The sequence below is a fragment of the Arachis stenosperma genome, chromosome 4, assembly GCF_014773155.1.
Source record: "Arachis stenosperma cultivar V10309 chromosome 4, arast.V10309.gnm1.PFL2, whole genome shotgun sequence".
Lineage (NCBI taxonomy): Eukaryota > Viridiplantae > Streptophyta > Magnoliopsida > Fabales > Fabaceae > Arachis > Arachis stenosperma.
In genome coordinates this window covers 41517596-41589684 of record NC_080380.1, presented here as the reverse complement: position 1 = coordinate 41589684, position 72089 = coordinate 41517596, and the positions used below count along the sequence as shown (strand labels likewise).

At 38.7% G+C, this 72089-nt stretch overlaps 3 non-coding genes across 3 annotated transcripts; 1 reads left to right on the top strand and 2 right to left on the bottom strand.

The window, feature by feature from the left end:
• Positions 1-20346: 20346 nt before the first annotated feature.
• LOC130978830 (small nucleolar RNA R71) lies at positions 20347-20454 on the top strand. The gene has a single exon (XR_009086442.1). It is a non-coding gene; the product is annotated as a small nucleolar RNA R71 (small nucleolar RNA).
• A 31400-nt stretch (positions 20455-51854) lies between these two features.
• On the bottom strand, positions 51855-51962 carry LOC130977528 (small nucleolar RNA R71). Its single transcript, XR_009085217.1, has one exon. It is a non-coding gene; the product is annotated as a small nucleolar RNA R71 (small nucleolar RNA).
• A 9831-nt stretch (positions 51963-61793) lies between these two features.
• LOC130977712 (small nucleolar RNA R71) lies at positions 61794-61897 on the bottom strand. Its single transcript, XR_009085392.1, has one exon. It is a non-coding gene; the product is annotated as a small nucleolar RNA R71 (small nucleolar RNA).
• Positions 61898-72089: the final 10192 nt, after the last annotated feature.

The window sequence follows — 72089 nt, the reverse complement described above, 5'->3', positions numbered from 1 at the left end:
TGTCGTTTTTCAAAATATGGCCATTGACGCGCATGCGTCACCCAAATTTTTGGCAATGTGCGTTTAGAACAGAGAGTTGTGCATCCGCGAGGCTACACTCGCGCCAATAGCACAAATTAGGTCACGCGTGCGCGTGCCCACGTGTCCGCGTCACCTGAACTTATCACCCTCCACGCGATCGCGTGCTCCACGCGTCCGCGTCACATGTGACGCACAGCTTATCCAGATCAGCCCGGTTATCTTATCTTTTCTTCCCAATCCTAATTTTTTTCTTCTCACTTCTTATTTATTTCTTCTCCCTTCTTTCCTCTTTATTCTTTCTTACTTTTTACTTTCTTCCCTCTTCTTTTTCACATCCATTATCAAGGTTCTTTTCTTTTCTTCTTTCCCTTTTTACCTTTCATTATTTTTTATTTTTATTTATGTTTTCTTCTTCTTTTCTTTTTACTTTCATTATCTATGTTTTCTTTTTCTTTCTTTCTTTTTGCATTATTTTTATTGGTGTTAGAAATTTATTTGGGTAATTGTTTTCTCCTATATAATTGCTTGTGGATTAATTAGGAATTGTTTGACAATTATTAATTATTTTTAGGGTCACTTGCATGTTCAAATTTAATACTTTCAATCACACATTTACCATGCATACTACGTGTTTGTGAAAAAGCCCGTATGACATTATGAATTTGTACTTACTCTATTCTCCTACTCTAATGCCTGTTTTTCACAAAACCCTTTCATTATTTTAATAATTAAATATAATTGTCAATACAAACAGATTGTTAGTTTGAAAGAGTTGATAATCAAACTTGGACATTTAATGCTTGATCTATGCTACTCATGCCTTTGCCAGCATGCCAATAAACATCTTGTATCTAATTGCCATAACATGCACTTGCTATATTTCCATTGATGAACTTATCACATGTAGTCGCGACCATGTGTTAACGACATCCTTCTTTACCGTGCATTGATTATCACTTGTCCCATCCTCTTCCTTGCTCTAACCCTTAGTTTTAAAGTTACTTACTTTTTTCCTTTTCAGGATGGCCACCAAGAAGGGTAAAGAGAAAGCTACTCCCAAACCACCGGCAAGGAAAGGAACATAAAGAGCACCAGCTGAGGAACCATAACCCCCATTCACTTGCACATCTTAGCATGCACTGAGGACAGTGCAATCTTTAAGTGTGGGGAGGTCGATACCGACTTTCGTGGGTTAGTACCTTTCTGTTTCAACACCAATGTTTAAATTTTTTTTGTTAAATTAGTTATTGCATTTGCATGTTTGTTTGATTTTGTGCATATTTTACCAACTACTTGGTTGAAGTAATATTTTCTTTTTCAAGAAACTTTCTATAGTATTTCACTAATTTGAATAAAATTTTTGCACAAAACTTATTTGAAGAAATTTTATTTTGGAACATGGTTTAGAGCTCGAACACACAAAACCAGTGAGATTTTGAGCCTATTTTATTGGTTGTATTTTATCAACCAATATATTTTATTTTTGGTGTGTGTTTCTCTCTCTAAAATTGTGATCTTTGTCTTGCTTGATTCTATATTTCCATTATTTAATGTATGCATGCACTTATGTGATTGAGGCCTTGTTTCATTAAGCTTACATACCCATATGGCCTTAACCTTTCATTATCCTTTGCAAACCAATTTGAGTCTATTTTATCCCTTTTATTCTTTACTTAGCACATCATTAACTCTAAGCAAAAAATAATAATGTCCTTAATTTGAATCCTTGGTTAGCTTAGACTAGTGAGAGTGCTTATGATTTAAGTGTGGGAAAATTGGGTTTGAAAACATTTGGTTTGAGAATTGAGTATGTTAGAATCTTCTGAAAATATGAACAAGAATGTTGACGACATGTTTATGCATTCAATACTTTAATCATATGCATTGAAAAAGAAAAAGAAAAAAAGAAAAAAGAAAAAAGAAAAAAATAGAAAAAAGAAAAAAGAAAAAAAAGAAAAAAGAAAAAAAGAAAAAATAAAATAAAATATATTTATTAAGAAAAGAAAAATAGAAAAAAAGAAAAAAGAATATAGAGAAAAAAGAAAAGAAAAAGAGCAAAAAAATAAAAAGGGGACAAAATGCCCCCAAAGTAAATGGTGAAAGTAATGCATATGAGTTGTACTCAAATTCGGATGCATGAATATGTGGAAAACATGGTTAATGGATAGTTAGGTTTTATATTATGATTATATGGATTGTCCTAAGTTAAGTGGGAAGTTTAGGTTAATTAAGGATTCATATTTCAGTCCACTTGACCAAATACAATCCTACCTTGACCTTGACCCCATTACAACCCTCAAAAGACCTCTTGATTTGTGTATTGGAGCATTAAATTTTTGTTGATTGTTAGATGAGGAGCAAGCCTTAGAAAGCAAGATTAGTAGAGAATTGAGAGAATCGAACCATAAAACACTTAAGTAATTAGAGTGTATACACTTCCGGTGAAGGTTCGAAGCTCAATTCCCTGTTCCCGGCTTTCATGAGCTATTTTCTTTTGCAAGTTTACATGTACCTTATTTTAAGATTTGAATTAGTGAGGTCCAGTTCATATTTCTTCCTGAAGGATTTGTTTACTTTTCACCAAGTAGGTAGAAGCATTTTTGCATGTAGTTGCATTCATACAGATAGGATTGCATTTCATACATTCTACCATTCCTCTTCACTCTTATAGCTTCTCTTGAGCTTAGCATGAGGACATGCTAATGTTGAAGTGTGGGGAGATTTGATGCACCACTATTTCGTGGTACATCTTGTGCTTAATTGAGTGGATTTTATCCACTAATCTCACACTTATTCATATAATTCGCATGTTTTACATTTTTCTTCCTGATTCTGTGCTTTGATTGAGAACATGCTTCTTTGGCCTTAAATTTGCTATGATTAAATCCCCTCTTATTACCATTCGATGCCGTGATATGTGTGTTAAGTGTTTTTAGAGATTACAGGGCAGGGGAATGGCGTAGAGAATGGAGAGGAAGCTTGCAAAAATGGAAGAAACACAAGAAACCAAGGAGATGACTGGTGGACGAAATTGTGATCACTTGTTCTTTTATACTTTAAGGATGTTTACTCTTAGGGCACTGTTTATTTTCTTTATTTGAATTCACAACTCCGTTCAACTAACCAGCAAGTGTACTGGGTCGTCCAAGTAATAACCTTACGTGAGTAAGGGTCGAATCCACAGAGATTGTTGGTATGAAGCAAGCTATGGTCACCTTGCAAATCTCAGTTAGGCAGATTAAAATTGGATTTATGGGTTTAAATCTAATTAATAAAATAAAAAGGAAATACAGAATAAAAAGGATAGAAACACTTATGTAGATTCATTGGTGAGAATTTCAGATAAGTGCATGGAGATGCTGTATGGCTCACGGACGTCTGCCTTCCCACTGCTTCTACTCAATCCTTCTTACTCCTTTCCATGGCAAGATTTGTATAGGGGTTCACCATCAGCTGTGGCTACTTTCATCCTCTCGGGGAAATATCCTATGCGGCTGTCACTCGCACAGCTAACCAGTCTGGAGGCATCACCCATGGTTGATGGCTACATCCCATCCTCGCAGTGAAAGCTAATGCTCACGCACTCTGTCACAGTACGGCCAATCACTGGTTGGTTCCCGCTCCTACTGGAATAGAATCCCTTGATTCTTTTGCGTCTGTCACTAACGCCCGGCAGGTTACAGGTTTGAAGCACGTCACAGTCATTCATTACCGGAATCCTACTCGGAATACCACAGACAAGGTGAGACTTTCCGAATTCCCAGGATCCTACTCGGAATACCACAGACAAGGTGAGACTTTCCGGATCCTCATAAATGCCGCCATCTATCTAGCCTATACCACGAAGATTCTGTTGGGGAATCTAAGAGATATACATTCAAGCTCTGTTGCATGTAGAACGGAAGTGGTTGTCAATCACGCGCGTTCATAAGTGAGAATGATAATGAGGGTTATTTACTCATCACCTTCATCATGTTCTTGGGTGCGAATGAATATCTTGGAATGAGAATAAAAGAGGAATTGAATAAGAGAAAATGGAATTTCATTAATACTTGAGGTACAGCAGAGCTCCACACCCTTAATCTATGGTGTGCAGAAACTCCACTGTTGAAAATACATAAGCAAAGGGTCCAGGCATGGCCGAATGGCCAGCCCCCTAAAACGTGATCACAGGATTCAAAATACAATCCAGGATGTCTAATACAATAGATAGATGTCCTATATATACTAGACTAGCTACTAGGGTTTACATGAGTAAGTAATTGATGCATAAATCCACTTCCGGGGCCCACTTGGTGTATGTTTGGGCTGAGCTTGTTCAATCCACGAGCTGAGGCTTCTCTTGGAGTTGAACTCCGAGTTATGACGTGTTTTGGGCGTTCAACTCCGGATCATGACGTTTTTCTGGCGTTTAACTCCAGACAGCAGCATGTACTTGGCGTTCAACGCCAAGTTACGTCGTCATTCTTCGAATAAAGTATGGACTATTATATATTGCTGGAAAGCCCTGGATGTCTACTTTCCAACGCCGTTGAGAGCGCGCCATTTAGAGTTCTGTAGCTCCAGAAAATCCATTTCGAGTGCAGGGAGGTCAGAATCCAACAACATCAGCAGTCCTTTTGTCAGCCTTTTTCAGAGTTTTGCTCAAATCCCTCAATTTCAGTCAGAATTTACCTAAAATCACAGAAAAATACACAAACTCATAGTAAAGTCCAGAAATGTGAATTTAACATAAAAACTAAGGAAAACATCCCTAAAAGTAGCTTAAACTTACTAAAAACTACCTAAAAACAATGCCAAAAAGCGTATAAATTATCCGCTCATCAATGACCAATGAACACCGACGTGGACGCATGGTTCACGCGACCACGCGAAATGGTGAAAATCGCAATGACGCATTCGCGTGCCTAACGCAAACGCGCGGATGACGTGTACGCGTGGCAAGGAAAACGATGAATGACGCGCACGCGTGGATGACGTGTACACGTGACATGCGCGATGTGCAAAATTAACAGAAATCACTGGGGGCAATTTTTGGGCTGTTTTTGACCCACATTTCGGCCCAGAAAAAACAGATTAGAGGCTATAAAGTGGAGGAATGCATCCATTCAGATTAGATGTAGTTTCTAGAGAGAGAGGCTCTCTCCTCTCTCCTCTCTCTTAGGATTTAGGATTTAGGATTTCTATTAGTTTTAGGATTATTCTTCTTCATTCCAGGATCAATGTTTCTTTACTTTGGTTTCTCGTCTATATTTATTTATTCTATTACTTTGATTCATGAATTCTCATGTTTAATTTGATTTCTCTATTTAATGAAATTTGAGGTATTTCATATTTATGATTTTAATTTAGCTTTTTACATTCTTAGCTTGTGTTGAGTAATTAAAGACACTTGAGTTATCAAATTCCTTGTTGATTGAAAATTAGAATTCTTTGCTGATTGATTTGGATTCCCCTAACTCTAGTCTTTTCTTAGGAATTGACTAGGACCTGAGGAATTAAATTAATTTATCCACTTAACATACCTTCATCGTTAGAGGTTGACCAAGTGAGAGCAAAAGCCAATTCTCATCACAATTGATAAGGATAACTAGGATATGACTTCCAATTCTCATACCTTGCCAAGAGTTTTTATTGTTATTATTTATTTTTCCTGCAATTTATTTTTCCTGTTCAACTTTTCAAAATCCCAAAAATATTGTTTTCCATAACCAATAATAAATCATACTTCCCTGTAATTCCTTGAGAAGACGACCCGAGGTTTGAATACTTCGGTTATAAATTTTATTGGGTTTTGTTACTTATGACAACCAAACTTTTGTACGAAAGGATTCTCTGCTGGTTTAGAAACTATACTTACAACGCGATTATATTCTTGTGAATTTCTTTACTGATAGAAATCCAACCGTCAGTATTCCGAGTAGGATCTGGGATGGGATGACTGTGATGAGCTTCAAACTCGTGATTGTTGGGCGCAGTGACAATGTGCAAAAGAATAAATGTATTCTATTCCGACACGATCGAGAACCGACAGCTGATTAGCCATGCGAGAAACCGTAGAGGACATGTTTTCACTGAGAGGACGGATGGTAGCCATTGACAACGGTGATCCACCAACATACAGCTTGCCATGGAAGGGAGAATGCATGATTGGATGAGGATAATAGGAAAGCAGAGGTTTAGAGGCAACAAAGCATCTCCAAATGCTTATCTGAAATTCCCACCAAGGAACTACATAAGTAACTGTATTTTATTTTCTATTTTATTTATCTTTTAATTATCAACACCTCATAACCATTTGAATATGCCTGACTGAGATTTACAAGATGACCATAGCTTGCTTTAAGCCGTCAATCTCCGTGGGATCGACCCTTACTCACGTAAGGTATTACTTGGACGACCCCACCTCACTCTCCCTCTTCTTCACACTTTTCCATAACACTATTCCCCAACACACACCTACCTCACCATTCAAATTCAAACCATTCCCCTTCCAAACCCACCCATTCTCCACACGATTACCCTTTCTCCCTTACCCTATAAATAACCCTCCGTACCACCTTCCATTTCACACATCTCTAACACTTCACCCCCTTGGCCGAATTCCTACACACCTCCATCTCCTCTATTTCTTCTTCTTCTCCTTCCTTCTTTCTTCTTTTGCTCGAGGACGAGCAAACCTTTTAAGTAAGGTATGGGAAAAAGCATTGCTTTTCGTTTTTCCATAACCATTAATGGCACCTGATGAGCGGATAATTTATACGCTTTTGGCATTGTTTTTAGTATGTTTTTAGTATGTTTTTAGTATGTTTTAGTTAGTTTTTATTATATTTTTATTAGTTTTTATTTAAAATTCACTTTTCTGGACTTTACTATGATTTTGTGTGTTTTTCTGTGATTTCAGGTATTTTCTGGCTGAAATTGAGGGACCTGAGCAAAAATCTGATTCAGAGGCTGAAAAGGACTATAGATGCTGTTGGATTCTGACCTCCCTGCACTCGAAGTGAATTTTCTGGAGCTACAGAAGCCCAATTGGCGCGCTCTCAATTGCGTTGGAAAGTAGACATCCTGGGCTTTCTATCAATATATAATAGTTTATACTTTGCCCCAGATTTGATGGCCCAAACTGGCGTTCCAAATCAGCTCAAAACTGCCCGGCGTTAAACGCCGGAATTGGCACAAGAATGGGAGTTAAACGCCCAAACTGGTACAAAAGCTGGCGTTTAACTCCAAGAGAAGTCTCTACACGAAAAAACTTCAATGCTCAGCCCAAGCACACACCAAGTGGGCCCGGAAGTGGATTTTTATGTCATTTACTCATTTCTGTAAACCCTAGGCTACTAGTTCTCTACAAATAGGACCTTTTACTATTGTATTCTCATCTTTGGATCATTTTAGATCTTTTGATCATCTTTGGACGCCTAGTTCTTAGATCATTGGGAGGCTGGCCATTCGGCCATACCTAGACCTTGTTCTTATGTATTTTCAACGGTGGAGTTTCTACACACCATAGATTAAGGTGTGGAGCTCTATTGTACCTCGAGTATTAATGCAATTACTATTGTTCTTCTATTCAATTCAGCTTGTTCTTGTTCTAAGATATCACTTGTTCCTCAACTTGATGAATGTGATGATCCGTGACACTCATCATCATTCTCACCTATGAACTTGTGCCTGACAACCACCTCCGTTCTACCTTAGATTGAGTGGATATCTCTTGGATCCCTTAATCGGAATCTTCGTGGTATAAGCTAGAATTGATGGCGGCATTCAAAAGAATCCGGAAGGTCTAAACCTTGTCCGTGGTATTCTCAGTAGGATTCAATGATTGAATGACTGTGACGAGCTTCAAACTCCTGAAGGTTGGGCGTTAGTGACAGACGCAAAAGAATCAATGGATTCTATTCCAACCTGATTGAGAATCGACAGATGATTAGCCGTGCCGTGACAGGGTGCGTTGAACATTTTCACTGAGAGGACGGGATTGTAGCCACTAACAACGGTGATGCCCAACATACAGCTTGCCATGGAAAGGAGTAAGAAGGATTGGATGAAGACAGTAGGAAAGCAGAGAGATGGAAGGGACAAAGCATCTCCATACGCTTATCTGAAATTCTCACCAATGAATTACATAAGTATCTCTATCTTTATGCTTTATTCGTATATCATCCATAACCATTTGAATCTGCCTAACTAAGATTTACAAGGTGACCATAGCTTGCTTCATACCAACAATCTCCGTGGGATCGACCCTTACTCGCGTAAGGTTTATTACTTGGAAGACCCAGTGCACTTGCTGGTTAGTTGTGCGAAGTTGTGAAATTATGTTTAGACCATGGTATTGAGCACCAAGTTTTTAGAGCCATTACCGGGGACTGTTTGAGTTGTGAAAAGAATGAATCACGATTTCGTGCACCAAGTTTTTGGCGCCGTTGCCGGGGATTGTTTGAGTTTGGACAACTGACGGTTCATCTTGTTGCTTAGATTAGGTATTTTTCTTTAGAGTTCTTAAGAATGAATTCTAGTGTTTCAAGGTGATGTTCTTATCATCACCAAAGCTGATTGATCCTCATCAATTTAGCTCTTGAATGCAATGTCCTGCTGAAGCTTGGCTAGCCATTTCTAATTCCTTTAGACTGAAGCTTTAGACTAACATTGCATGATTCCTCGAATTCTCATTAAGAATTTTGATATCTTTATTTTCTTTTCCACTTAATTTTCGAAAAATCCAAAAAAATTACAAAATCATAAAAATCAAAAATATTTTATGTTTCTTGTTGAGTCTAGTGTCTCATTTTAAGTTTGGTGTCAACTGCATGTTTCTGTTCTTCTTGTTCATGCATGTGTCTTCATTGATCTTCAAGATGTTCTTGATGATTTCCTTGTTCTGATCTTTAAATTCTCTTGTCTTGAGTGTTTTGTTGTTTCTCATATGCATTCTCATTTTGCTAGTGTCAATAGTATACAAACTTCTAAGTTTGGTGTCTTGCATGCATTGTTATTTGATTTTAGTTGCATTTTGATTATTCCTCATCATTAAAAATTCAAAAATATTTTTAATTTGTGTCTTTTCAAGTCAATAATACAGAGAATTGAAGATTCAGAACATACAGCAGAGGAATTACACAGAAAAAGCTGGGCGTTCAAAACGCCCAGTGAAGAAGGAAAACTAGCGTTTAAACGCCAGCCAGGGTGCCTGGCTGGGCGTTTAACCCCAAAAGGGGTGAGTTTTGGGCGTTAAACGCCAGAATGTATACCATTCTGGGCGTTTAACGTCAGGATGGCACAAGAGGGAGGATTCTGTTTTTTAATTCAAATTTTTTTCAAGTTTTCAAAAGTTTTCAAAATCAAATCTTTTTCAAATCAAATCTTTTCAATCATATATTTTCAAAATCAATTTCTTTCCATTTTCAAAAATACTTGCTATCAATTAATGATTTGATTCAACATTTCAAGTATGTTGCCTTTTCTGTTGAGAAAGGTTTAATGTTTGAATCATATCTTTTCTTATTAGCCAAGTCATTAATTTTCAAAATCAAATCTTTTTAAAATGTTTTTCAAATCATATCTTCTCAATCATATCTTTTTAAGATCATAACTTTTGAATCATATCTTTTTAATCACATTTTTTTTCAAAATAGTTTTTCAATAATATCTTTTTAATCTCTAATTTCAAAATCTTTTTCAAAAATCAGTTGATTTCTTTTCTACTCTTAGTTTTCGAAAATCAATCAGTATTTTTCAAAATGATTTTAAAATCTGTTACTTCTTTTCAAAAATTTCTTCCCCTCTTCTCACATCCTTCTATTTATAGACTAACACTCCTCCTCAATGAACAATTCGAACTCCATCTCTTTTGATAAGTTCGAATTCTTCTACCTCTCTTTTTATTTTTCTTTTCCTCTGACACCTCAAGGAATCTCTATACTGTGACATAGAGGATTCCATATTTTCTTGTTCTCTTCTCTTTCATATGAGCAGGAGCAAAGACAAAAGCATTCTTGTTGAGGCTGACCCTGAACCTGAAAGGACCTTGAAGCGAAAGCTAAGAGAAGCTAAGGCACAACTCTCTGTAGAGGACCTAACAGAAATCTTCAAAGAAGAACCCATGGCAGCCGAAAACAACAACAATGCCAACAATGCAAGGAAGGTGCTGGGTGACTTTACTGCACCTACTCCCGACTTCTATGGGAGAAGCATCTCTATCCCTGCCATTGGAGCAAACAACTTTGAGCTTAAGCCTCAATTAGTTTCTCTAATGCAATAGAATTGCAAGTTCCATGGACTTCCATTGGAAGATCCTCATCAATTTTTAGCTGAATTCTTGCAAATCTGTGACACTGTCAAGACCAATAGGGTTGACCCTGAAATCTACAGACTTATGCTATTCCCTTTTGTTGTAAGAGACAGAGCTAGGATATGGTTGGACTCACAACCTAAAGAAAGCCTGAACTCTAATTCTTTTTCTTCTACTCTCTTCTTTCTTCTTTTGCTCGAGGACGAGCAAAACTTCTAAGTTTGGTATGGTAAAAGCATTGCTTTTTGTTTTTCCATAACCATTTATGGCACCTAAGGCCGGAGAAACCTCTAGAAAGAGGAAAGGGAAGGCAAAAGCTTCCACCTCCGAGTCATGGGAGATGGAGAGATTCATCTCAAGGGTGCATCAAGACCACTTCTATGAAGTTGTGGCCATGAAGAAGGTGATCCCCGAGGCCCCTTTCAAACTCAAAAAGAGTGAATATCCAGAGATCCGACATGAGATTCGAAGAAGAGGTTGGGAAGTTCTTACCAACCCCATTCAACAAGTCGGAATCTTAATGGTTCAAGAGTTCTATGCCAATGCATGGATCACCAAGAATCATGATCAAAGTGTGAACCCGGACCCAAAGAATTGGCTTACATTGGTTCGGGGGAAATACTTAGATTTTAGTCCGGAAAATGTAAGGTTGGCATTCAACTTGCCCATGATGCAAGGAGATGAACACCCTTACACTAGAAGGGTCAACTTTGATCAAAGGTTGGACCAAGTCCTCATAGACATTTGTGAAGAGGGCGCTCAATGGAAGAGAGATTCAAGAGGGAAGCCGGTTCAACTGAGAAGGCATGACCTCAAGCCCGTGGCTAGGGGATGGTTGGAGTTTATCCAACGCTCAATCATTCCCACTAGCAACCGGTCCGAAGTTACTATAGACTGGGCTATCATGATTCATAGCATCATGATTGGAGAGGAAGTAGAAGTTCATGAGGTCATATCCCAAGAACTTTATAAGGTGGCAGACAAGTCCTCTACCTTGGCAAGGTTAGCCTTCCCTCATCTCATTTGTCACCTCTGTTATTCGGTTGGAGTTGACATAGAGGGAGACATCCTCATTGATGAGGACAAGCCCATCACTAAGAAAAGGATGGAGCAAACAAGAGATCCCACTCATCATGAAATCCCTGAGATACCTCAAGGGATGCACTTTCCTCCACAAAACTATTGGGAGCAAATCAACACCTCCCTAGGAGAATTGAGTTCCAACATGGGACAACTAAGGGTGGAGCACCAAGAACATTCCATCCCCCTCCATGAAATTAGAGAAGATCAAAGAATCATGAGAGAGGAACAACAAAGGCAAGGAAGAGACATTGAGGAGCTCAAGCACTCCATAAGATCTTCAAGAGGAAGAACAAGCCGCCATCACTAAGGTGGACCCGTTCTTTAATTTTCTTGTTCTTTATTTTCTTGTTTTTCGAATTTTCATGCTTATGTTTATCTATGTTTATGTCTTATGATCATTAGTGTCTTAGTGTCTATGCCTTAAAGTTATGAATGTCCTATGAATCCATCACCTTTCTTAAATAAAAAATGTTCTTAATTGAAAAAGAGAAGAATTGCATGAATTCTGAATTTTATAACAGATTACTTATTTTGATGTGGTGGCAATACTTTTGTTTCTTGAATGTATGCTTAAACAGTGCATATGTCTTTTGAATTTGTTGTTCATGAATGTTGGCTCTTGAAAGAATGATGAAAAAGGAGACATGTTACTGAGGATCTGAAAAATCATAAAAATGATTCTTGAAGCAAGAAAAAGCAGTGAATATTCAAAAAAAAAGAGAAAAGAGAAAACAAAAAAAAGAAAAAAATAATGAAGTTGTGATCAAAGGCAAAAAGAGTGTGCTTAAGAACCCTGGATACCTCTAATTGGGGACTCTAGCAAAGCTGAGTCACAATCTGAAAAGGTTCACCCAATTATGTGTCTGTGGCATGTATGTATCCGGTGGTAATACTGGAAGACAGAGTGCTTTGGGCCACGGCCAAGACTCATAAAGTAGCTGTGTTCAAGAATCATCATACTTAACTAGGAGAATCAATAACACTATCTGGATTCTGAGTTCCTATAGAAGCCAATCATTCTGAAATTCAAAGGATAGAGTGAGATGCCAAAACTATTCAGAGGCAAAAAGCTAAAAGCCCCGCTCATCTAATTAATACTGATCTTCATAGATGTTTTTGGAATTCATTGCATATTCTCTTCTTTTTATCTTATTTGATTTTCAGTTGACTGGGGACAAGCAACAATTTAAGTTTGGTGTTGTGATGAGCGGATAATTTATACGCTTTTGGCATTGTTTTTAGTATGTTTTTAGTATGTTTTAGTTAGTTTTTATTATATTTTTATTAGTTTTTATTTAAAATTCACTTTTCTGGAATTTACTATGAGTTTGTGTGTTTTTCTGTGATTTCAAGTATTTTCTGGCTGAAATTGAGGGACCTGAGCAAAAATCTGATTCAGAGGCTGAAAAGGACTGTAGATGCTGTTGGATTCTGACCTCCCTGCACTCGAAGTAGATTTTCTGGACCTACAGAAGCCCAATTGGTGCGCTCTCAATTGCGTTGGAAAGAAGACATCCTGGGCTTTCCAGCAATGTATAATAGTTCATACTTTACTCGCGATTTGATGGCCCAAACCGGCGTTCCAAATCAGCTCAAAACTGCCCGGCGTTAAACGCCGGAACTGGCACAAGAATGGGAGTTAAATGCCCAAACTGGCACAAAAGCTGGCGTTTAACTCCAAGAGAAGTCTCTACATGAAAAAGCTTCAATGCTCAGCCCAAGCACATACCAAGTGGGCCCGGAAGTGGATTTTTATGTCATTTACTCATTTCTGTAAACCCTAAGCTACTAGTTCTCTACAAATAGGACCTTTTACTATTGTATTCTCATCTTTGGATCATTTTAGATCTTTTGATCATCTTTGGATGCCTAGTTCTTAGATCATTGGGAGGCTGGCCATTTGGCCATGCCTAGACCTTGTTCTTATGTATTTTCAACGGTGGAGTTTCTACACACTATAGATTAAGGTGTGGAGCTCTGCTGTACCTCGAGTATTAATGCAATTACTATTGTTCTTCTATTCAATTCAGCTTGTTCTTGTTCTAAGATATCACTTGTTCCTCAACTTGATGAATGTGATGATCCGTGACACTCATCATCATTCTCACCTATGAACGTGTGCCTGACAACCACCTCTGTTCTACCTTAGATTGAGTGGATATCTCTTGGATCCCTTAATCGGAATTTTCGTGGTATAAGCTAGAATTGATGGCGGCATTCAAGAGAATCCGGAAGGTCTAAACCTTGTCCGTGGTATTCTGAGTAGGATTCAATGATTGAATGACTGTGACGAGCTTCAAACTCCTGAAGGCTGGGCGTTAGTGACAGACGCAAAAGAATCAATAGATTCTATTCCAACCTGATTGAGAACCGATAGATGATTAGCCGTGCCGTGACAGGGTGCGTTGAACATTTTCACTGAGAGGACGGGATTGTAGCCACTGACAGCGGTGATGCCTAATATACAGCTTGCCATGGAAAGGAGTAAGAAGGATTGGATGAAGACAGTAGGAAAGCAGAGAGACGGAAGGGACAAAGCATCTCCATGCGCTTATCTGAAATTCTCACCAATGAATTACATAAGTATCTCTATCTTTATGCTTAATTCGTATATCATCCATAACCATTTGAATCTGTCTGACTAAGATTTACAAGGTGACCATAGCTTGCTTCATACCAACAATCTCCGTGGGATCGACCCTTACTCGCGTAAGGTTTATTACTTGGAAGACCCAGTGCACTTGCTGGTTAGTTGTGCGAAGTTGTGAAATTATGTTTAGACCATGGTATTGAGCACCAAGTTTTTGGAGCCATTACCGGGGACTGTTTGAGTTGTGAAAAGAATGAATCACAATTTCGTGCACCAGCACCTAAGGCCGAAGAAACCTCTAGGAAGAGGAAAAGGGAAGGTAGTTGCTTCCAACTCCGAGTCATGAGAGATGGAGAGATTCATCTTAAAAGCCCATCACTAAAAAGAGGATGGAGCAAACAAGAGAGCCCACTCATGGACCTCAACAAGGGCATGAGAAATTCCCTAATCAAGAAATCCCCGAGATACCTCAAGGGATACATTTTCCTCCACACAACTATTGGGAGCAACTAAGGATAGGAGCACCAAAAGCACTAAAGATGGAGCACCAAGAGCACTCCATTATCCTCCATGAAATAAGAAAGGACCAAAGAGCCATGAGGGAGGAGCAACAAAGGCAAGGAAGAGACATTGAGGAGCTTAAGCACTCCATATGATCTTCAAGAGGAAGAACTAGATCTTCAAGAGGAAGAACTAGCCGCCATCACTAAGGTGGACCCGTTCTTTAATTTCCTTGTTATTTGTTTTTCTATTTTTCGTTCCTTATGCTTTATGTTTTGTCTATGTTTGTGTCTTTATTACATGATCATTAGTGTCTAGTGTCTATGTGATAGGCAAAATTGTGATTTTTGATAATGGCATTCATGTTCGTTCTCTCCCTGGTAATGGCTCCAAAAACTTGGTGCATGATACCATGGTCCAAACATAACTTCACAACTTCGCATAACTAACAAGCAAGTGCACTGGGTCGTCCAAGTAATAAACCTTACGTGAGTACTCCCACGGAGATTGTTGGTATGAAGCAAGCTATGGTCATCTTGTAAATCTCAGTTAGGCGGATAATAAGTGATTATGGAGTTTTCGAATAATAATCATAAATAAACAGAAAATAAAGATAGAAATACTTATGTAAATCATTAGTGGAAATTTCAGATAGGCGTATGAAGATGTTGTGCTCCTTTTGAATCTCTGCTTTTCTACTGCCTTCATCCAATCCTTTTTACTCCTTTCCATGGCAAGCTGTTTGTAGGGCATCACCGTTGTCAATGGCTACATCCCATCCTCTCAGTGAAAAAGGTCCAAATGCTCTGTCACGGCACGGCTAATCATCTGTCGGTTCTCGATCATGTCGGAATAGAGTCCCTTTATTCTTTTGCGTTTTGTCATCACGCCCAACAATCGCGAGTTTGAAGCTCGTCACAGTCATTCAATCCCTGAATCCTACTTGGATTACCACATACAAGGTTTAGACTTTCCGGATTCTCATGAATGCCGCCATCAATTCTAGCTTATACAACGAAGATTCTGATTAAGGAATCCAAAAGATATGCGCCCGGTCTAAGGTAGGACGGAGGTGGTTGTCAGTCACGCGTTCATAGGTGAGAATACTGATGAGTGTCACGGATCATAACATTCATCATGGTGAAGTACAACGAATATCTTAGAACAGGAATAAACTGAATTGAATAGAAAATAGTAGTAATTGCATTAAAACTTAAGGTACAGCAGAGCTCCACACCCTTAATCTATGGTGTGTAGAAACTCCACCGTTAAAAATACATAAGTGATGAAGGTCCAGGCATCGCCGAATGGCCAGCCCCTAAAACATGATCACAGGATCAAAAATACAATCCAGGATGTCTAATACAATAATAAAATGTCCTATTTATACTAGACTAGCTACTAGGGTTTACAGAAATAGGAAATTAATGCATAAATCCACTTCTGGGGCCCACTTGATGTGTACTTGGGCTGAGCTTGAGCTTTACACGTGCAGAGGCTTCTTTTGGAGTTGAACGCCAATGTTGTAACGTGTTTTTGGCGTTCAACTCTGGTTCGTGACGTGTTTTTAGCGTTTGACTCCAGAATGAAGCATGAAACTGGCGTTGAGCACCAGTTTACGTCATCTAATCTTGAATAAAGTATGAACTATTATATATTTCTAGAAAGCTCTGGATGTCTACTTTCCAACGCCATTAAGAGCGCGCCATTTGGAGTTCTGTAGCTTTAGAAAATCCATTTCGAGTGTAGAGAGGTCAGAATCCAACAGCATCAGCAGTCCTTTGTCAGCATTTTATCAGAGTTTTGCTCAGGTCCCTCAATTTCAACCAGAAATTACCTGAAATCACAAAAAAACACACAAACTCATAGTAAAGCCCATAAATGTGAATTTTACATAAAAACTAATGAAAACATCCCTAAAAGTAGCTAGATCCTACTAAAAACTACCTAAAAACAATGCCAAAAAGCGTATAAATTATCCGCTCATCACAACACCAAACTTAAATTGTTGCTTGTCCCCAAGCAACTAAAAATTAAATAGGATAAAAAGAAGAGAATATACTATAAATCCTAAAATATCAATGAATATTAGTTCTAATTAGATGAGCGGGACTTGTAGCTTTTTGCTTCTGAACAATTTTGGCATCTCACTTTATCCTGTGAAGTTTAGAATGATTGGCATCTATAGGAACTCAGAGTTTCAGATAGTGTTATTGATTCTCCTAGTTAAGTATGTTGATTCTTGAACACAGCTACTTTTATGAGTCTTGGCCATGGCCCTAAGTATTTTGTTTTCCAGTATTACCACCAGATACATAAATGCCATAGACACATAACTGGGTGAACCTTTTCAGATTGTGACTCAGCTTTGCTAAAGTCCCCAGTTAGAGGTGTCCAGAGTTCTTAAGCACACTCTTTTTGCTTTGGATCACGACTTTAACCACTCAGTCTCAAGCTTTTCACTTGGACCTGCATGCCACAAGCACATGGTTAGGGACAGCTTGATTTAGCCACTTAGGCCTGGATTTTATTTCATTGGGCCCTCCTATCCATTGATGCTCAAAGCCTTGGATCCTTTTCACCCTTACCTTTTGGTTTTAAGGGCTATTGGCTTTTTCTGCTTGCTTTTCTTTTTCTTTCTATTTATTTTATTTTTTTTCGCCACTTTTTTTTTGCAAGCTTTTGCTATTCACTGCTTTTTCTTGCTTCAAGAATCAAATTCATGATTTTTCAGATTATCATTAACATTTCTCTTTGTTCATCATTCTTTCAAGAGCCAACAATTTTAACATTCATAAACAACAAGATCAAAAATATGCACTGTTTAAGCATTCATTCAGAAAACAGAAAGTATTGTCACCACATCAATATAATTAAACTAATTTCAAGGATGAATTCGAAATTAATGTACTTCTTGTTCTTTTGAATTAGGAACATTTTTCATTTAAGAGAGGTGAAGGATTCATGGAATTATTAATAGCCTTAAGACATAGTTACTACATACTAATGATCATGTAATAAAGACACAAACATAGACAAACATGAAGCATAAAAATAGAAAAACAGAGAAATAAGAACAAGGAATGAGTCCACCTTAGTGAGGGTGGCGCCTTCTTGAAGGACCAATGGTGCTTTTTGAGCTCCTCTATGTCTCTTCCTTGCCTCTGTTGCTTGATCCCTAGTGATTTTGGTGCTCCTATCCTTAGTTGCTCCCAATAATTATGTGGAGGAAAATGTATCCCTTGAGGTATCTCAGGGATTTCTTGATGAGGGAATTCCTCATGCTCTCTTGATATGTAGTCAAATGCTTTACTACTGAGCTATGGACCTTTGAGATGAATCTCTCCATCTCCCATGACTCAGAGGTGGAAGCTTTTATCTTCCCTTTTCTCTTTTTTTTGTTGAGGTTTCTTTGGCGTTAGGTGCCATCAATGGTTATGGAAAAACAAAAAAAAGCTATGCTTTTACCACACCAAACTTAGAATGTTGCTCACCCTCGAGGAAAATAAGAAAGAATGGAAGAAGAAGAAGATATTGAGGAGAGGGAGAGATGGGTATGTGTCGGCCATATGGGTGGGATTGGGTGGGAAAGGATGGATGGATGTGAGTGGTCAAGAGGTGATGGGGAAGAGAGATTGAGGTGATTGGTGAAGAAGAGAGAAGGTGAGTTGAGGTAGGTGAGGATCCTGTGGGGTCCACAGATCTTGAGGTGTCAAGGATTTTTCATCCCTGCACCAATGAGGCATGTAAAACACTCTCTGCATGCAATCCTGGCGTTCAACGCCAGATTGATGCTTGTTTCTGGCGTTGAACACCAGCTTCATGCTTGTTTTGGGCGTTCAACGCCCATTTGTAGCATGTTACTGGCGTTGAACGCCAATCCATGCTTGTTTCTGGCGTTCAGTGCCAGCTCTCCTCAGGGTGTATTCCTGGCATTTGAACGCCAGGATGCTGCTTGTTTCTGGCGTTCAACGCCAGCCAGATGTTCCTTACTGGCGTTTAAACGCCAGTAAGTCCTTCTTCCAGGGTGTGCTGTTTCTTCTGCTGTTTTTTATTCTGTTTTTAATTTTAGTATTTATTTTATGACTGCACATGATCATGAACCTAATAAAACATAAAAGAATAATAAAAGAAAAATAAAATTAGATAAATAAAAATTGGGTTGCCTCCCAATAAGCGCTCCTTTAATGTCACTAGCTTGACAGTGGACTCTCATGGAGCCTCACAGGTGATCAGGTCAATGTTGTAGCCTCCCAACACCAAACTTAGAGTTTGATTGTGGGGGCTCTGTTTGACTCTATACTGAGAGAAGCTTTTCATGCTTTCCTCTCCATTGTTAAAGAAGAACACCCTTGGATCTTAAACACAAGGTAGTCCCCATTCAATTGAAGGACTAATTCTCCTCTGTTAACATCTATCATAGCTCCTACTGTGCCTAGGAAAGGTCTTCCAAGGATGATGTATTCATCCTCCTCCTTCCTAGTGTCTAAGATTATAAAATCAGCAGGGATGTAAAGGCCTTCAACCTTTACCAACACGTCCTTTACCAATCCATAAGCTTGTCTTACTGACTTGTCTGCCATTTGTAATGAGAATATGGCAGGCAGTACCTCAATAATCCCCAGCTTCTCTATTACAGAGAGTGGCATAAGATTTATGCCTGACCCTAGGTCACACAGAGCCTTCTCAAAGGTCATGGTGCCTATGGTACAGGGTATTAAGAATTTGCTAGGATCTTGTCTCTTTTGAGGTAAAGTTTGCTGAACCCATGTATCTAGTTCACTAATGAGCAAGGGAGGTTCACCTTCCCAAGCCTCATTACCAAACAACTTGGCATTTCAGCTTCATGATGGCTTCTATATATTGAGCAACTTGCTCTCCAGTTACATCTTCATCCTCTTCAGAGGAAGAATAGTCTTCAGAACTCATGAATGGCAGAAGGAGGTTTAATGGGATCTCTATGGTCTCTATATGACCTTCAGATCCCTTTGGGTCCTCAATAGGGGGCTCCTTCTTGCTTGAGAGACGTCCCATGAGGTCTTTCTCATTGGGATTCACGTCCTCTCCTTCCTCCCTAGGTTTGGCCATGTTGATTATATCAATGGCCTTGCACTCTCTTTTTGGATTTTCTTCAGTGTTGCTTGGGAGAGTACTTGGAGGAGTTTCAGTGATTTTCTTACTCAGCTGGCCCACTTGTACCTCCAAATTTCTAATGGAGGACCTTGTTTCACTCATGAAACTTAAAGTGGCCTTACACAGATCAGAGACTAAGTTTACTAAATTAGAGGTGCTCTGCTCAGAATTCTCTGTCTGTTGCTGAGAAGATGATGGATAAGGCTTGCTATTGCCGAGTCTATTTTTTCCACCATTATTAAAGCCTTGTTGAGGCTTTTGTTGATCCTTCCATGAGAAGTTTGGATGATTTCTCCATGAAGAATTATAGGTGTTTCCATAAAGTTCACCCATATAATTTACCTCTGCTATCGCAGGGTTCTCAGGATCATAAGCTTCTTCTTCAGAAGATGCCTCTTTAGTACTGTTGGATGCATTTCGCCATCCATTCAGACTTTGAGAAATCATGTTGACTTGCTGAGTCAACATTTTGTTCTGAGCCAATATGGAATTCAGAGTATCAATTTCAAGAACTCCCTTCCTCTGAGGCGTCCAATTATTCACGTAATTCCTCTCAGAAGTGTACATACATGAACTGGTTATTTGCAACCATGTCAATAAGTTCTTGAGCTTCTACAGGCGTTTTCTTTAGGTGAATGGATCCACCTGCAGAATGTTCCAATGACATCTTGGAGAACTCAGATAGACCATAATAGAATATATCCAGAATGGTCCACTCTGAAAGCATGTCAGAAGGACACCTTTTGGTCATTTGTTTGTATCTTTCCCAAGCTTCATAGAGGGATTCACCATCTTTTTGTTTAAAAGTCTGAACATCCACTCTAAGCTTGCTCAGCTTTTGAGGAGGAAAGAACTTAGCCAAGAAGGTCGTGACTAGCTTATCCCAAGAATTCAGGCTATCTTTAGGTTGTGAGTCCAACCATGTTTTAGCTCTGTCTCTTATAGCAAAAGGGAAAAGCATGAGCCTGTAGACTTGATGAGAGAACTTTTGCGTGGTCTAAAATTCAGAATAAATTCCCGTTGCAAGTATAGCTTCTAAACCAACAAAAGTCCTTTCATACAAACGTTTTGGTTGTCACAAGTAACAAACCCCTTTAAAATTGATAACCGAGTATTTAAACCTCGGGTCGTCTTCTCAAGGAATTGCAGGGAGGTATGCTCTTATTATTGGTTATGAGTTTGTAAATTGGGGTTTTGGAGTTTGGACAATGGACACAGTTATATTTAAATGACAAGTAAAATAAATTAACAATAATAAAATTTCTTGGCAAGGTATAAGAACTGGAAGTCCTATCCTAGTTATCCTTATCAATTGTGATGAGAATTGGATTTTTCTCCCACTTTGTTAACCTCTAACTATGAAGGTAAGTTAAGTGGATGAATTAATTCGAATACTCAAGTCCCAGTCTTTCCTTGGGAAAAGTTAGAGTTATTGGATCTCAAATCAATTCTTGAAGAATTCCAATTTTCAGTCAACAATGAGTTTGACAACTCCAGAGTTACCAATTAATCAACCAAAGCCAAAAGGGAATAAAATCTAAATTAAATTAAAAGCATCAATAACATAAATAGAAGAAGGCAATCAAACTACGTTTAAACATAAATTCAAATTTAGCATGAAAGAGTTCATAAATTGAATTGGAAAAATAAATAAAAGGAATTATAAACCTGGAACTCAGAAGATGAAATTCTAATCCTAATGTAAATCCTAATCCTAATCCTAATCCTAAGAGAGAGGAGAGAACATCTCTCTCTAAAAACTACATCTAAAACTAAAATTATGAATTATGAGAGCATGATCATGAAAGGATGCATTCCCCCACTTTATAGCCTCTAATTTGTGTTTTTCGGGCTGAAAACTGGGTCAAAAATAGCCTAGAAATCGCCCCCTGCGTATTCTGGTACGTTCAGGTCGCAGGCAAGTGATGCGGAAGCGTCGCTCACGCGGCCGCGCGGATTGAAGTTCGCAGATGCGACGCGTTCGCATGGATCACGCGTTCGCGTCACCTAGCGTCAGAGCAACTATGGCATATTATATATCAAATCGAAGCCCCGGACGTTAGCTTTCCAACGCAACTAGAACCGCGTCGTTTGGACCTCTGTAGCTAAAGTTATAGCTGTTTGAGTGTGAAGAGGTCAGGTTAGACAGCTTAGCAGTTTCTCCAACTTCTTGTATTCCTTCCATTTTTGCATTCTTCCTTTCTATCCTCTGAGCCATTCCTGCCCTATAATATCTGAAAACACTTAACACACATATCAAGGCATCTAATGGTAATAAGAGAGGATTAAACATAGGGAACTTAAGGCCAAAGAAGCATGTTTTCAATCAAAGCACATAATTAGGAAGGCAAATGTAAAACCATGCAAATAGTATGAATAAGTGGGTAAAGAGTTGATAAAATCCACTCAATTAAGCACAAGATAAACCATAAAATAGTGGTTTATCAACCTCTCCACACTTAAACAATAGCATGTCCTCATGCTAAGCTCAAGAGAAACTATAAAGATGAAGAGGAATGGTAGGATGTATGAAATGCAACCTACCTATATGAATGCAACTACATGCAAAAATGTTTTTACCTACTTGGTTAAAAATAAATAAGTTCTCCAAGACAAACATAAATCAGATTTCACTAATCAAATCATATAAAATAAAGACAAGTAAACTTGTAAGAGATAGCTCATGAAATCAGGGAACATAGAATTAAGCACTGAACCCTCACTGGTAGTGTATATCACTCTAATCTCTCTAGTGTATAGGGTAATCACTCTACTCTTCTCTGGTCATGCTTTCTAAAACTTTGTTCTTCATCTAATCAATCAACAAATATTTAGCATACCAATGCAAACATCATGAGGTCTTTTCAGGGTTGTAATGGGGCTGAGGTAAAGGTAAGGGTATATATAAGGCTAAGTGAGCTAGTAAAGTGAATCCTTGAGTAGTCTAAGATCTCACTTAACATATACATATTTTATAAAATTTAAAATTCTTTACCTAAGTACCCAAATTTTTTCCACTTTTGTATTACATGCTCATGTATCAAACTTATTTTTGAATTTTGTCCCATGTGCATTGCTTTATTTTGCATTTGGGGAATTCTTTTGTATCCCTTTTATTTAAATACTGAATTTTTTTTATATGCACATGGTAATTTAATTACCTTGATTTCACATGAGCATGCTTCCCAAATTTTTTTTATTTTGAAATATCTTTATTCTTTTCAACTTTCTACCTTGTTTCTATCATCCATGTTCCCATAAGGTTTTCCCACACTTAAACAATTACATAATTTCTATCTTAAGCTAACCAAGGATTCAACTTGGGATTTTTATTTTGTTTTTCTGCTTAAGGCTAGTAATGTGGTTATAAAACAAGGGGGAATTTAAAAGCTCAAGGGGGTTAACAAGGGTGACGTAGAAGGTAGGCTTTATTTGGGATAAGTGAGCTAAAATCAAATAATGGCCTCAATCATATGCAAGCATGTAAATATACTAAACAATGGACATACAGAATGGAACAAAGCAAAGATTACAATCATATAGAAGAAAACACACAAGAATAAAATATTATGGTTAAATAATGTAACCGTACAATTAAGTTCAAAATCTCACAGGTTGTGTGTTCTTTGGCTCAAAAACCATGTTCCAAATACAACTTCAAACAAATTTAACACATAAATTTTTTTTTCAATTTAAATTAGTGAAATACTATAAAAATTTCTTGAAAAGAAAATATTACTTCAACCAAGTAGTAACTAAATGCATAAAATCAAACAAACATGCAATCAAATATGCAAATGCAATAATGAATAAACAAAGAAAATAAAACAATGGTGTTGAAAAGAAAAAAATAGCTAACCCACAGAGATCGGTATCGACCTCCCCACACTTAAAGATTGCACCGTCCTCGGTGCATGCTAAGATATACAAGTGGACGGGTTGCTTCAACTGGGGCTCATTTTATTCCTTTCCTTGCCGGTGATTTGGGAGTAGCTTTCTCTATACCCTTCTTGGTGGCCATCCTGAAAAGGGAAAAAGAAAGTAATTTTTAGAGCGAAGGGTTAGAGCAAGGAAGAGAGCGGGAAAGGTGGTAATCAATGCACAATAAAGAAGAATGACGTTAACACACGCTCATGAGTACATGTGAAAAGTCATCAATGGAAAATAGCTAGTGCATATGATAACAAGTGAATGGAAGGTGTTTATTGGCATGCTGACAAAGGCATGAGTAGCATAGATCAAGCATTCAATGTCCAAGTTAGATTACCAAGTCTTTCAAACTAACAACATGTTTGTAATAACAATTATATTTAATTAATAAAATATAAAAAGGGTTTTGTGAAAAGCAAGCATTTATAGTAGTAGATTTAAAGAAATCTTAAAAATAGTGCACAATGCCATACGGGCGTTTTCACAAACACATAGCATGCATGGTAAATAAGCTATTTGAAAGTATTAAATTGAACATGCAAGCAACCCTTTAAAAAGTAATATATAATTGTCAAATAATCCACAAAAATATAGAGAAAACAATAACCCAAATAAAATTCCAACACCAATAAAAATAATGCAATGAATGAAAGTATGCAATTAAGTAAAAGAAAATAAAAGATAAGAAGAATGAGAAGGGAAAGAAGGGAAGAAGAAGTAAGTAAGAAAGGAGGGAGGAAAAATTAGGATTGGGGAAGAAAAGATAAAATATTTTGGCATATTAGATTAAGCTGTGCGATGCTGGCGACGCAGTCGCGTGGGTGACGCGGCCGCGTGGTGCGCAATAAGGTCAGGCGACGCGGACGCGTGGTCACGCGATCGCGTCACTTGATTTGTGCTAGTGGCGCGAGTGCAGCCTCGCATTCGCACAACTCTCTGTTTGAATTGTATTTTGCCAAAAATCTGGGTGACGCGGTCGCGTGGGTGACGCGATCGCGTGGATGGCCATTTTTGAAGGAGGACGCGGCCGCGTGGGGCACGCGTTCGCGTGGGAGGGCTTGGGCTTCTAGCACGAGTCCAGCCCAATTCCAGCACAACTTTCGACCATGCACCTTTTTGACGTCGATTTTCATGGCACGCGGCCGCGTGGGTGACGCGGTCGCATGGGAGGCCAAAGTTCCACATGACGCGGTCGCGTGGGGTCAAATTATGCTAAAGGCGCGCCTCTAGCCATGCTCTCGCGTGACTCTCTGTTCAATTCTTTTCTACCCAACGCACTAGTGACGCGGACGCGTTAGCGACGCTGCCGCGTCGCGTGCGGGTTTCCCCTTTTTTTATGCAATATGCAGAATGCAATGCTTAAGATGAATGCTATGCATGATTCTAGGTTCAATAAAATTTCAAAAACAAACAAAACATACTAGAATTAAAACTGAAAATGGACGTTCATACCATGGTGGGTTGTCTCCCACCTAGCACTTTTAGTTAAAATCCTTAAGTTGGACATTTGGTGAGCTCCTTGTCATGGTGGCTTATGCGTGTATTGATCCAGGAATCTCCACCAATGTTTGCAATTCCAATATCCTCCGGGATCCCAAATCTTGTTTCTACACCCGTCTTCAAGTTGATTATCATGATTCCATCCGGGTGGTTCAGCTTTAGAATTCTCACTGAAGCGTCCAAACAACTTCCTAGACCCATTCAATTGAGCTCTATACCAATCTTTGCGTTTAAATTTTGAACTTCCAACCATAATGAACCTTACAGGACAATTCTTACCACTGACCATCTTCCTCTTACTCTCAATGCCACAAAGAGCTCTAAGTTGACCATCCGTCTCTAGTAGCCCATATTCAAGTGGGGTTAGAAAGCTAAGGGATATGAATTTTACTCACTTGAATGTTGTGAAGGATGATGGAAACTTAGGGGGAGGGGTCTCCAATAACTTTGGCAAGGTGATTTCAAGCTCCACTCCCTTATGCTCTTTGACAACTTCCACGTCTTTGCAAACTTCTTTGATTTCAACCTCTTCCTCTTGGTAGCTTTCTTCTAATTCAAACTCTTCTTCATTGCGCACCAAGGGCATGGGAGGTTGTGCCTCTTCTTCTTGAATCTCCATCTCTTGATTAACCTCTTCCAAGTCTTCTATTATGACATGCCTTGGAGGTTTTACACCCTCCTCAACATCAATTTCAAATACCTTGGAAGGAGTCTTTATGACTTGAATTTCTCCTGGAGATTCTGCATCCCCTAAGTCTTCAACCACTTCTTCCTCTTTAATAATTCCGGCTTCCTCCACTTGTTCCAGTACAAATTCATGCTCCTTATTGTCCACTAGAGTTTCTAATGTCTCCTGCATGCTACGTTCTTCATTAGATTGTCCACATGAAGCCATGAGGGTTCCTTGAGTGTTCGAACGTCGGGAAGCTAATTGATATATTGCTTGCTCTAATTGATGAAGGGTTGCATAAAATTGATCTACTGTTTTCGGGAAATGATCCCTTGACTCTTGTTCCTCCTTGATGATTACCTTTCCGTGACAACTCTCTTCAATTACTCCTTCATCTTCAAGGGTCTCTCCTACCTTCATCTTTAGTGCCTCTTCTAGCTCCTTATGAAGTATGGATTCGCGAAGATGATCCTCTCTCTCTCTTGTTCCATATCAATAGCATCATTGGGATCATCTTGCTCTTGGATTGATGGATGTGGGTGCTCTTCCATGGATGGTGGTGATGGGATGGGCGGATCATTATGTGGTTGAAAAGGAAGTGCACTAGAGCTTGAGGGTTGATTGTTGAAGGTATTTGGTGGTCCGATTCGGGCGGCGAGAGCTTGTATAGTAGAGTTTAGATTGGTAAATGCTTTCTCCATGGAGGTTTGGGGTGGATAGGAAGGTTCATTTGTTGGGAGAAGGGGTTCATGGTAGGAAGGTGGTTCATCTTGATAATGGTAAGGAGATAGTGTGTATTGAGGTGGTGGTTCTGTGTATAGTTCATTTGGCTCATAAGGTGGTTGGTATGGTGGGTACGGGTTAGGATCGTATGAGGGTGTTTGGTGGTAAGGGGCTCGTGAGTATAGTGGTCCAAAGCTATATTGAGGAGGGGGTTCATAGGCGTATGGAGGTGGTTGTTGCCATGAGGGTTGATTAAATCCTTGTGGCTCTTCCCATCTTTGATTGTTCCAACCTTGATGCTTGTTCCCATTATAATCTCCTCTTCCTGCAACATAGTTATAACCAGACTCATAGCCAAAGGGGTGAGAGTTCATAGTAGTAGAAGAAAATAAAAACAAAAACTAAAAAAAATATTTTGAAAAAGATAAGATTTTGAAAAAGATATGATAGGATTTAGAAAAAAAAATATGATTTTTGAAAAAAGGATAAGGTAAGATTTTGAAAAAAATATAAATTTTTTTTTTGAAAAATATTTACAATAACTAATAATAAGGTACACGTTTGCGATTCCCTGGCAACGGCGCCATTTTGATGAGAGAACTTTTGCGTGGCCTAAAATTCAGAATAAATTCTCGTTGCAAGTATAGCTTCTAAACCAACAAAAGTCCTTTCATACAAACGTGTTGGTTGTCACAAGTAACAAACCCCTTTAAAATTGATAACCAAGTATTTAAACCTCGGGTCGTCTTCTCAAGGAATTGCAGGGAGGTATGTTCTTATTATTGGTTATGAGTTTGTAAATTGGGGTTTTGGAGTTTGGGCAATGGGCACAAGTATATTTAAATGACAAGTAAAATAAATTAACAATAATAAAATTTCTTGGCAAGGTATAAGAACTGGAAGTCCTATCCTAGTTATCCTTATCAATTGTGATGAGAATTGGATTTTTCTCCCACTTTGTTAACCTCTAACTATGAAGGTAAGTTAAGTGGATGAATTAATTCGAATCCTCAAGTCCCATTCTTTCCTTGGGAAAAGTTAGAGTTATTGGATCTCGAATCGATTCTTGAAGAATTCCAATTTTCAGTCAACAATGGGTTTGACAACTCAAGAGTTACCAATTAATCAACCAAAGCCAAAAGGGAATAAAATCTAAATTAAATTAAAAGCATCAATAACATAAATAGAAGAAGGCAATCAAACTACGTTTAAACATAAATTCAAATTTAGCATGAAAGAGTTCATAAATTGAATTGGAAAAATAAATAAAAGGAATAATAAACCTGGAACTCAGAAGATGAAATCCTAATCCTAATGTAAATCCTAATCCTAATCCTAATCCTAAGAGAGAGGAGAGAACCTCTCTCTCTAAAAACCACATCTAAAACTAAAATTATAAATTATGAGAGCATGATCATGAATGGAAGCATTCTCCCACTTTATAGGCTCTAATCTATGTTTTTTGGGCCAAAAAGTGGGTCAAAAATAGCCCAGAAATCGCCCCCTGCGTATTCTGGTACGTTCAGGTCGCGGGCAAGTGACGCGAAGGCGTCGACCACGCGGCCGCGCGGATTGAAGTTCGCAGATGCGACGCATCCGCGTGGATCACGCGTTCGCGTCATCTAGCATCAGAGCAACTATGGCATATTATATATCAAATCGAAGCCCCGGACGTTAGCTTTCCAACGCAACTGGAACCGCGTCGTTTGGACCTCTGTAGCTAAAGTTATAGCTGTTTGAGTGCGAAGATGTCAGGCTGGACAGCTTAGCAGTTTCTCCAACTTCTTATATTCCTTCCATTTTTGCATTCTTCCTTTCCATCCTCTGAGCCATTCCTGCCCTATAATATCTGAAAACACTTAACACACATATCAAGGCATCTAATGGTAATAAGAGAGGATTAAACATAGGGAACTTAAGGCCAAAGAAGCATGTTTTCAATCAAAGCACATAATTAGGAAGGCAAATGTAAAACCATGCAAATAGTATGAATAAGTGGGTAAAGAGTTGATAAAATCCACTCAATTAAGCACAAGATAAACCATAAAATAGTGGTTTATCAAGACTTCAGGATCTACTCCATTAATCTTAGCAGTCTCACAAATCTGTTAGAACTCAGTTAAAAACTGGTAGGGATCTTCTGATGGAAGTCCATGGAACTTGCAGTTCTGTTGCAGTAGAGCAAATAGTTGAGGTTTCAGCTCAAAATTGTTTGCTCCAATGGCAGGGATTGAGATGCTTCTTCCATCAAATTCGGAAGTAGGTGTAGTATAGTCACTAAGCATCCTCCTTGCATTATTATTTTCGCCTGCCATCTCCTCTTCCTTTTCAAAAATTTGTATAAGGTTGTCTCTGGGTTGTTGTAATTTAGCTTCTCTTAGTTTCCTCTTCAGAGTCCTTTCAGGTTCAGGATCTGCTTCAACAAGAATATTCTTGTCCTTGCTCCTGCTCATATGAAAAAGAAGGGAACAAAAAATAATAATAGGGATCCTCTTTATCACAGTAGAAAGATTCCTTTATGTTAGTAGAAGAAAAAAGGAATAGAAAAAGGAAAAGGTAAGAATCCAAACACAAGGGTGAAGATAGGTTCGGATTCTTGAGATGAAGAGAAGTGTTAGTAAATAAATAAATAAATAGAAGAAGATGAGGGGGAGAGAATTCAAAAATTAATTTTGAAAAAAGGGTTAGTGATGTTCGAAAATTAAGAGAAGAAATAAAATTAAAATTAAAATTTAAAACAATTAGTTAATTAAAAGAATTTTTGAAAAAGAGGGAGGTAATTTTCGAAAATTAGAGAGCTAAAATTAGTTAGGTGGTTTTGAAAAAGATAAGATATAGTTAAACAAACAAAGAGTCAACTAGTTAGTTGAAAAAGATTTGAAATTTAATTTTGAAAAGATAAGATGTTGGAAGATAGAAGGGATATTTTGAAATCAAATTTTTGAAAAAGATATGATTTAAAAAGATATGATAAAAAGATTTGATTAAAAAGATATGGTTGAAAAAGATTTAATTTTAAAAATTAAAATTGATTACTTGACTAACAAGAAACTAAAAGATATGATTCTAGAATTTAAAGATTGAACCTTTCGTAACAAGAAAGTAACAAACTTCAAATTTTTGAATCATTCACATTAATTGTTAGTAAAGTTTTCGAAATTTTGAAATGTAATTAAGAAAAAGATTTTGAAAAATATTTTAAAAATTTTCAAAAATTAATAAGAAAAACGAAAAAGATTTGACTTTTGAAAAAGTTTTGAAAAGATAAGATTTTTAAAATTGAAAATTTGACTTGACTTACAAAAAACAACTAATTTTAAAAATTTTTGACTAAGTCAACTCAAATTTTCAAAATTTTGAGAGAAATAAGAAAAAGATATTTTTTATTTTTGAATTTTTAATGATGAGAAAGAAAAACACAAAAATGACCAAAAACATGAAAATTTTTGGATCAAAACCAATGATGCATGCAAGAACACTATGAATATCAAGATGAACACCAAGAACACTTTGAAGATCATGATGAACATCAAGAACATATTTTGAAAAATTTTTTATGCAAAGAAAACATGCAAGACACCAAACTTAGAAATCTTTGATGCTTAGACACTATGAATGCAAAAATGCACATGAAAAACATCATACAACACAAAACAAGAAAATTTAAAGATCAAACAAGAAGACTTACCAAGAACAACTTGAAGATCATGAAGAACACTATGAATGCATGAATTTTAGAAAAATGCAAGAACAAGATGAATATGCAATTGACACCAAACATAAAACATGGCACAAGACTCAAACAAGAATCACAAAATATTTTTTGTTTTTATGATTTTATGATTTTTTTGTATTTTCTTTTATTTTTTTCGAAAAATATATAGGAAAAAGAAAATAAGAAATTCAAAATTTTTAATAAGAATTCCAGGAATCTTTCAATGTTAACCTAAAGCTCCAATCCAAGGGTTGGACATGGCTTAATAGCCAGCCAGCTTTAGGATATAAATCAGGCATGCAACAGCTGATACTTCATCCAATTCCATATACATGCCTTTTATGTTGACAAGTGGAAGCCTCACTCCAAAAGAATTTGGATATGGCTTTACAGCCAGCCAAGCTTCAACATGTTACCATGAAACTCTAGAATTCATTCTTAAAAATTTAGAATAATTTTCAAAAAAAAAGGAAAAAAAATTTTGAAGATAAAACAAAAAGAAAATTACCTAATCTAAGCAACAAGATGAACCATCAGTTGTCCAAACTCGAACAATCCCCGGCAACAGCGCCAAAAACTTGATAGGCAAAATTGTGATTTCCGATAATGGTATTCATGTTCGTTCTCTCCCTGGTAATGGCTCCAAAAACTTGGTGCATGATATCATGGTCCAAACATAACTTCACAAATTCGCATAACTAACCAGCAAGTGCACTGGGTCATCCAAGTAATAACCTTACGTAAGTAAGGGTCGAACCCACGAAGATTGTTGGTATGAAGCAAACTATGGTCATCTTGTAAATCTCAGTTAGGCGGATAATAAATGATTATGGAGTTTTCGAATAATAATAATAAATAAACAGAAAATAAAGATAGAAATACTTATGTAAATCATTAGTGGGAATTTCAGATAGGCGTATGAAGATGTTGTGCTCCTTTTGAATCTCTACTTTCCTACTGCCTTCATCCAATCCTTTTTACTCCTTTCCATGGCAAGCTGTATGTAGGGCATCACCGTTGTCAATGGCTACATCTCATCCTCTCAGTGAAAAAGGTCCAAATGCTCTGTCACGGCACAGCTAATCATCTGTCGGTTCTCGATCATGTCGGAATAGAGTCCCTTTATTCTTTTGCATTTGTCATCACGCCCAACAATCGCGAGTTTGAAGCTCGTCACAGTCATTCAATCCCTGAATCCTACTCGGATTACCACATACAAGGTTTAGACTTTCCGGATTCTTATGAATGCCGCCATCAATTCTAGCTTATACCACGAAGATTCTGATTAAGGAATCCAAAAGATATACGCCCGGTCTAAGGTAGAACGGAGGTGGTTGTCAGTCACGCGTTCATAGGTGAGAATACTGATGAGTGTCACGGATCATCACATTCATCATGGTGAAGTGCAATGAATATCTTAGAACAGGAATAAACTTAATTGAATAGAAAATAGTAGTAATTGCATTAAAACTTGAGGTACAGTAGAGCTCCACACCCTTAATCTATGGTGTGTAGAAACTCCACCGTTGAAAATACATAAGTGATGAAGGTCCAGGCATGGCCGAATGGCCAGCCCCCAAAACATGATCACAGGATCAAAAATACAATCCAGGATGTCTAATACAATAATAAAATGTCCTATTTATACTAGACTAGCTATTAGGGTTTACAGAAATAGGTAATTAATGCATAAGTCCACTTCCAGGGCCCACTTGGTGTGTGCTTGGGCTGAGCTTGAGCTTTACACGTGCAGAGGCTTCTTTTGGAGTTGAACGCCAATGTTGTAACGTGTTTTTGGCGTTCAACTCTGGTTCGTGACGTGTTTCTAGCGTTTGACTCCAGAATGTAGCATGGAACTGTCATTGAGCACCAGTTTACGTCATCTAATCTCGAATAAAGTATGAACTATTAAATATTGCTGGAAAGCTCTGGATGTCTACTTTTTAACGCCGTTAAGAGCGTGCCATTTGGAGTTCTGTAGCTCCAGAAAATCCATTTCAAGTGCAGAGAGGTCAGAATCCAACAGTATCAGCAGTCCTTTGTCAGCCTTTTATTAGAGTTTTGCTCAGGTCCCTCAATTTCAGCCAGAAATTACCTGAAATCACAGAAAAATACACAAACTCATAGTAAAAACTATCTAAAAACAATGCCAAAAAGCATATAAATTATCCGCTCATCACTATGCCTTGAAGTTATGAAAGTCCCATAAATCCTTCACCTTTCTTAAATGAAAATTGTTTCTAATCGCAAAATAACAAGAAGTACATGAATTTTGAATTCTATCTTGAAATTAGTTTAATTATTTTGATGTGGTGGCAATACTTTTTGTTTTCTAAATGAATGCTTGAACAGTGCATATTTTTTATAATGAAGTTTATGAATGTTAAAATTGTTGGCTCTTGAAAGAATAATAAAAAAAGAGAAATGTTATTGATAATCTGAAAAATCATAAAATTGATTCTTGAAGCAAGTAAAAGCAGTGAAAAATACAAAGCTTGCAAAAAAGAAAAAAAGAGAAAAAAATGGTGAAAAATAAAGAAAAAAAAAAGAAAGAAAAAGAAAAAGCCAATAACCCTTTAAACCAAAAGGCAAGAGTAAAAAGGATCCAAGGCTTTGAGCATCAGTGGATAGGAGGGCCCAAAGGAATAAAATCCCGGCCTAAGCGGCTAAATCAAGCAGTCCCTAACCATGTGCTTTTGTCATGAAGGTCCAAGTGAAAAGCTTGAGACTGAGTGGTTAAAGTCGTGATCCAAAGCAAAAAGAGTGTGATTAAGAACTCTGGACACCTCTAACTGGGGACTCTAGCAAAGCTGAGTCACAATCCGAAAAGGTTCACCCAGTTATGTGTCTGTGGCATTTATGTATCCGGTGGTAATACTGGAAAACAAGATGCTTAGGGTCACGGCCAAGACTCATAAGTAGCTGTGTTCAAGAATCAACATACTGAACTAGGAGAATCAATAACACTATCTTAATTCTGAGTTTCTATAGATGCCAATCATTCTGAATTTCAAAGGATGAAGTGAGATGCCAAAACTGTTCAGAAGTAAAAAGTTACTAGTCCCGCTCATCTAATTAGAACTAACCTTCATTGATATTTTGGGATTTATTGTATATTCTCTTATTTTTATCCTATTTTGTTTTCAGTTGCTTGGGAACAAGCAACAATTTAAGTTTGGTGTTGTGATGAGCGGATAATTTATACGCTTTTTGGCATTGTTTTTAGGTAGTTAGTAGTATGTTTTAGTTACTTTTTAGTATATTTTTATTAGTTTTTTATGCAAAATTCACATTTTTGGACTTTACTATGAGTTTGTGTGTTTTTCTATGATTTCAGGTATTTTCTGGCTGAAATTGAGGGACCTGAACAAAAACCTGATTCAGAGGCTGAGAAAGGACTACAAATGCTATTGGATTCTAACCTCCCTGAACTCGAAGTGGATTTTCTGGAGCTACCAAAATCCAATTGGGGCGCTCTCAATTGTGTTGAAAAGTAGACATCTTGGGCTTTTTAGCAATGTATAATAGTCCATATTTTGCCCGAGATTTGATGGTCCAAACTGGCGTCCAAACGCCCACCAGAGACCTTTTTCTGGCGTAAAACGCCAGAACTAGCACCAAAGCTGGAGTTAAACGCCCAAACTGGCACCAAAACTGGCGTTCAAACTCCAAGAAAAGCCTATGCACGTGAAAGCTTCAAAGCTCAGCCCAAACACACACCAAGTGGGCCCCAGAAGTGGATTTCTGCACTATCTACTTATTTTCTGTAAACCTAGTTTACTAGTTTAGTATAAATAGCACTTTTTACTATTGTGTTCACATCTTTGGACCACTTTTTGATCCTTTGATCAGGTCTTTGAACCCTATTTCGATTGTATTATGCCATTGGGGAGGCTAGCCATTCGGCCATGCCTAGACCTTGTTCTTATGTATTTTTCAACGGTGGAGTTTCTACACCTCACATATTAAGGTGAGGAGCTCTGCTATTCCTCAAGTATTAATGCAAGTACTATTGTTTTTCCTTCAATTCATGCCTACTTCTCCTCCAAGATATACTCTTATACTTAATTCAATTAAGTCAGAATGAAGGGATGATCCGTGACAATCACCCAATCTTCATTACTCGCTTAGCCAAGATCCGCGTGCCTGACAACCACAAAGCAGTCTACATGATGTTCAACATAGTCATCGGACGACAGCTGGAGTATACTCTCTTTGATCTTTGACCCACAGATCTGAATCACCTCTCCTGACAACAGAGTATTCGAATCCGTGACATTAGAACCTTCGTGGTATAAGCTAGAATCAATTGGCAACATTCTTGAGATCCGGAAAGTCTAAACCTTGTCTTTGGTATTTCGAGTAAGATCTGGGATGGGATGACTGTGACGAGCTTCAAACTCGTGACTGTTGGGCGCAGTGACAGTGTGCAAAAGAATAAATGTATTATATTCCGACACGATCGAGAACCGACAGCTGATTAGTCGTGCGGGAAACCGTAGAGGACATGTTTTCACTGAGAGGATGGATGGTAGCCATTGACAACGGCGATCCACCAACATACAACTTGCCATGGAAGGGAGTATTCATGATTAGATGAGAACAATAGGAAATCAGAGGTTCAGAGGCAACAATGCATCTCCAAATGCTTATCTGAAATTCCCACCAAGGAACTTCATAAGTAACTATATTTTATTTTCCGTTTTATTTATCTTTTAATTATCAACGCCTCATAACCATTTGAATCCACCTGACTGAGATTTACAAGATGACCATAGCTTGCTTCAAGCCTTCAATCTCTGTGGGATCGACCCTTACTCACGTAAGGTATTACTTGGACGATCCAGTGCACTTGCTGGTCAGCTGTGCGGAGTTGTGAAAGGTGTGATTTACGATTTCGCATACCACACACATCCAATATTACTTAAGGCTCCTGAATACAAGCCTAAGATGCCATATCCTCAGAGAGTTCAAAAGAAGACCAAGGACAAGCAGTTTTCAAAGTTCTTGGAAGTCTTCAAAAAGTTGCAAATCAATATTCCTTTTGTTGAGGTTTTGGAGCAAATGCCTCTCTATGTTAAATTCATAAGGGAGTTGTTGTCAAAGAAGAAGCCTTTAAAGGGAGATGAGACAGTGGTCTTGACTAAGGAATGTAGTGCCATAATTCAGAATAACTTGCCAAGGAAGATGCCAAATCCAGGGAGCTTTCAAATTCCATGTACCATTAGGAACACCACCTTTGAGAAAGCCATATGTGATCTGGGTGCAAGCATAAATCTAATGCCCTTGTCTGTGATGAAGAAGTTACAAATCTAAGAGGCACAACCCACAAGGATAGCATTACAGATGGCAGACAAATCTCTAAAGCCTGTATATGGATTAATAGAGAATATCTTGGTCAAAGTGGGTAAGTTCTTTCCCCCAGCAGATTTTGTGATTCTTGACAAGGGGGAGGATGAGAATGCCTCTATAATCCTAGAAAGACCATTCCTAGCCACTGGGAGAGCTTTGATTGATGTGGAAGAAGGTGAATTAGTTCTTAAAGTGCATAATGAGAAACTCGTCTTTCATGTTTTCAAAGATATACATTCAGCAAGTGAAGAAGAGAGGTGCATGCAGACTGAGCTTATTGATCCTAATCTTCAAGAACCCCCTGATAATGCACAACAGAATCTACAGCTTAAACCTCCTTTGGTGATGATAAACCCCAATTTTGTGGTTTATCTTGTGCTTAATTTAGGAAATTTTATCAACTTTTTCCCACATTTATTCAATGAAATAGCATGGTTTTGTAATTCTCCTTAAATTTGTGCTTAAGTGTGAAAACATGCTTTTTAGGCCTTGAATTTGCCAATTTTAATTCACTTTAATTCTATTTGATGCCTTGATATATTTGTTGAGTGATTTTAGGTTCATAAGGCAAGTATTGGATGGAAAGAGTGAAAAGAAAAGCATGCAAAATGGAGAAATTATGAAGAAATGAGGATTTGTAGAAATCTACCAAGTGACGCGTATACGTGGCCCATGCTTACGCGTGGGAGGAACATCTGCCAAATGACGCGTATACATAGCCCACGCATGCGTGTGGGAAGGAAATTTGCCAGGCGACGCGTACGCATGGCGTGACAAGCAACACGTAACTAACTTAACAGAAAATGCTGGGGGCAATTTTTGGACCTACTGAAGCCGAATCCAACTCATTTCTGAAGCTATTTGATGCAGAATCTAAGCTTGGGCAAGGAGGGAGCAATTAGTTTTAGGATAGCATCATGTAGTTTAGTTTTCTAGAGAGAGAAGCTCCCTCTTCTCTCTATAATTAGGGTTCTTAGGGTGATTGCATCTTAGATATAGGTTTAATTACTTGTTTTCATCTTGTTTCTTCTACATTTTCATGCTCTAGTAGTTCAATTCTCTAGTTTTCCTTGTTAATTTCCTTGTTTTGCTCTCTTTTATGTGTATGAACCCTTGTTGGATTTAATTCCCTTTTAATGCAATTTTATGTTTTCATGTCTCTTTATGTTTATCTTAGTTGCTATTGTGATTTCTTGCTCATGTTGGTTATAGCTTTCATTAATCCTTACGATTTGTGATGTTTACTTTTATTACACTCTAGGTGTTTGTTAAAATGTTTTCACTAGTTATTGAGTAGTTTTCTTTACTCTTGGCCTAGACCAAGGGAATTGAGTAACCTTGAGTCATTGGGTCTCATTGAATTGGTGATTTGAGAATCCTATGTGGTCAATTTGATAACCATTGACACTAGCCTACTACTAAGTCAATTAGTAGCTAGGTTAGGACTTATGGATTGATGTTGATCAAGCCATTTGACATACTTCAAGCATAGAAGTAGACTTAATGAGCTTGGTTCCTCATAATTGTCAATACATAGTTTGTAGACAAGGATGATTATCTCAATTTCCAAGTCTTAGCCAAGAGTTCTTTTCTTTTATTTTATTAGTTCTTATCATTTACTTTCCTGTTACTTACTTTTCTTGCCAATTACTAAATCAAACCCCCTTGTTCTTCATAGTCAATAATTGATCACTTCATTGCAATTCCTTGTGAGATGAACCGAGGTTTAAATACTTCGGTAATTCTTATTGGGTTTTGTACTTGTGACAACCAATATATTAAAATTTGATGTGAGAGTTATTTGTTGGTTTGGAGCTATGCTTACAACGAAGTTCTTATTTTTATTGAGAAAATTTTATACCAACAATAATTCTTCTATCAGGTGACAATCAACGAATTTTCCCCTGACATTAAACCTAAGTTTGGTGTTGGGAATGCATCATCCACCAAGGAGGAGGTTATCAAAAAGAAGAAAGTACCCAGGGGATGAAGAAATAAAAAGATTCCCACTGAAGACTTCTCCCCAGGAATGAAGGTGGTATTCACTACATGCTCAATCCTGTCTCATATAGTGAACAGGATCCTGTCTCTTGAGCATATAGAGTTGATCCATGAGAGCACAGGAAAGAAGTTCACAGTGAGGTGTGAAGAATTGAGCCCCTATGATCCTCCTCCTTAGAGGAGCTAACTGTTAAGCTAGTGATGGTAAAGAAGCGCTTGTCGGGAGGCAACCTGATGTTTTCGTATCCTTAAGTTTCATTTTTACTTTGAATTTTTTATTTATTTATTTAATTTTTTTTAGTCTCTACTGTTTTTTCTTTGATTTATGTGTATTTTGATCATGCAGAGTGATTAGAACAGAAACAGGTGTATTCAGACAGAGATTCAAACACCCTGGAGGAGTTGGATGTGGATAGGGTGGCGCCTAACTTCAAAGAATGAAGTTAGGCGGCACATGAAAGCCAAAATTGGAAGAAAGCTGCTGTGTGGGTGGCGCCTAACTTGGCTCCATGAAGTTAGGCGCCACCAATGAAGTCTTTTTGCCAAATCCCACTGCCACCCCAGCGCCTAACTTCACATTTGTGAAGTTAAGTGCCAAAAAAAATTTAGAGGGTGGCGCCTAACTTGAGAAAACCGAGTTAGACGCGGGAAAGCCATATACACACTGGGACTACGGCGCCTAACTCTAATTCCACCAAGTTAGGCGCCAGCTTCACTATTCCTCTTTACCATATAAACTAAATCTCTCCATTCCTAAATCATATCTTTGATTTCCTCCCCATATCTTTGATTTCCCAATCCCTATACAAAGCCAATCCATCCCATTGACTAAACACACAAGAACAATATCCCATGACCCCCACACCACTCCTCTTTATACAACAAATCCTACCATTTCCTAACCAAGACCCTACCCGTGACCCATTCTTTACACATATATTAACCCGCCAACCTTGCTTCAGCTACGCCCCCACCCACTATCATATCTTTCTATTTCCATCCACCACCTCCCCCCTCCCACCTGTAACTATATATATAATCTCAATTCCATTCCAACGTAACCCTCACCCCCATTATTTATATATATACCCCAAATATATATATATACAAAAAAATAATAATAATATATATCTATTGTTCCGAGGGTTACCTGAAACTGTAGGTCGATCTCGGACGAGATCTGTGATGGTGGCCGGAGCTGACGTGTCTGACTTGTTGGACTTGGTGGTGCTGCTGATCCTTCGTCATTGGAGGGTGGTGGTACCTGCAAGAGACTCTGATGCTTAAGTTAGCATGTGCTTTAAGCAGGTTTTTAGTAGAATCAGAGTATGAGTTATACCTGGGTGGTCCAATGTATTTATAATAGTGTTGAGTGACCTTTCTGGAGATAAGATAGTTATCTTATCTTATCTTTGAGTGAAGTCATCTTATCTTTAAGGGGAACCGCTCTTATCTTTCTAGGTCTTGGCTGCCTTTAGATTTGGACTGTGTCCCTTTGTCTGGGCTTATTTGGGCCTTGTAGTCAATTTCGCCGACCCCTTTTTATGAAGAGGTCGGGGAGCCTGATCTGAAGAGGTCGGTCGACTTATCTCTGACCAGCCCGGGTCGTACAACTCGACCCAGGGCATGAACAGTGCCCTTGCTTGAGCGCGGTCTTTCTTTTCGAGGTCATGTCCTTTTGGACTTTCGATCTCTTTTGGAGAAGCTGAGCTTGAGCATTTTGTTGACCTTCGTAGAACTTTCCATTAGTGACTTTGAATGCGGAACGTTTCCTTAATTACAACGCGTGTTTTGCGCTTTTCTTGGGAACGTGCGAAGGTTAAAAACTTATTAACTCTTTGCCGTTTTCTTTGTTTCCCTCTTCGTATCTTATTTTTGAATTTCAAAGCCTCTTTCAGTCTCTCTTCTCCTTGTTCGCTGCAATTTCCTTTTTTTCCTTACCCTTCTGTTCTTGCATCTTCGTGCCTCCTTTTTCTTTACCCGAAAAGCGATTGTTGGTGTCGTTTCGGTCGTTGCTTCAGTCCCTGATCAGTTATCGTCCTCTCTCTTCTACAGGTTGGTTTTTCTTCTTCTCTCTTTTTTACTTTCCATACCATTTTCTCTGCATGCTTGTGCTTAAAAGTTTTGACCTTATTTGGCTTCGTGTTGAAAAGTTTGAATCTTTCTACGTTGTTGTGCCTGATTGTTGCTGTAATGCGCGCCTTGATGTTGTCCTAGGGTTTTTTTATTTATCGCTTGTTTCTCCCCCTTTTATTTGACTTCTGTAAACTTTTTCTGTTTGTAGCTTGGAGTACTTGAACTGTTCTTCTTTGAAAAAAGGTTGCATCTTTGTGATGATGTTTGATGTCGATGGTTTTCTTTGCTGTTTTTGTATGAATGTTTATTTTCCTGAGAAGTATTGATCTCCTTGTGGAAAGGTGTTAGGATTTTAGGCTTTCGACTGTTGCTTTTCTTCTATCAGAGTTCTTTGCCTTGTTATTGCCTCCAAAGGGTGCCCCTGGACATTGGTGTAAGTCCTGGGGTTTCCCTTTTACTGCTGTATCTGACTCTTGGTATTCATACGTCGTTGTCCGAGTCATCTGTATATTTGTCCGAGCTGTGCAGTAGTAACCCCCCCCCCCCTTTTTTCTCTTCTTTTTGTAGGAATAGTTGACCCATGTCCTCTCGAAAGAGCGTTGTTGAAATGTCTACTAAAGTCCTAGATGGCATGTCTGATTGGCTGGACTCCCTTGTTTTAATGTGTGTCTCCGTGGTTGATTCTGAGTACTGTGTGCGACTTAGGAGGTATCATAGGATTTGTAATGATAGGGATCAAGAGAAGAATTATGAGCTAGTGTCTCCTGACCCCGAGGAGATGGTTAGTTTTCCTTCTTTGGTTCAAGGAGAACAACCCTTTTTCTATGCGTATGACTATATTTTCAGCCAAATGAACATCACCATTCCTTTTACTTCCTTCGAAACCGACCTGCTGTGGTCCTGCAATGTAGCTCCTTCCCAACTCCATCTGAATTCATGGGGTTTCATAAAAATCTTTCAATTGCTATGTCGGGAACCGGATGTCCGACCTTCACAAGCTCTCTTTCTTTATCTTTTTGTCTTGACGAAACCGGGGGCAGCTAAGAAGAAGGCTTCCTGAATTTCTTTTCGAGCTGCCCAGGGAAAGAAAGTTTTTTCTATGTATGATGAATCTTTTAAAGATTTTAAAAACTATTATTTCAAGGTATGAGCTATTGAAGGAGCTCGGCCTTTCTTCTTAGACCAGAATAACGAGCCCACCTTCCCTTTATATTGGAAAAAGAATATGGTAGTGTCTAGGTATTCGTGGGAAATGTTAGATGAGGTTGAGCAGGCCTTTGTTCGTATTTTAGAGGAAAATTGGGGGGAGCCTCCACATCTTGACACTAAGAGGTTTTTAGGGGATCCATCCCTTCTTTGTGCTGAATTGGGTAGTTGCCGACTTCTTTTTTAGTTTTGTTTGTTTGTTTGCTTGCCAATTTCTTTCTTACTTACAATTTTGGCATTTGCTGCTTTCCTTTTCAGAGATGGTGAAGACTGCGGATTCCATGAAGGCCTTTAAGAAGGCGAGGAAGGCGACTGTGGCTCTGAACATCTCGGCCAAAGGTTTTGGAGAGGGATCTTCCCAAGCCACTCCGAGGAGGTCGGCCTCGGACACTACTGGACCGAGGAAAGTTATCCCGTCTCCCCAGGATCACTTGGCTTCTTCTGATCCTCCCCAGCCGACCTTTGGTGCTGCTTCTCTTTCTGCTGATGGTCCTCCTCCCAAGAAGCAGAAGACTATTGAACCCTACGACCTTGATTCCCCTGATTTTGATGCTGTGGGGTTTGTTGATAATCAAATTGCCCCCTACGGCCGACTTTCCACGAACGATGTGTCCATCCTTCACCATCTGAATTTTATCACCAGTAGTAGTGTTCGGATGGCTCACATGGGTGTGGCCTTGTTCCGCACAATTCAAGACTCTCCCGTCCATGCGATGAAAGCCTTTATGGAGGAGGCTAAGTCGGAATTTGACAGGATCTAAGGGATGAAGGATGAGCTTGATACAAGGGTGGCAAAATTGGAGTTGGACCTAGAAAATGAGAAGGCCCGAGCTATCGCTGTTGAGGCCACTGCGAATCTGGCCGAGGAGATGGCGCAGAAGCACAAAGAGAGCTATGTTCAAACTTATAGTGAGCTGCTGGAGGTCTGGGAGAGGCTGGAGTCTGCTCATGCTGACTAAGCAGAGTTCCAGGGTCATCTTGTGGGTTGTGTTACTGCTGCCTATGAGAACTTGAAGGCCCGGGTCTGAGTTCTTGCTCCCGAGCTCGACCAGACTCTCTTTAGTTTAGATAATATTGTTGAGGACGGGAAGATCATTCCTGCCCCAAATGATGATCAAGAGGAAGTTCCCTCTCCAACGCCGTCAGTTAAAACTTCTGCCACCACTACTGCTTCCACTCCTGCTTCTGAGGTCGGCCATCCCGAGTCCGATCCTGACGTTCAAGTCTTAAATCATGAGGATGGGACTGTGGATGCGACTCTTTTGAATATCATTCTTCCTTCTATTCAGGATGTTGTTATGAAGAAGTCTTCGGACCCTTTATGATTTCATATACTTTTTACTATAGCCCAGCTTGTGGGCTTTTAGACTCTGATATTTTGTAACTATGGTTTGGGTTCTTTGGACATTCGGTTGCTTTTGTGCAACTTGATTTTGAAAAATAAAGTATCCTTAAACTCTTAGGCTGACACTTGGGTGGCCTTTTATGAGTCTTTTGAATTATATCTGTGTTTTGATATGTTTGATTGCTTTTCTGCAATTTCTGCGAATCTGCAGAGAATGTCCACACTTTGTTGTCCGACTTCTTCTTGATTGTTCATTAGTTTTTGTCCGCTTTCTATTTGATCTTTGTGGCTAATTTGTCTAGAAACTTTTTAGTGTTCTTGTAGAACCTTTTTAATTAGCCTTTGAACAATTTTAATAGCCTTGTTGTGGGGGCCCTTTTTAGCGCACGCTTTTTGTCGGTTTTGAGTTGTAGCTTTCGTCGGTCTAACTTCTCTCGTCGGTCCAATATGTAGCTTTCGTGGGTCTGACTTTTCTTGTCGGTCTGATCTGTAGCTTTCGTCGGTCCGACTTTTCTTGTCGGTCCGATCTGTAGCTTTCGTTGGTCCGACTTTCTTGTCGATTCGATCTGTAGCTTTCGTCGGTCCGACTTTTCTTGTCGGTCTGATCTGTAGCTTTCGTTGGTCCAACTTTCTTGTCGGTCTGATCTGTAGCTTTCGTCGGTCTGACTTCTCTTGTCGATTCTTCTTAGGTTATTTTTAGTAATCAATTTTTAATCATACCTCGTCAGACCTCTCTCTATGGATTACTTTTTATAACTTTTGTCGATTTGATTTGGTCCGACTTCTTTTTGCCGGTCCTTCCAAAGTTATTTTTAGTATTCTATTTTTACTCAGACCTCGTCATGCCTCTTTCTATGGATTACTTTTTATAACTTTTGTCGCTTTGGTCGATTTGGTCTGACTTCTTCTGGTCGGTCCATCCTAAGTTATTTTTAGCAATCTATTTTTATTCAGACATTGTCAAGCCTCTTTCTATGGATTACTTTTTATAACTTCTTGCATAAATCTATTTTTATCTATTTTCATCTTGCCGACTTTGTAGAAATCGGGTAGTGAGTTTGGTTCTCACTTGGCCGACCTTTGTCGAAATCGGACGATGAATTCAGTGTTCATCTCGCCGACTTTGTCGTGATCGGGCGGTAAATTTGGTTTTACCTTGCCAACCTGTAGCATTGTAATCGAGCGATGAATTTTGCATTCAGATTAATGCGTCTTGGTAGAGAGACTTTGTAGAAAATCTGGAGAGTTATATTCAAATAGAAAATAGGCATATAGGAAAAAAGAAAATATATACATGTGGGTGCTTAACCTTCTAAGTCAGGTAATTTTGCAGATCTTCGCTTGGTGCCTCGTTCAAAAATCTTTTATGGAAAAAGAGTGCACATTGACCTAAGATCTTTAATACCTTCTAACTGTAATACCTTCTTAGGTTGCAGGCATGCCATGACCTTGGTAGCTCTCTCCCCTCGAGGTCGGACACCTTGTAGTAGCCTTTTCCCAATACCTCTATAACTCGGTAGGGTTCTTTCCAGTTAGCTGCTAGCTTTTCTTCTCTTGGTCGACCTATGCCGATGTCATTTCGAATTAGGATGAGATCGTTGTTGGCGAAACTTCGCTGAACTACTTTCCGATTGTATCTTGAGGCCATTCGACGTTTTAATGCTTCCTTCATAATCCGAGCTATTTCTCGGACTTCTGGAAGTAGGTCGAGTTCTTTCCTTTGAAGTTGGGAGTTGACCTCTTCATTGTAGCTGATCATTCTGGGGGATCCTTCTTCGATTTCTACTGGGATCATTGCCTCCATTCCATAAGCCAATCGAAAGGGTGATTCCCTTGTTATGGAGTGTGGAGTTGTCCGATATGCCCATAGGACTTGTGGGAGCTCTTCAGCCCAGGCTTCCTTTGCGTCCTGTAGTCTTCATTTTAACTCGGCTAGTATGACTTTGTTGGCGGCCCCTGCTTGTCTATTAGCTTGGGGGTGTTCTACATATGTGAATTGGTGTTTTATTTTTAAGTCAGCTACTAATTTCCTGAAACCTGCGTATGTGAATTGAGTGCCATTGTCTGTGGTGATGGAGTAAGGAACCCCAAACTTTGTAACAATATTTCTGTATAAGAATTTCTGACTTCTTTGAACCGTGGCATTAGCTAGGGGCTCTACCTCAATCCATTTTATGAAGTAATCTACCCCTACAATGAGGAATTTGACTTGTCCCGATCCTTGGAAAAAGAGTCCGAGGAGGTCGAGTCCCCACTTTGCAAATGGCCAAGGTGATGTTACACTGATAAGCTCCTCTGGTAGGGCGATGTGGAAATTAGCATGCTTTTGACATGGTGGGCATGTCCTAACAAACTCGATTGCTTTCTTTTGTAGGGTCGGCCAAAAGAATCCTGCCCGAAATACCTTTTTAGAGAGAGCTCGTGCCCCCAGATGATTGTCGCACATGCCGCTGTGTACTTCTTCTAGGACTTCCCTTGTATTAGAAGTTGGTACACATTTTAGGTGGGGTGTTGAGATTCCTCTCCTATACAAGATGTCGCCTATTATGGTGTAGTACTGTGCCTCTCGTATCAGTCTCTTTGCCTCCTTCTTATCTATAGGGAGTGTCTCTGACTTGAGGTAATTTATTATGGAGGACATTGATGCACGAGCATCTTTCCTATCTTTTCTTAATGAATTTGCAATTAATTTGTTGAGTTTAATCAAGAATTAATTATCTTTTAGCCACTATAGATGCTACTTTGAGTCTTGTGTGATTCTGTTTATTTTAGGTAGTATTTGGCTGGAATTGATGGAGTTTTTTGCAGAAAAAGAGAAGGCGAATGATGCTATCAACCCTGACCTCTCTGCACTCAAACCTAAATAACTCGAGCTACATAGATCCAATGGACGTGATTCTAGTGGCGTTAAAAAGCTAACTTTCAGAGCTTTCTAACAAAATATAAGGCGCGCCTAACGTCCCCAAATGGTCCCCACGTTACAAGGCGTAGGTTATTTAATTAATTCTGATTTAAATTTAAATTTTATTTTAAAATAGGAAAATATATTATTTTAATTTTAAAAAATATATTTTAAATTAATTAGGATTAGATATAAAAAGAAGAAACTTTTCTTCTGGGAATTCCATTTTCATTCTGTAAATTACAGTTTACCTGAATCCTAGTTTTCTCTCTGAGCCATGAGCAACTAAACCTCCACTGTTAAGATTAGGAGCTCTATCTATTTGTGGATTGATTCTATTATTTTTGTCTTTTAATTCATGTTTTGATTTATAATTCAAGAATTGTTTTTGCTCTTTATTTTATGAAATTGGGTGGAACGGAAGTATGACCCTCTTTCTAATTGAGTTCTTGTATAACTTGGAAAAGCTCTTTACTTGAACAACAGCTTCAAAAAATATTTTTCTAAATTTCTAATTATCTGAATTTAATGGGATACGTGACATATAATCCTCTTATATTTGGGTAATTAGAATTTTTGTGGCATAATAGCTAGAATTAAACTTCATCCTCTAATTGGAATTAATTGACCAAGGAATTGGCGGTTGATGAATTTTAGAGGAGACTAGAAAGGTCTAAGGAATTAGGGTCTAGTTACATATAGTTCGCCATGAATTAAATCTCGCATGAATAAAATAAATTAATAAGAAAAGTCAATCCGGAAAATAGATAACTCTGAAGCCTTAACTGCCTTCTCCATATTGTATTTCTAACTTATTTATTGCCTGTCTTCTGATATTCTGAGTTTCCTGTTTAATGCTTTTTGAACTCTCTGACGATCAGGTTTCTATTAGTAAAGAAATTCACAAATATAATCGCTTTGTAAGTATAGTTTCTAAACCAATATAAAATCCTTTCATACAAACATTTGGTTGTCACAAGTAACAAAACCCAATAAAATTTATAAACCGAAGTATTCAAACCTCGAGTCGTCTTCTCAAGGAATTGCAGGGAAGTATGATTTATTATTGGTTATGAAAAATAGTATTTTTGGGTTTTTGAAAGGTTTGAATAAGAGAAATAGATTGCAGGGAATGAAATTAATTAGCAAAAAAAAACTCTTGGCAAAGTATGAAAACAGGAAGTCCTATCCTAGTTATCCTTATCAATGGTGATGAGAATTATATTTTTGCTCCCACTAAGTCAACCTCTAACTATGAAGGTAAGTCAAGTGGATAAATCAATTTAACACCTAAAGTCCTAGTCAACTTCTGAGGAAAGACTAGAGTTATAGGAATCTAAATCAATCAGCAAAGATAACAATTATCAATCACCATGAGTTTGATAACTCAAGAGTCACCAATTAATCAACTAGAACCAAGAATATAAGAAACTAAATAAAAGTCATATGTCTGAAATACCTCAAATATTAATAAAAGAAATCAATTCCAACATAAAGAGTTCATAAACTAAATTGGGGAAATAAATAAAAAGAACATTGAACCTGTGATTGAAGAAAATGAAATCCTAATTCCTGTAAGAGGAATCCTAATCCTAAATCTTAAGAGAGAGGAGATAACCTCTCTCTCTAAAAACTACATCTAAATTATGAAGAGTGAAATATGAGTCATCCCTCTTCATTCCTCCACTTTGCAGCCTTTAATCTGTGTTTTCTGGGGTTGAAACTAGGCTGAAAATAGCCCAGAATCGCGTTTTGACGAATTCTGTCACGCTGATTTTTGTCACTGCGACACATCCGCGTGGAGCACGTGTTCGCGTTGCCTATCTGTATGGCCACTATAGTAAATTATATATCAAATCGAAGCCCCGGACGTTAGCTTTTCAATGCAACTGGAACCGCATCATTTGAACATCTATAGCTCAAGTTATGACCGTTTGAGTGCGAAGAGGTCAGTCTGACAGCTTTGGCAATTCCTTCAATTTCTTGTATTTCTTCCACTTTTGCATGCTTCCTTTCCATCCTCTAAACCATTCCTATCCTGTAATTTCTGAAAACACTTAACACACATATCACGGCATCTAATGGTAATAAGAGAGGATTAATATTAGCAAGTTTAAAGTCCAAAGAATCATGTTTTCAATCATAGCACAAAATCCGGAAGGAAAAAGTAAAACCATGCAAATAGTATGAATAAGTGGGTAAAGAGTTGATAAAAACCACTCAATTGAGTTCAAGATAAACCATAAAATAGTAGTTTATCACTCTCAAACATCATTTTCTGTTTGTCTAACTAAGTAAATCACTTAACCATTGTTGCTTAGTCCATCAATCCTCGTGAGATCGACCCTCATTCACTTGAGGTACTACTTGGTACGACCCGGTGCACTTGCCAGTTAGTTTGTGGGTTATAAATTCATGAATGAGGCTTATATTAGTTTGATGGGCTCTATAGTATTTCCTGAATGAGGCTTCTATTATTGTCCCTGGTTTGGTGCTGACTAGTTTTGAGAGTGCATCAGCTCAAGCATTCTGTTCTCGAGGTATGTGGCGGACCTCGCATTCCTCGAGTTGTCCGAGCTGTTCTCTGGTTTTGTCCAGGTATTTTTTCATGGTAGGGTCCTTAGCTTTGTAGTTCCCTGCTATTTGTGAGGTGACTACTTGTGAATCGCTGAAGATGATAAGCTTTTGAACTCCCACCTCTTTAGCCAGCCTCAAACCAGCTAGTAATGCCTCGTATTCAGCCTGATTATTTGAAGCAGGGAATTCGAACTTTAAGGAAAGTTTGATCTGAGTTCCCTGATCACTTTCTATTATTACCCCTACACCACTCCTGGTCTTGTTCGAATAGCCGTCTACGTAGAGATTCCATTTCGTAGGGGTTTTCGGGGTGTTAGTGTACTCAGCGATGAAGTCGGCCAAATACTGTGACTTGATAGCCGTTCGAGCTTCGTATTGGAGATCAAACTCAAATAATTCAACTGCCCACTGTAGGATTCTTCCTGCCAAGTCTGTTGATGAGCGGATACTTTATACGCTTTTTGGCATTGTTTTTAGGTAGTTTTTAGTAGGATCTAGCTACTTTTAGGGATGTTTTCATTAGTTTTTATGCAAAATTCACATTTCTAGAATTTACTATGAGTTTGTGTATTTTTCTATGATTTTAGGTATTTTCTGGCTAAAATTGAGGGACCTGAGCAAAAATCTTATTCAGGCTGACAAAGGACTGCTGATGCTATTGGATTCTGACCTCCCTGCACTCAAAATGGATTTTCTGGAGCTAGAGAACTCCAAATGGCGCACTCTCAATTGCTTTGGAAAGTAGACATTCAGAGCTTTCAAGCAATATATAATGGTCCATACTTTGTTTGAGCTTAGACGACGCAAACTGGCGTTCAACTCCAGTCGCATGCTGCATTTTGGAGTAAAACGCCAGAAACATGTCACAAACCAAAGTTAAACGCCAAAACACGTTACAACTTGGCGTTTAACTCCAAGAGAAGCCTCTGCACGTGTAAAGTTCAAGCTCAGCTCAAGCATACACCAAAGTGGGCCCCGGAAGTGGATTTCTGCACTTAGACTTATTTCTGTAAACCCTAGTAGCTAGTTTAGTATAAATAGAACTTTTTACTATTGTACAAGGGGTCATTTTCCCTATTTTCAAATTCATATGTCATTTGTGGAGGCTGGCCATTCGGCCATGCCTGGATCTTGATCACTTATGTATTTTCAACGGTGGAGTTTCTACACACCATAGATTAAGGGTGTGGAGCTCTACTGTACCTCGAGTTTTAATGCAATTACTACTACTTTCTATTCAATTCAGCTTATTCTTGTTCTAAGATATTCGTTGAACTTCAACATGATAAATATGATGATCCGTGACACTCATCATCATTCTTACCTATGAACACGTGATTCACAACCACTTCCGTTCTACCTCAGAACGAACGAATATCTCTTGGATTCCTTGATCAGAATCTTCGTGGTATAAGCTAGAACCCTTTGGCAGCCACTCTTGAGAATCCGGAAAGTCTAAACCTTGTCTGTGATATTCTGAGTAGGATTCAGGGATTGAATGACTGTGACGAGCTTCAAACTCGCGATTGTTGGGCGTGGTGACAGACGCAAAAGAATCAATGGATTCTATTCCGACATGTTCGAGAACTGACAGATGATTAGCCGTGCTGTGACAGAGCATTTGGACCATTTTCACTGAGAGGATGGGATGTAGACATTGACAACGGTGATGCCCTACATACAGCTTGCCATGGAAAGGAGTAAGAAGGGTTGAAGGAAGGCAGTAGGAAAGCAAAGATTCAACAGGAACAAAGCATCTCTATACACTTATCTAAAATTCCCACCAATCATTTACATAATTATCTCTATCTTTATTTTATGCTTAATTTATTATTAATTTTGAAAACCATTATAATCATTTGAATCAGCCTAACTGAGATTTACAAGATGACCATAGCTTGCTTCACACCAACAATCTCCGTGGGATCGACCCTTACTCACGTAAGGTTTATTACTTGGACGACCCAGTGCACTTGCTGGTTAGTTGTGCGAAGTTGTGAAGAATGTGAGTGAACCATAGTAGTGTGCACCAAGTTTTTGGTGCCATTACTAAGAATTGTTCGAGTTATAAAAAGTGTAAATCACAATTTTGCCTATCAAGTTTTTGGCGCCGTTACCAGGGATTGTTTGAGTTTGGACAACTGACGGTTCATCTTGTTGCTCAGATTAGGTAATTTTCTTTTCAAAAAGTTTTCAATAAACCTTTCAAAAAATTTTTTATCTTTTTCGTTTTTCTAAAGTTTATTTTCAAAAAAAAAAACCAAAAAATTAATAAAATCATAAAAACCAAAAATATTTTGTGCTTCTTATTTGAGTCTAGTGTCAAATTTTAAGTTTGGTGTCAATTGCATGTTTTAAAAAAAATATGCATTTTTCAAAAATTTCATGCATGGTGTTCTTCATGATCTTCAAGTTGTTCTTGACAAGTCTTCTTGTTTGATCTTTAAATTTTCTTGTTTTGTGTCTTTTGTTGTTTTTCATATGCATTTTTGCATTCATAGTGTCTAAACATGAAAGATTTCTAAGTTTGGTGTCTTGCATGTTTTTCTTTTCTTGAAAATTTTTCAAAAATAAGTCTTGATGTTCATCTTGATCTTCAAAGTGTTCTTGGTGTTCATCTTGACATTCATAGTGTTCTTGTATGCATTATGTGTTTTGATCTTAATTTTTCATGTCTTGTGTCAATCTTGCTGTTTATTCAAAAAAAAAAGAGAAAAACACAAATATGACATCTTTTCCTTTTTTTTTTTCTCTCCTCATTAAAAATTCAAAAATAAAAAAATATATTTTCCTTCTTTTACTCAAAAATCGAAATCTTTGGGTTGACTTAGTCAAAAAATTTTAAAATAAGTTGTTTCATGTTAGTCAAGTCAAGATTTCAATTTTAAAAATCTTATCTTTTCAAAATCTTTTTCAAAATCAAATCTTTTTCATTTTTCTTATTATTTTTTCAAAAATTTTTAAAATTGATTTTCAAAATATTTTTCTTATCTTTATTTCAAAATTTCAAAAACTTTACTAACAATTAATGTGATTGATTCAAAAATTTGAAGTTTGTTACTTTTTTGTTAAGAAAGGTTCAATCTTTAAATTCTAGAATCATATCTTTTAGTTTCTTGTTAGTCAAGTAATCAATTTTAATTTTAAAAATCAAATCTTTTCCAAAATATCTTTTTCAATCATATCTTTTCAGAAGATCTTTTTCAAATCATATCTTTTTCAAAATTGATTTCAAAAATCTTTTCTAACCTCCTATCTTTTCAAAAATTGAATTTCAAATCTTTTTTAACTAACTAGTTGACTTTTTGTTTGTTTTACTATTTCTTATCTTTTTCAAAACCACCTAACTACTTTCCTCTCTCTAATTTTCGAAAATTACCTCCCTCTTTTTCAAAATTCTTTTAATTAACTAATTGTTTCAAATTTTAATTTTAATTGTTTCTCTTCTCTTAATTTTCGAAAATCACTAACCCTTTTTCAAAATTTATTTTTGAATTTCTCCCTCTCTCATCTCTTTCTATTTATTTATTCATTTACTAACACTTCTCTTCATCTTAAAATTTGAACCCCCTCTTCCTCTCTGAGTTCGAATTTTCCTCTTTTCCTTCTTCTATTCTTTTATTCTTCTACTAACATAAAAGAATCTCTCTACTGTGGTAAAGAGGATCATTATTATTATTTTCTGTTCCCTTCTTTTAAATATGAGCAGGAGTAAGAACAAGAATATTCTTGTTGAAGCAGATCCTGAACCTGAAAGGACTCTGAAGAGGAAACTAAGAGAAGCTAAATTACAACAATCCAGAGACAACCTTACAGAAACTTTCGAAAAGGAAGAGGAGATGGCAGCCGAAAATAATAATGCAAAGAGGATGCTTGGTGACTATACTACACCCACTTCCAAGTTTGATGGAAGAAGCATCTCAACCCCTGCCATTGGAGCAAACAATTTTGAGCTAAAACCTCAACTAGTTGCTCTAATGCAACAGAACTGCAAGTTCTATGGGCTTCCATCAGAAGATCCCTATCAGTTTTTAACTGAATTTTTGCAGATCTGTGAGACTGTTAAGACTAATGGAGTAGATCCTGAAATCTACAGGCTCATGCTTTTCCCTTTTGCTGTAAGAGACAGGGCTAGAACATGGTTGGAATCTCAACCTAAAGATAGCCTGAACTCTTGGGATAAGCTGGTCACGGCCTTCTTGGCTAAGTTCTTTCCTCCTCAAAAGCTGAGCAAGCTTAGAGTGGATGTTCAGACCTTCAAACAAAAAGATGGTGAATCCCTCTATGAAGCTTGGGAAAGATACAAGCAGATGACCAAAAGGTGTCCTTCTGACATGCTTTCAAAGTGGACCATTTTGGATATATTCTATTATGGTCTATCTAAGTTCTCTAAGATGTCACTGGACCATTTTGCAGGTGGATCCATTCACCTAAAGAAAACGCCTGCAGAAGCTCAAGAACTCATTGATATGGTTGCAAATAACCAATTCATGTACACTTCTGAGACGAATTATGTGAGTAATGGGACGCCTCAGAGGAAGGGAGTTCTTGAAATTGATGCTCTGAATGCCATATTGGCTCAGAACAAAATATTGACTCAGCAAGTCAACATGATTTCTCAAAGTCTGAATGGATGGGAAAATGCATCCAACAGTACTAAAGAGGCATCTTCTGAAGAAGAAGCTTATGATCCTGAGAACCCTGCAATGGTAGAGGTGAATTACATGGGTGAACCCTATGGGAACACCTATAACTCCTCATGGAGAAATCATCCAAATTTCTCATGGAAGGATCAACAAAAGCCCCAACAAGGCTTTAATAATGGTGGAAGAAACAGGCTCAGCAATAACAAGCCTTTTCCATCATCTTCTCAGCAACAGACAGAGCATTCTGAGTAGAGCTCTTCTAGCTTAGCAAACATAGTCTCTGATCTGTCTAAGGCCACGTTAAGTTTCATGAGTGAAACAAGGTCATCCATCAAAAATTTGGAGACACAAGTGGGCCAGCTGAGTAAGAAAATCACTGAAACTCCTCATAGTACTCTCCCAAGCAATACTGAAGAGAATCCAAAAAGAGAGTGCAAGGCCATTGACATAATCAAAATGGCAGAACCTAGAGAGGAAGGAGAGGACGTGAATCCCAATGAGGAAGACCTCATGGGACGTCTCCCAGACAAGAAGGAGTTCCCTATTGATGAACTAAAGGAATTTGAGGCTCATATAGAGACCATAGATTCCATTAAACCTCCTTCTGCCATTCATGAGCTCTGAAAACTATTCTTCCTCTGAAGAGGATGAAGATGTAACTGGAGAGCAAGTTGCTCAATATCTAGGGGCTATCATGAAGCTGAATGCCAAGTTGTTTGGTAATGAGACTTGGGGAGACGCACCTCTCTTACTCATTAGTGAACTAGATACATGGGTTCAGCAAAATCTACCTCAAAAAAAACAAGATCCTGGTAAATTCTTAATACCCTGTACCATGGGTACCATGACCTTTGAGAAGATTCTATGTGACCTGGGGTCAGGTATAAATCTTATGCCACTCTCTATAATGGAAAAACTAGGGATCTTTGAGGTACAGGCTACCACATTCTCATTAGAGATGGAAGACAAGTCAATAAGACAAGCTTATGGATTGGTAGAGGACGTGTTGGTAAAGGCTAAAGGCCTTTACATCCCTACTGATTTCATAATCTTAGACACTAGGAAGGATAAGGATGAATCCATCATCCTTGGAAGACCCTTCCTAGCCACAGCAGGAGCTGTGATTGATGTTGACAGAGGAGAGCTAGTCCTTCAATTGAATGGGGACTACTTGGTGTTTAAAGCTCAAGGATCTTCCTCTGCAACCATGGAGAGGAAGCATGAAAAGCTTCTCTCAATACAGAGTCAAATAGAGCCCCCACAATCAAACTCTAAGTTTGGTGTTGAGAGGCCACAACCAAACTCTAAGTTTGGTGTTCAACCTCCACATTTAAACTCTAAGTTTGGTGTTGAGAGGTCCCAACAATGCTCTGAGGATTTGTGAGGCTCCATGAGAGATCACTGTCAAGCTATTGACATTAAAGAAGCGCTTATTGGGAGGCAACCCCATTTTTATTTATCTATATTTTTATTGTTCTTTTATGTTTTATTAGGTTCATGATCATATGGAGTCACAAAATAATTACTAAAATTAAAAACAGAATCAAAAACAGCAAAAGAAATAGCACACCCTGGAGGAAGAGCTTACTGGTGTTTAAACGCCAGTAAGGAGCATCTGGCTGGCGTTCAACGCCAGAACGGAGTATGAATCTGGCGTTGACCGCCAGAAACAAGCAGCAATCTGGCGTTCAAATGCCAGGATTGCACCCTGAGGAAAGCTGGCGTTAAACGCCAGAAACAAGCATGGAACTGGCATTTAACACTAGAAACATGCTGCAGATTGGCGTTGAACGCCAGAAACAAGCATCAATCTGGCATTGAACACCAGGATTGCATACAGAAGGGAATTTTACACGCCTCATTGGTGCAGGGATGATAAATCCTTGACACCTCAGGATTTGTGGATCCCACAGGATCATCTCAAGATCTGTGGACCCCATAGGATCCCTACCTACCTCAACTCACCTTCTCTCTTCTTCACACAATCCAATAACACTCTTTCCCAAAAATCCTTTACCAATCACCTCAATCTCTCTTTCCCATCACCTCTTCACCGCTCACATCCATCCACTCTTCCCCATAAGCCCCACCTACCTTCAAATTCAAAATCCATTTCCCACCCAAACCCTCCCTAATGACCAAACCTACTACACTCTCCCTCCACTATATAAACCCCTCTATCCTTCTTCATTTTAACACAACACAACCCTCTCTTCCCCCCATTGGCCGAATACACATCCCTCTCCCTCTCCTTCATATCTTCTTCTTCTTCTTCTATTCTTTCTTTTCTTTGCTCGAGGGCGAGCAACATTCTAAGTTTGGTGTGGTAAAAGCATAGCTTTTTGTTTTTCCATAACCATCTATGGCACCTAAGGCCAGAGAAACTTCTAGAAAGAGGAAAGGGAGGACAAAAGCTTCTACCTCCGAGTCATGGAAGATGGAGAGATTCATCTCAAAAGCCCATCAAGACCACTTGTATGAAGTTGTGGCCAAGAAGAAGGTGATCCCTGAGGTCCCTTTCATGCTCAAGAAAAATGAGTATCTGGAGATCCGACATGAGATCCAAAGAAGAGGTTGGGAAGTTCTGACCAACCCCATTCAACAAGTCAGAATCTTAATGGTTCAAGAGTTTTATGCCAATGCATGGATCACTAGGAACCATGATCAAAGTATGAACCCGAATCCAAAGAATTATCTTACAATGGTTCGGGGGAAATGCTTAGATTTCAGTCCAGAAAATGTGAGGTTGGCATTCAACTTGCCTATGATGCAAGAAGATGCACGCCCCTACACTAGAAGGGTCAACTTTGATAAAAGGTTGGACCAAGTCCTCATGGACATATGTGTGGAAGGAGCTCAATGGAAAAGAGACTCAAAACGCAAGCCGGTTCAATTAAGAAGACTGGACCTTAAGCCTGTGGCTAGAGGATGGTTGGAGTTCATCCAACGCTCCATCATCCCCACTAGCAACTAATCCGAAGTTACTATGGATCGGGCCATCATGATCCATAGTATCATGATTGGAGAGGAAGTAGAAATTCATTAAGTCATCTCTCTAGAACTCTACAAAATAGCCGAAAAGCCCTCCACCTTGGCAAGGTTAGCTTTTCCTCATCTTATTTGCCATCTATGCTACTCAACTGGAGTTGTCATAGAAGGAGACATACTCATTGAAGAGGACAAGCCCATCACTAAGAAGAGGATAGAGCAAACAAGAGAGCCCATTCATGGATCTCAAGAGACACATGAGGAAGCTCATCACCAAGAAATCCCTGAGATACCTCAAGGGATGCATTTTTCTCCAAACAACTATTGCGAACAACTCAATACTTCCCTAGAAGGATTGAGTCATGACATGAACCAATCAAGGGTGGAACACTAAGAGCACTCCATCATTCTCCATGAAATTAGAGAAGATCAAAGAGCTATGAGGGAGGAGTAACAAAGGCAAGGAAGAGACATAGAAGAGCTAAAGGACATCATTGGTCCTTCAAGAAGAAGACACCACCATCACTAAGGTGGACTCATTCCTTGTTCCTAGTTCTCTGTTTTTCGGTTTTTAAGCTTCATGTTTATCTATGTTTGTGTCTTTACTACATGATCATTAGTATTTAGTAACTATGTCTTAAGGCTATGAATAGTTCCATGAATCCTTCACCTTTCTTAAATGAAAAATGTTTCTAATTCAAAAGAACAAGAAGTACATGAGTTTCGAATTCATCCTTGAAATTAGTTTAATTATATTGATGTGGTGACAATACTTTTTGTTTTCTGAATGAATGCTTGAACAGTGCATATTTTTTATCTTGTTGTTTATAAATGTTAAAATTATTGGCTCTTGAAAGAATGATGAACAAGAGAAATGTTATTGATAATCTGAAAAATCATAAAATTGATTCTTGAAGCAAGAAAAAGCAGTGAAAAACAACAACTTGCGAAAAAAAAGTGGCAAAAAAAAGAAAAAATTTTAGAAGAAAGAAAAAGAAAAAGCAAGCAGAAAAATCCAATAGCCCTCAAAACCAAAAGACAGGGGTAAAAAGGATCCAAGGCTTTCAGCATCAATGGATATGAGGGCCTAAGGAAATAAAATCTAGGCCTAAGCAGCTAATTCAAGCCGTCCCTAACCATGTGCTTGTGGCATCCAGGTCCAAGTGAAAAGCTTGAGACTGAGTGGTTAAAGTCGTGATCCAAAGCAAAAAGAGTGTGCTTAAGAGCTCTGGACATCTCTAACTGGGAACTTTAGCAAAGCTGAGTCACAATCTGAAAAGGTTCACCCAGTCATGTGTCTGTGGCATTTATGTATCCGATGGTAATACTGGAAAACAAAGTGCTTAGGGCCACAGCCAAGACTCATAAAAGTAGCTGTGTTCAAGAATCAACATACTTAACTAGGAGAATCAATAACACTATCTGAACTTTGAGTTCCTATAGATGCCAATCATTCTAAACTTCAAAGGATAAAGTGAGATGCCAAAACTGTTCAGAAGCAAAAAGCTACAAGTCCCGCTCATCTAATTAGAATTAATATTCATTGATATTTTGAGATTTATAGTATATTCTCTTCTTTTTATCCTATTTAATTTTCAGTTGCTTGGGGACAAGCAACAATTTAAGTTTGGTGTTGTGATGAGTGGATAATTTATACACTTTTTGGCATTGTTTTTAGGTAGTTTTTAGTAGGATCTAGCTACTTTTAGGGATGTTTTCATTAGTTTTTATGCAAAATTCACATTTCTGGACTTTACTATGAGTTTGTGTGTTTTTCTGTGATTTCAGGTATTTTTTGGCTGAAATTGAGGGACCTGAACAAAAATCTGATTCAGGCTGACAAAGGACTACTGATGCTGTTGAATTCTGACCTCCCTGCACTCAAAATGAATTTTTTGGAGCTACAGAACTTCAAATGGCGGGCTCTCAATGGCGTTGGAAAGTAGACATCCAGAGATTTTCAGCAATATATAATGGTCCATACTTTGTTTGAGCTTAGACGATGCAAACTGGCGTTCAACGCTAGTCCCATGCTGCATTCTGGAGTAAAACGCCAAAAACACGTCACAAACCAGAGTTAAATGCCAAAAACACGTTACAACTTGGCGTTTAACTCCAAGAGAAGCCTCTACACGTGTAAAGCTCAAGCTCAGCCGAAGCACACACCAAGGGGTCCTTTTCCCTATTTTCGAATTCATATGTCTTTTGTGGAGGCTGGCCATTCGGCCATGCCTGGACCTTGATCACTTATGTATTTTCAACGGTGGAGTTTCTACACACCATAGATTAAGGGTGTGGAGCTCTGTTGTACCTCAAGTTTTAATGCAATTACTACTACTTTCTATTCAATTCAGCTTATTCTTGTTCTAAGATATTCATTGCACTTCAACATGATGAATGTGATAATCCGTGATACTCATCATCATTCTTACCTATGAACACGTAATTGACAACCACTTCCATTCTACCTCAGAACGAACGAATATCTCTTGGATTCCTTGATTAGAATCTTCGTGGTATAAGCTAGAACCCTTTGGCGGCCACTCTTGAGAATCCAGAAAGTCTAAACATTGTCTGTGGTATTTCGAGTAGGATTCAAGGATTGAATGACTGTGACGAGCTTCAAACTCGCGATTGTTGGGTGTGGTGATAGACGCAAAAGAATCAATTGATTCTATTCCGACATGATCGAGAACCAACAGATGATTAGCCGTGCTGTGACAGAGTGATGAGCGGATAATTTATACGCTTTTTGGCATTGTTTTTAGGTAGTTTTTAGTAAGTTCAAGCTACTTTTAGGGATGTTTTCATTAGTTTTTATGTTAAATTCACATTTCTAGACTTTACTATGAGTTTGTGTGTTTTTCTGTGATTTCAGGTAATTTCTGGCTGAAATTGAGGGACTTGAGCAAAACTCTGAAAAAGGCTGACAAAAGGACTATTGATGCTGTTGGAATCTGACCTCCCTGCACTCAAAACGGATTTTCTGGAGCTACAGAACTCCAATTGGCGCGCTCTCAACGGCGTTGAAAAGTAGACATCCAGAGCTTTCCAGAAATATATAATAGTTCATACTTTATTCGGAAATTGACGACGTAACTTGGGGTTGAACGCCAAGTACATGCTGCTGTCTGGAGTTAAACGCCAGAAAAACGTCATGATCCGGAGTTGAACGCCCAAAACACGTCATAACTTGGAGTTCAACTCCAAGAGAAGCCTCAGCTCGTGGATAGATCAAACTCAGCCCAAGCATACACCAAGTGGGCCCCGAAAGTGGATTTATGCATCAATTACTTACTCATGTAAACCCTAGTAGCTAGTTATTATAAATAGAACATTTAACTATTGTATTAGATGTCTTTTGACCACGTTTGATCTTTTGGTCTCAGTTTTGTTTTATTCTTCATCTTAAGAGGCTACTGATCACATTTTAGGGGGCTGGCCATTCGGCCATGCCTGAACCTTTCACTTATGTATTTTCAACGGTGGAGTTTCTGCACACCATAGATTAAGGGTGTGGAGCTCTACTGTACCTCAAGTATTAATGCAATTCTATTTTCTTCCATTCAATTCAACTTGTTCTTATTCCAAGATATTCATTCGCACCCAAGAACATGATGAATGTGATGATTATGTGACGCTCATCATCATTCTCACCTATGAACGCGTGCCTGACAACCACCTCCGTTCTACATGCAACCGAGCTTGAATGTGTATCTCTTAAATTCCCCAACAGAATTTTCGTGGTATAAGCTAGATAGATGGCAGCATTCATGAGAATCCGGAAAGTCTAACCTTGTCTGTGGTATTCCGAGTAGGATTCCGGTAATGAATGACTGTGACGGGCTTCAGACTCGCAAGTGCTGGGCGTTAGTGACAGGCGCAAAAGAATCAAGGGATTCTATTCCAGCAGGAGTGGGAACCAACCAGTGATTAGCCGTGCTATGACAGAGCGCGTGAGCGTAGTTTTCACTGCGAGGATGGGATGTAGCCTTCGGCCAGTGTGATGCCTCCAGACGATTAGCCATGCGAGTGACAGCGCAGAGCACCATTTTCCAGAGAGGATACAAAGTAGCCATCGTCGAACGGTGAACCCCTATACACAGCTTGCCATGGAAAGGAGTAAGAAGGATTGAGTTGAAGCAGTAGGAAAGCAGGCGTTCTCGAGCCATACAGTATCTCCATTCGCCTATCTGAAATTCCTACCAATGAATCTGCATAAGTATTCTATCCCTTTTATTATTTATTTTAATTAATTATCTCATCCAATCATATGTAATCTGCCTGACTGAGATTTACAAGATGACCATAGCTTGCTTCATACCAACAATCTCTGTGGGATCGACCCTTACTCACGTAAGGTTTATTACTTGGACGACCCAGTACACTTGCTGGTTAGTTGAACGGAGTTGTGAATTCAACTGGTGCCATAATAATGATTTCATACAAATACAAAAGAATATGGATCACAATTTTGTCCACCAAGTTTTTGGCGCCGTTGCCGGGGATTGTTCGAGTATGGACAACTGACGGTTCATCTTGTTGCTCAGATTAGGTAATTTTCTTTTCAAAAACTTTTTTCAAAATTTTTCTTTTCTTTTTCGTTTTTCAAAAAATATTTTCGAAAAAAAAAATTTTAATAAAAATCAAAAAAAAAAATTAGAAAATCATAAAAATCAAAAATATTTTGTGTTTCTTGTTTGAGTCTTGAGTCAATTTTTAAGTTTGGTGTCAATTGCATGCTTTTAAAGATTTTTCTTGCATTTTTCGAAAATCCCATGCATTCATAGTGTTCTTCATGATCTTCAAGTTGTTCTTGATAAGTCTTCTTGTTTGATCTTGATGTTTTCTTGTTTTGTGTTGTTTGTTGTTTTTCATATGCATTTTTCATTTGTTAGAGTCCATGCATTAAAGATTTCTAAGTTTAGTGTCTTGCATGTTTTCTTTGCATCAAAATTTTTCAAAAATATGTTCTTGGTGTTCATCATGATCTTCAAAGTGTTCTTGGTGTTCATCTTGACATTCATAGCATTCTTGCATGCATTCATTGTTTTGATCTAAAAACTTCATGCATTGAGTATTTTTGATGTTTTTCTCTCTCATAATTAAAAATTCAAAAATCAAAAAAAATATCTTTTCCTTATTTCCCTCCAAATTTTCAAAATTTTGGATTGACTTGGTCAAAAATTTTCAAAATTAGTTGTTTCTTACAAGTCAAGTCAAAATTTCAATTTTAAAAATCTTATCTTTTTAAAATCTTGTTCAAAAATCATATCTTTTCCATTTTTTTTCTTATTTTCGAAATCTTTAAAAATTATTTTTCAAAATCTTTTTTTTATCTTTATATCATATTTTCGAAAATTAGCTAACAATTAATGTGATTGGTTCAAAAATTTGAAGTTTGTTACTTTCTTGTTAAGAAAGGTTCAATCTTTAAGTTCTAGAATCTTATCTTGTAGTTTCTTGTTAGTTAAGTCATTTTAAAAATTAGATCTTTTTATCTCTTATCTTATCTTTTTCAAAATTTTATCTTTTAAAAAAAAATTTGATTTCAAAATATCTTATCTAACTTCTTATCTTCTTATCTTTTTAAAATTTGATTTTAAATCTTTTTCAATCAACTAACTAACTTTTTGTTTGTCTCTTATCTTTTTCAAAACCACCTAACTACTTTTCCCTCTTCAATTTTCAAAAATATCTCTCTCTTTTTCAAAAATTATTTTTAATTAATTAATTGTTTTAAATTTTAAATTCAATTATATTTTATCTTTAATTTTCGAAAATTACTAACCCCTTTTTCAAAATTATTTTCGAAATCTCCCTTCTCTTTTCTTCTTCTATTTAATTATTTAATTACTAACACTTCTCTTCACCTTTCTTCATCTAAAAATCCGAACCATTCTTCTTCATTCTTCTCCCCTTTCTTTTTCTACTAACATAAAGAAATCTCTATACTGTGACATAGAGGATTCCTCTTTCTTTTCTTGTTTTCTTCTCTTTCATATGAGCAGGAACAGGGAAAAAGGCACTCTTGTTGAAATTGATCCTGAACCTGAAAGGACTCTGAAGAGAAAACTAAGAGAAACTAAATTACAACAATCCAGAAACAACCTTTCAGAAAATTTTGAACAAGAGAAGGAGATGGCAGCCGAAAATAATAATAATGCAAGGAGAATGCTTGGTGACTTCACAAAGCCAACGTCCAAGTTTGATGGAAGAAGCATCTCCATTCCTGCCATTGGAGCCAACAACTTTGAGCTGAAACCTCAGTTAGTTGCCTTAATGCAACAAAACTGCAAGTTTTATGGACTTCCATCTGAAGATCCTTATCAGTTTTTAACTGAGTTCTTGCAGATCTGTGAGACTGTAAAGACGAATGGAGTTGATCCTGAAGTCTTCAAACTCATGCTTTTCCCTTTTGCTGTAAGAGACAGAGCTAGAATATGGTTGGATTCACAACCTAAGGATAGCCTGGACTCCTGGGATAAGCTGGTCACTGCCTTCCTGGATAAATTCTTTCCTCCTCAAAAGCTAAGAAAGCTGAGAGTAGATGTTCAAACCTTCAAACAAAAAGATGGTGAATCCCTCTATGAAGCTTGGGAAAGATACAAGCAGCAGACCAAAAGATGTCCATCTGACATGTTTTCAGAATGGACCATATTAGATATATTCTATTATGGTCTATCTGAATTTTCGAAAATGTCATTGGATCATTCTGCAGGTGGATCTATTCACCTAAAGAAAACGCCTGAAGAGGCTCAAGAACTCATTGACATGGTTGCAAACAACCAATTCATGTACACTTCTGAGAGGAATTCCGTGAATAATGGTATACCTCAGAAGAAAGGAATTCTTGAAATTGATGCTCTGAATGCCATATTGGCTCAGAACAAAGTGTTGACTCAACAGGTCAACATGATCTCTCAAAATCTGAATGGATGGCAACATACATCCAACAGTAGTAGAGAGACAGCTTCTGAAGAAGCTTATGATCCTGAGAACCCTGCCATGGCAGAGGTTAATTACATGGGTGAACCTTATGGAAACACCTATAACTCATCATGGAGAAATCATCCAAATTTCTCATGGAAGGATCAACAAAAGCCTCAACAAGGCTTTAACAATGGTGGACGAAATAGGCTGAGCAATAGCAAGCCATATCCATCATCTTCTCAGCAACAGACAGAGAATTCTGAACAAAACACCTCTAATTTAGCCAATCTAGTCTCTGATCTGTCAAAGGCCACTTTCAGTTTCATGAGTGAAACAAGATCCTCCATTAGAAATCTAGAGGCACAAGTGGGCCAGCTGAGTAAGAAAGTCATTGAAACCCCTCCCAGTATTCTCCCAAGCAATACAGAGGAGAATCCAAAAGGAGAGTGCAAGGCCATTGATGTAGTCAATGAGTCCGAATGCACAAGGGAGGAAGAGGATGAAAATCCTAGTGAGGAAGACCTCCTGGGACGTCTCTCAAGCAAGAAGGAGTTTCCTATTAAGGATCCAAAGGAATCTGAGGCTCATATAGAGACCATAGAGATTCCATTAAATATCCTTCTGCCATTCATGAGCTCTGAAGACTATTCTTCCTCTAAAGAGGATGAAGATGTAACTGGTGAGCAGGTTGCTCAATACTTAGGAGCTATCATGAAGCTGAATGCCAAGTTGTTTGGTAATGAGACTTGGGAAAGTGAACCTCCCTTGCTCATTAGTGAACTGGATACCTGGATTCAGCAATTTCTACCTCAAAAGAAACAAGATCTTGGCAAGTTCTTAATACCTTGTACCATAGGCACCATGACCTTTGAAAAAGCTCTGTGTGATCTGGGGTCAGGGATAAATCTTATGCCACTCTCTGTAATGGAGAAGCTGGGGATCATTGAGGTACAACCTGCCTTATTCTCATTACAATTGGCAGACAAGTCATTGAGACAAGCTTATGGAATAGTAGAGGACGTGTTAGTAAAGGTTGAAGGCCTTTACATCCCTGCTGATTTCATAATCCTAGACACTAGGAAGGAAGAGGATGATTGCATCATCCTTGGAAGACCTTTCCTAGCCACAGCAAAAGCTGTGATAGATGTCAACAGAGGAGAATTAGTCCTTCAATTGAATGGGGAATACCTTGTGTTTAAAGCACATGGCCATCCCTCTGTGACAAAAGAGAGTAAGCATGAAGAGCTTCTCTCAGTTCAGAGTCAAGAAGAGCCCCCACAGTCAAACTCTAAGTTTGGTGTTGGGAGGCCACAACCAAACTCTAAGTTTGGTGTTAAGACCCCATATCCAAACTCTAAGTTTGGTGTTGGGACTATACAACATTGACCTGATCACCTTGTGGCTCCATGAGAGCCACTGTCAAGCTATTGACATTAAAGAAGCGCTTGTTGGGAGGCAACCCAATTTTATTTATCTAATTTTTATTTTATTTTATTTTATTGTTATTTTGTGTTTTATTAGGTACATGATCATGAGGAGTCACAAAAAAATCATAAAAATTAAAAACAGAATCAAAAACAGCAGAAGAAAAAAAATTCGCACCCTGGAGGACGCACAGGCTGGCGTTCAACGCCAGTAAGATGCATCTGGCCGGCGTTCAACGCCAGAACAGAGCATCATTCTGGCGCTGAACGCAAAAAACAAGCAACATTCTGGCGCTGAACGACAGGAATGTGCCCAGAGAAGAAAAACTGGCACTGAACGCCAGGAACAAGCATGAAACTGGCGTTCAACGCCAGAAACATGCTTTACATGGGCGTTGAACGCCCAGAATGTGCACCACACGGCGTTTAAACGCCAGAATGGTGTGCAAAGGCAATTTACATGCCTATTTGGTGCAGGGATGGAATTTCTTGACACCTCAGGATCTGTGGACCCCACAGGATCACCTCAGGATCTGTGGACCCCACAGGATCCCCACCTACCATATTCCCACCTTACCTCCTAATCCTAATTACACTCTCCTAATCCCTATATCACACTTCCCAAAACCCTTCACCAATCACCTCAATCTCTCTTCCCCATCACCTATTCACCACTCACATCCATCCCCTCTTCCCCATAAACCCCACCTACCTTCAAAAATTCAAAAACATTTTTCCCACCCTAAATGGCCAAATACACACTACCCCCTCTCCCTATAAATACCTTTCCATTCTACTTCATTTTTCACACAACACAACCCCTTCTTCTTTACTTGGCCGAACCTACCTCTCTCCCTTTCTACCATATTTTCTTCTTCTTCTTCTTCTCTTCTTTCTTCTCTTGCTCGAGGGCGAGCAATATTTTAAGTTTGGTGTGGTAAAAGCATAAGCTTTTTGTTTTTCCATTACCATCAATGGCACCTAAGGCCGGAGTATCCTCTAGAAAAGGAAAAGAGAAGACAAAAGCTTCCACCTCCGAGTCATGGGAGATGGAAAGATTCATCTCCAAGAGCCATCAAGACCACTTCTATGATGTTGTGGCAAAGAAGAAGGTGATCCCTGAGGTCCCTTTCAAGCTCAAGAAAAATGAGTATCCGGAGATCCGACATGAAATCCGAAGAAGAGGTTGGGAAGTCTTAACCAACCCCATGCAACAAGTCGGAATCTTAATGGTTCAAGAGTTCTATGCCAATGCATGGATCACTAGGAACCATGATCAAAGTATGAACCCGAGTCCAAAGAATTATCTTACAATGGTTCGGGGGAAATACTTAGATTTTAGTCCGGAAAATGTGAGGTTGGCGTTTCACTTGCCCATGATGCAAGGAGATGAACGCCCCTACACTAGAAGGGTCAACTTTGATCAAAGGTTGGACCAAGTCCTTATGGACATATGTGTGGAAGGAGCTCAATGGAAGAGAGACTCCAAAGGCAAGCCAGTCCAACTAAGAAGACTGTATCTCAAGCCTGTGGCTAGAGGATGGTTGGAGTTCATTCAACGCTCCATCATTCCTACTAGCAACCGATCTGAAGTTACTGTGGATCGGGCCATCATGATTCATGGCATCATGATTGGAGAGGAAGTAGAAGTTCATGAGGTCATCTCCAATGAAATCTACAAAATAGCCGACAAGCCCTCACCTATGGCACGGCTAGCTTTTCCTCACCTTATTTGCCATCTATGTTACTCAGCTGGAGTTATCATAGAAGGAGACATCTCCATTGAAGAAGATAAGCCCACCACTAAGAAGAGGATGGAGCAAGCAAGAGAGACCCTTCACGGTTCTCAAGAGATGCATGAGGAAGCTCATCATCAAGAAATCCCTGAGATGCCTCAAGGGATGCACTTTCCTCCTAACAACTATTGGGAACAACTCAACACTTCTTTAGAAGATTTGAGCTACAATGTTGAACAACTAAGGGTGGAACATCATCATTCTCCATGAAATAAGAGAAGATCAAAGAGCAATGAGGGAGGAGCAACAAAGGCAAGGAAGGGACATAGAAGAGCTTAAGAACATCATTGGTCCTTCAAGAAGAAGACGCCACTAAAGGTGGATTCATTCCTTGTTCTTTATTTCTTTCTGTTTTCGGTTTTTAATGTTGTGTTTATCTATGTTTTGTGTCTTTATTTCATGATCATTAGTATGTAGTAACTATGTCTTAAAGCTATGAATAAATTCCATTAATCCTTCACCTCTCTTAAAAGAAAAATGTTTTAATTCAGAAGAACAAGAAGTACATGAATTTCGAATTTATCCTTGAATTTAGTTTAATTATATTGATGTGGTGACAATACTTTTTGTTTTCTAAATGAATGCTTGATCAGTGCATATGTCTTTTGATCTTGTTGTTTATGAATGTTAAAATTGTTGGCTCTTGAAAGAATGATGAACAAAGAGAAATGTTATTGAGGATCTGAAAAATCATGAAATTGATTCTTGAAGCAAGAAAAAGCAGTGAAAAAGAAGAAGCTTGCGAAAAAAAAAGAGAAAAGATGGCGAAAAAAATGAAAGAAAAAGAAAAAGCAAGCAGAAAAAGCCAATAGCCCGTAAAACCAAAAGGCAAGGGTAAAAAGGATCCAAGGCTTTGAGCATCAATGGATAGGAGGGCCCAAGGAAATAAAATCCAGGCCTAAGCAGCTAAATCAAGCTGTCCCTAACCATGTGCTTGTGTCATGAAGGTCCAAGTGAAAAGCTTGAGACTGAGTGGTTAAAGTCGTGATCCAAAGCAAAAGAGTGTGCTTAAGAGCTCTGGACACCACCAACTGGGGACTCTAGCAAAGCTGAGTCACAATCTGACAAGGTTCACCCAGTTATGTGTCTGTGGCATTTATGTATCTGGTGGTAATACTGGAAAACAAAGTGCTTAGGGCCACGACCAAGACTCATAAGTAGCTGTGTTCAAGAATCAACATGCTTAACTAGGAAAGTCAATAACACTATCCGAAATTCTAAGTTCCTAGAGAAGCCAATCATTCTAAACTTCAAAGGAAAAAGTGAGATGTCAAAACTGTTCAGAAGCAAAAAGCTACAAGTCCCGCTCATCTAATTATAATTAATATTCATTGATATTTTGGAATTTATAGTATATTCTCTTCTTTTTATCCTATTTGATTTTCAGTTGCTTGGGGACAAGCAACAATTTAAGTTTGGTGTTGTGATGAGCGGATAATTTATACGCTTTTTGGCATTGTTTTTAGGTAGTTTTTAGTAAGTTCAAGCTACTTTTAGGGATGTTTTCATTAGTTTTTATGTTAAATTCACATTTCTGGACTTTACTATGAGTTTGTGTGTTTTTCTGTGATTTCAGGTAATTTCTGGCTGAAATTGAGGGACTTGAGCAAAACTCTGAAAAAGGCTGACAAAAGGACTGCTGATGCTGTTGGAATCTGACCTCCCTGCACTCAAAATGGATTTTTTGGAGCTACAAAACTCCAATTGGCGCGCTCTCAACGGCGTTGGAAAGTAGACATCCAGAGCTTTCCAGAAATATATAATAGTCCATACTTTATTCGGAAATTGACGACGTAACTTGGTGTTGAACGCCAAGTACATGCTGCTATCTGGAGTTAAACGCCAGAAAAACGTCATGATCCAGAGTTGAACGCCCAAAACACGTCATAACTTGGAGTTCAACTCCAAGAGAAGCCTCAGCTCGTGGATAGATCAAGCTCAGCCCAAGCATACACCAAGTGGGCCCCGGAAGTGGATTTATGCATCAATTACTTACTCATGTAAACCCTAGTAGCTAGTTATTATAAATAGAACATTTAACTATTGTATTAGATGTCTTTTAACCACGTTTGATCTTTTGGTCTCAGTTTTGTTTTATTCTTCATCTTAAGAGGCTACTGATCACGTTTTAGGGGGCTGGCCATTCGGCCATGCCTGAACCTTTCACTTATGTATTTTCAACGGTGGAGTTTCTGCACACCATAGATTAAGGGTGTGGAGCTCTACTGTACCTCAAGTATTAATGCAATTCTATTTTCTTCCATTCAATTCAACTTGTTCTTATTCCAAGATATTCATTCGCACCCAAGAACATGATGAATGTGATGATTATGTGACGCTCATCATCATTCTCACCTATGAACGCGTGCCTGACAACCACCTCCGTTCTACATGCAACCGAGCTTGAATGTGTATCTCTTAGATTCCCCAACAGAATCTTCGTGGTATAAGCTAGATAGATGGTGGCATTCATGAGAATCCGGAAAGTCTAACCTTGTCTGTGGTATTCCGAGTAGGATTCCGGTAATGAATGACTGTGACGGGCTTCAAACTCGCAAGTGCTGGGCGTTAGTGACAGACGCAAAAGAATCAAGGGATTCTATTCCAGCAGGAGCGGGAACCAACCAGTGATTAGCCGTGCTGTGACAGAGCGCGTGAGCGTAGTTTTCACTGCGAGGATGGGATGTAGCCTTCGGCCAGTGTGATGCCTCCAGACGATTAGCCATGCGAGTGACAGCGCAGAGCACCATTTTCCAGAGAGGATACAAAGTAGCCATCGTCGAACGGTGAACCCCTATACACAGCTTGCCATGGAAAGGAGTAAGAAGGATTGAGTTGAAGCAGTAGGAAAGCAGGCATTCTCGAGCCATACAGTATCTCCATTCGCCTATCTGAAATTCCTACCAATGAATCTGCATAAGTATTCTATCCCTTTTATTATTTATTTTAATTAATTATCTCATCCAATCATATGTAATCCGCCTGACTGAGATTTACAAGATGACCATAGCTTGCTTCATACCAACAATCTCTGTGGGATCGACCCTTACTCACGTAAGGTTTATTACTTGGACGACCCAGTACACTTGCTGGTTAGTTGAACGGAGTTGTGAATTCAACTGGTGCCATAATAATGATTTCATACAAATACAAAAGAATATGGATCACAATTTCGTCCACCACAGAGCATTTGGACCATTTTCACTGAGAGGATGGGATGTAGCCATTGACAACAGTGATGTCCTACATACAGCTTGCCATGAAAAAGAGTAAGAAGGATTGAAGGAAGGCAGTAAGAAAGCAGAGATTCAACAGGAACAAAGCATCTCTATACACTTATCTGAAATTCCCACCAATGATTTACATAGGTATCTCTATCTTTATTTTATGCTTAATTTGTTATTAATTTCGAAAACCATTATAATCATTTGAATCAGCCAAACTGAGATTTACAAGATGACCATAGCTTGCTTCATACTAACAATCTCCGTGGGATCGACCCTAACTCACGTAAGGTTTATTATTTGGATGACCCAATGCACTTGCTGGTTAGTTGTGCGAAGTTGTGAAGAATGTGAGTGAACCATAGTAGTGTGCACCAAGTTTTTGGAGCCATTACTAAGAATTGTTCAAGTTATAAAAAGTGTAAATCACAATTTTGCCTATCATCTGTTTTCTGTAGAATGCCTTTTATGGGGTGGTTGGTCCGAACTCTAATGGTTTGAGCTTAGAAATATGGGCAAAGTCGACGGGAAATAAGTATGAGAGCATAGGCGAATTTTTCTATCTTTTGGTAGTTCAGTTCGGCTCCCTACAGAGCTTTGCTAATAAAGTAGATGGGTTGTTGCCTACCTTTGTCTTCCCTAACTAATGCTGAAGCTATTGCCCGAGTTCCTACTGCGAGGTATAATACAAGTGGTTCTCCTTTCCGTGGTTGGGTAAGTATAGGTGGCTGTCCCAAAAATCTTTTGAAATCCTAAAAAGCCTGCTCGCACTCCGTCGTCTATTCAAACTTCTTTCCCTTACTTATGGCTGACCCGGCTAGAAATCTGGACAGGGATGCCAGTTTTCCATTGAGCTGTTGTACCTCTTTGACATAGGTTGGACTTTTCATGTCGAGTATGGCCCGGCATTTATCCGGGTTTGCTTTAATTCCTCTTTGTGTGAGCATGGAGCCCAAGAATTTGCCAGCCTCTATTGCATCACATGCTTTCGTATGGTGGCGAACACTTTGGTGAGGTCAAATAGTAATGATTCCTCATTCTGCGTTTTTACCAACATGTCATCTACATACACTTCCATTAGTTTCCCAATGTGTTATGCGAAGACTTTGTTCATCAACCGCTGGTAGGTAGCTCCTGCGTTTTTGAGTCTGAATGGCGTAACGACATAACAGTAATTTGCCTTTGGGGTTAGGATTAAGGTCTTTTCTTGATCAGGTGGGTACATCAGAATTTGATTGTATCCTGAATAAGCATCCATGAACGAGAGGTACTTGTACCCAGAGGAGGTATCCACTAGAGTATCGATACTTGGGAGTGGATAGGGATCTTTTGGGTAAGCTTTATTGAGATATGTGTAGTCGGTGCACATCCGCCACTTCCCATTTGACTTTTTTACCAAGACAACGTTGGCTAGTCATAGTGGGTATTTGACCTCTATTATAAATCCTATCTCCAGTAGGGCTTGTACCTATTTTTCCACAGCTTGGGACCTTTCTGGTCCGAGTTTCCTATGCCTCTGCTGCACTGGCCGAGATCCTGGGTATATCGCCAATTTGTGGCACATTAGTTTGGGGTCTATGCCCGGCATGTCTACGGCCTTCCATGCAAAGAGATTGGCATTATCCTTTAGGAATTGTTCCAGAGGCTCCTTTATATCTCTTTTCAAGGCTGCCCCAATATTTGTTGTTTTATCCGGGATATCTCCGATCTGGACTTCCTCGATCTCACTCTCAGGTTGTGAACGAAGTTCTTCCCAATCTCGAACTCCTCCAAGTTCGATGGTGTTGATTTCTGCTCTTTTGCCTCTGAGGTTCAGACTTTCCTTGTAACAACGTCGCGCAATTTTCTGGTCTCCTTTTATCGTGGCGATCCCTTCAAAAGTTGGGAACTTCATGCATAGATGTCGAGTTGAAACTACTGCGGCAATCTGATTCAGTGTTGTCCGACCTATCAGGGCATTGTAGGCTGAGCTTACGTCAACTACGATGTAGTCTATGTTGAGTGTCCTCGATCAGGTTCCCTTTCCAAAGGTTGTGTGTAGTGAGATGTATCCAAGTGGTTGGATTGGAGTGTCTCCTAGTCCGAACAGGCTGTTTGGGTATGCTCTGAGCTCTCTTTCTTGTAAGCCGAGTTTGTCGAAGGCCGATTTAAACAAGATATCCGCGGAGCTTCCTTGGTCCACTAACGTACGGTGGAGATTAGCATTGGCCAGTACAATTGTAATGACCATGGGGTCATCATGTCCCGGGATGATGCCTGCTGCGTCTTCTTGGGTAAAGGTATTAATAAGGAGGTCGGGTGATCCTTCTCCTCCCCCAACACGATATACTTCTTTAAAGTGCCTTTTGTGAGATGATTTTGAGATCCCTCCTCCTGCGAATCCTCCATTTATCATCTGAACGTGTCTATCCGGGGTGTGAGGTGATCGTTCAGCTCGTTCGACCTCTTCGTCTCTTCTTCTTTTTCTGGGTTCATCCGTTTTGTTAGCTAAGTACCGATCTAGTCGCCCCTCTCTTACCAATTTTTCTATGACATTCTTTAAGTCGAAGCACTCGTTGGTAGGATGTCCATAGATTTGATGGTATTCACAGTTTTTTGTCTGATTTTCCCCTCTTTTTTACTTTTGATTGGGCGAGGTGGTAGGATCTTCTCATTGTGGCATACTTCTCGGTAAACGTCCACAAAAGACACCCGAAGAGGGGTGTAATTGTGGTATGTTTTAGGCTTTTTTCCGTGTTGATCTTCTTTTTTCTTGGACTCTTTATCCTTATCCCAGGAGGAGTAGGAAAATCCGGGTTTTGAGGTCTCCCCTAGCCGAGAATTTTCTTCCATGTTGATATACTTCTCTGCTCGTTCTTGCACTTCATTTAGAGATGTCGAGTGTTTCTTTGATATGGAGTGACTAAAGGGTCTTTCTCGCAGGCCATTAATGAGACCCATGATGGCTGCTTCTGTTGGTAGACTTTGTATGTCCAAGCATGCTTTGTTGAATCTTTCCATGTAACATCGAAGGCTCTCCCAATCTTCTTGCTTGATTCCTAATAGGCTTAGGGCGTGTTTGGCTTTGTCCTTCGGATGGAGAATCTAGCAAGAAACCTTTTGGCTAAGTCATCAAAACTTGTGATGGATCTGTGAGGCAGACTGTCGAACCACTTAATTACTGTCTTTGTCAGGGTAGTCGGGAAGGCTTTGCAACGAATAGCGTCCAAGGCATCGGTGAGATACATTCTGCTTCTGAAATTGTTGAAATGATGGCTTGGATCGGAGGTACCACCATATGGGGTCATGTCGGGAGCTTTAAAATCCTTTGGAACCTTAGCTTTAATGATTTCTTTGGTGAAGGAATCTTGATCCTTGTGGGAGCTGTCATCGTGACTAGACTGAATGGTTTTAGCTTTGAGATCAGCCTCGAGCTTTAGGAGCTTGTCCTCTAGCTTGCATCGTCACCTAGCTTCT